This window comes from Camellia sinensis, chromosome 1 (genome assembly GCF_055761805.1).
Source record: "Camellia sinensis isolate YWXY chromosome 1, ASM5576180v1, whole genome shotgun sequence".
Classification (NCBI taxonomy): Eukaryota; Viridiplantae; Streptophyta; class Magnoliopsida; order Ericales; family Theaceae; genus Camellia; species Camellia sinensis.
This window is the reverse complement of record NC_138961.1, coordinates 28063084-28135172: the sequence shown is the minus strand read 5'-3', so window position 1 is coordinate 28135172 and position 72089 is coordinate 28063084. Positions and strand designations below refer to the sequence as shown.

Genomic DNA, 72089 nt, shown 5'->3' with positions numbered 1-72089 from the left:
TATATTGTATCATGTTTGCATGTTTGGTATATCGCATGATATTTAGCTAATTGCATTACATAGCATTGTTGCATACTTGGCGTGCCCATGTTACATTAGCTTAACTTGCATGCTTAGGTTGCATGGCATTTGGCATGCTTGCTACCTTAGTCTTGTGTGCATACTTGAGTCCTATTGCATTTGGCATGCTTAGGTTGTATAACATTACTTTTCCATATTGCATTGTATTTGGCATACATACATTGCATTTTGTTTGGTTTGGGGTGTCAAACCAAACACGAGGAGCGAGGAACGTTCGTACTTGAAGTGACAAAACGTTCCTCAATCCTTAGTCGCCAACACTCTTGATCCAACATGATAGAGTGCAAGGCATTCACGTATTTTTGTGTATTCACTCCATATTGATTTGCACACTTGGCACCTTTGGCCATCATGCATTGAAATGCGTGATTGGTGGTCCGAGGGTCGAGAGCCATACTCCAATGAGTTCATAGTATGACAGGGAGGGTGATCGTGCACACATTGTCTTGTAAATGCCTTGCCATGCACTGTCTGTCTGCTGCTGCAGCAAAAATAGTATTCTGTAGGAATGGATGGCCGGCCGGCCATCTTCAGTGCCGGCCGGTTAACTTAACCTGGCCGAGGGCTCCACTTTTGGTCGATGATCATTTTTCCATGGCCGGTGACTTCATCTCTTGGCCGGTGACCTCCCACAGTGCTCAAGGAGTGTTTTAGAAGCATCTTAAGGATTTTCACAATTTTCAGAGATGCAAAATAGTGTAAACAGAGGCAACATGTGGCGTGGCAACAGGTTTCCGAGCGAAGCGATCGAGCATGCATCATTCAATCATTCTGAGGTGGAGCTGCGGTGGCCTCCTTTTTGTAATTAATTTGTTAATTAGTTAAGGGTTTGTAATAATTAATTAGCTAGGATAGTTGATTAATCATTTGGGTTTGTATTATTTATTCGAACCCTCCGTCGAGAAGGCGAATTTGTAATAAGTGTGCATGCGTGTATGAATGTCTCCCAACCCCACGTCTTTCTCCCTTTTACTTACCTGCTTTTGATAGTTAGTTTTAGGTCATGTTTCAATTAGCATACTTATGTTAGCATGTTTGCATACATTTATTCGTATTGCACGCACCGGGCTCGGCGCATCATACTAATTGCATAGTGTTTCAATTCCAACTTGAATACGTGTATCGAGTTGTCGCATTTCACATGCCATTCTTAGATTAGCCGAGCCTGTTCTAGTTGCATTTTGCATGTGTTGCATTAGCCATCTTAACATGAACTAGGATCATGCATGATTTCTAACTAATTTTTTGTTTTGGCTCGAGTACTAGGTAAGTGTTTATGCTTTAGCATCTTGCATGAGTGTGAATGTTACCATGATAGCATGCTTGCCATGAGGCTAACTGCTTATGTGATATAACTGCATGACTGCTTGTGGGTGAAGGTTAGATTACTTAAATTGGAACAATTCATCAAAATATGTGTTTTAAGCCCACTTGAGGGTGGCAAATCCACGTCTTAGCCTACTTACGAGTAGCACCATCAAACAATTTTCAAATAAACAAACATGAAATGTTTTGTTCCAACTTAGGCGATTTAGTCTATACTTGTGTGTTGTGCACATCACATAGTAAATTCTAGCCAATAACCGGAATAAGAACACATATGTTTTCAAAACAAAATATCATGCTTAGTACAGGCCGATCTTTGATCGGGCGAGCGGGGGTGCCCATAGATGACATTCCCCAATCGTACCTAAGTTCCCGAGCCGAGGCAACTTTGGTGATGATGGACACGTGGCCTTAGGCAACAAGTCAGGATTTCCTGAATTTTCCCAAAATAAAATATTTAGGTGGCGACTCTGTATCTGGCAAAGCAGTCCATGTTTGGCACTTCTTTCTTAAAAATCAGTTTTCCAAAACGATTTGCCGGATTTGGACTCTTTGGTGATTTATCAATCTTACATCGCACATTGTGAGATCAGATTGAGAACCGTGACAAATGAGCCCAAATTGTAGCATGAGGCCCTCGGGGCGCGTCTATAGGCCGGTAGGCCAAAAGTGGTGGCCTGCCGGGCACAAATGATAGCCTGTCGTCCAGAAATGGTGGCCTGCCAGCCACAAAATCCCGGTTCCTCCTGCTGTAACAGAGAGCAAACAGAGCACAACCAAGGTATTTTCAAGAGTTGTTTGCACAACTTACCCCTCCTTATCATCAAACAGCTCAAATGAGTGGTAAATTTAATTCACAAACCATCAATTGATGCAATTTCATAGTATGATGGCCTATGAACCAAAGTGTACAAGTTTAATAAATGCAACAAATAATGACTCTCGAACCTCCTCCCTATCATGAATTGATCAAAGGAAGTGGTTGACATTGACTCTTGAACCGTTTACATCACCAACAAATATGAAATGATTCAAGACTCAAGGGTTCAATTAACGTCCGATTGAACCCTAACCAAGTTAATATCTTGTATCATTTTTAGTCCTCATTTTATTACTCCATTTTAATTACCAACCATTCCTTAGTAAATTAAGGCCAAAGGTGAACTTTAAGTCCTTCAATGGAAAAAAAGCATCAAACCAAGAGTTGTTTTAGGCATGAGAGAAGTGTCATGCTGTTGGTAATGAACCCCCAAAGGGATTAAACCATTAAGCACAAGACCTTAATCTCATGCTTTAAACAAGCAACTAGTTTGAACCAACTTTCAAAGCAAAGGAAAATCTAAGAAATGAGGGAGGTTACAGAAGTGATTAGGGGTGAAAACAAGTATGGAAAGCCATAAACAAATGCTATCAACTCAAATAGGATGGTGGCTAAGACCTAAACCACCAAGCATATGAAGACAATTACACTACAAGCATGCAATACAAAGCTTAAATGAAATGAATAGCTAAAAACAATGCTAAATCAGTCTTAAAACATGCTGGAATTAAGACAAAAATAGTTAAAATAATAAGCTAAAACATGGAGCTATGTATGCTAGTAAACAAAACATAAGGAGGTGAGGCTACCCCCTCCATTTTTGGACTTCAAAACAACATTTTAGCCACTGAAAAACCTCTGAAATTCAGTGTAAAAGCTCAAAGAAAGATAGTGTGAAGGTGGGAAACACAAGGGTAAAGACTAGAGAAGCAAGGTGGAAAGAAAGGTGAACCACCTCTCCACCCTTTAAGGTCTTAAACCACAAGTTTCAGCCCAAAATTACAGAGTTTATATAGTTCAAAAATAGTAGAAAAACAGTAGGAAAAGAAGCAAACAAAACAAGCCAAGCCTTGTATCTCTTGAAGAGGAGAACACTTCTAAACAACAATTCAACACATACATGCCCTCAAGAGTTCAAAGCAAGCTCAAAAGTACCTCAGCTCAAAGATGGCAAGGTTTGGTTTAGAGTGTATAGGCAAAGGTTCAAGAAATTTGCAAGAGAGAGAGAGAGAAAGAATTATAGAGAGAGAGAAAATAATTTTGCTCCAAAATTTTCCAACCTTAAAGATGGAAAAGGGGGTCTCCTATATATAGACAAACATCAAACTCTCTCAAAAATATCAATACATACACGTGTAAACAAGTGCTTGCATCAATGACAACAGCTGGCATAGCTAGCAAAAATATCTGCCAAAACACACTTGTGATCGGTAGGCCACACAAGTGGCTGGCAACCACGATCAGCGGCCCCGCCAACAACGGTGGCCGGCAGGTCCCAAGGTTTTTCAGGCTTGAAGAACTATGGTTGTGTTCCAAAACAAGGCAAGATGTGTATAGGGTTTGAAGGCTCAGAGCTGTGGCATTCTGCTGATGACTCCAAGCACTTGACAAGCATATAAACATTCATCATTGGGTGTGCAAGTAATGACGTCCAAGTTGTAAGGGCGGTCAAAAATGGGGTGTCTGCTGGGAGTGTCCCACACACAAGAAAAAAAAAATACAAAAATAAATCTTCTCTATCTGCTGGTTTGAAATAGTCAAATATTATTTAAGGGGAAATATAACATAAGGCAAAGCTTTGGCAGAGTAATTAAGGTACTGGGTGCTGAGTAGCAGGTTGGGTGTTCAAATCATTTTCCAAGTATTCCTTAAATTCACTTTTTTTGAATAAAGATATGTCAGCGCCACATCATCAGGACCTATCCAGTCATGCCATGTCAGTAAGACAGCCACATCAGCATTGACGGAATATTCTACATATGAACGAAATATTCCCTGACTTTAACAGAATATTCCCTCACATAACAGAATATTTCCTAAGTTTTGAAAATTACAATATGGCAAAAAAATTTAAAATATTTGTGTTGTAACCCAAATTTCTGGAGAATTTTTCAGTGAAACCCCCGGAAGTGTAACGAAGGTTGATCCAAGCTAAACGAACCATTTTGGATGCAACCGTGAGGTCAGAATATTCCCTTGGAAAGGTAATTTGTGACTGTTTAGGGTTAGAAACAGGGCTTAAATTCTAAATGTTCTTATTGAGGATTTGTAGCTTGACTTTTCGTGCTCCTTTCTGATACGACTAGCCCTACAGTTCGAACTCTGTGGTTCTGAATCTGATCTCACAAGTGCAATGTGAAATAGAAAAACACAAAAGTGTCCAAATCTAGCAAATCTTTTGAAAAATCAATTTTGAATCAAAATGCCAAAAATGTACGGCTTTGCCAGATACAGAGTCGCCACCTAAATATTTTGAGAAATTTAGGAAACCCATGACTCGTGCCAAAGGCCACGTGTTCGTCATCACCAACATTGTCTCGGCTCAGGAACTTAGGTATGAGATGGGAAGGTCATGAATTGAGCACCCCACTCGTCCGATCGAAGATCGGCCTCTACTATGTTCCGATTATTAGGCTAACATTACTATGTGTTGCACACAAGTATAAACTAATTTGTAAAAATTGGAACACTTTGATTTCATGTTTATTTGAAAATTGTTTCGAATATGTATCACTTGAAAAAGCGATCTCATATGAACATTACTCAAACTATTCCAATTCAAGGAATTAGCCTTCATCCACATGCATCCAAATACATATATCAATCAAGCAATTAGCCTCAACAATCACACTCATGCAATATGCTAAAGCACAAAAATGCTCACCTAGTACTCTGAAGCGAGCCAAAAGAAACAAAAGAGTTAGAAAACATGCATGCTCCTAACTAATACAACATGACTAATACAAGACATGCGATATGTAACTAATAGGCTCGGCTACTAATTATGTCATGTGACTCAATTTGATAGCATGCGGTTTAAGCACCTTTTCAAAGAAGTATTTAAACGACAATGCATTGTTAGAATGATGAACCGAACCTCGATGCATGCAAGACAAGTGGATGCAAACATGGAACATGCTAATTGAAACATGGTGTTCTAAACTATCCATCATAAGCAAGTAAATAAAAGGGAGAAAGACGTGGTGTTGGAAAACATACACATTATTACAAGTTTGACCCTCGCACAAGAGGGTCCGAATGAATGGGACTAGCTAATTAATTACCTAATTAACTAAACTATTACAAAGCCAAAAGAAATAAATTAACTCAACTAGCTAATTAATTAATTATTACAACAACAAATTAATTAACTATTCTAGCAAATTAAATAATTACAACACAAGACTAACTAGCTACTCTTACTAATTAGTTACAAATTCACTACTTTTACAACATCACTAATATTATAACAACACTTCACGGATCCCGAGAATCGAGGGATGGCTCATGCATGAACACGGATTTCTACCTGATAATGCTCTTCATTTTGCTACTGGAATGCCTTTGTTGCATAGTTAGAAAATTGCGCATGTTTTCCACCTCAGCCTCTGCTCTACTCTGCTAGAAAAAGGACACTGTCTGCCTGGAAAAAGTGGCCAGCAACCTAGAAGTAGTGGCCGGCCACTCACTAAAAGTGGGTTGCCATCCAATAAAAGTGGCCTGTCGGCCACTGATTTTGGTTCTCTCCTGTAGCAACAGAGGACAAACAGAGCACAAACTAGAGTATTCTCAGGTGATGTTTGTCCACCCTACCTCTCCTTATTAACAAACAGTTCAAAGGAGAGATAGGCTCGATTCACAAGCCATCAATCGGCGCAATTTCATTGCGTGATGACTTATGAATCAAAGGACACAATTTCAATAAATGGTAATGAAAGACCAACGAAACCTCCTCCCTATCATGGATTGATCAAGGAAAGTGGTTGACCTTGAAACTTGAACCATTTCATCACTAACTAGTATGAAACAATCCAAGTTTCCATGTGTTCAATTAACGTTCGATTGAACACTAAATTGCTTTATTGTCTTGCATCACTTTTAGTCCCAATTTTATTACTTTATTCCATTTACCATCCATTCATTAGTTCATTTAAGTCCAATAATGAGCTTTAAGTCCTCTAATGAAAAGGAGCATCAAATAAAAGTTGTTTTGGGCATGAAAGAGACACCATGCTGTTGGTAATGAACCCCTAAAGGGATTAAACCATTAAGCACGATACCTCTATCTCAAGCTTAAACAAACAATTGGTTTGAAACAACTTTCAAAATAAAGAAAAAGCCAAGAAATGAGAAAGGTTGCAGAGGTGATTAGAGTTGAATACAAGTATGGAAAACAAGAAATAAACACTATCAACTCAAATAGGTTGGTGGCTAAGGCTACAATACAAAGCATGATTGGAACAAACGTATAAAAAATAGTCCTAAAATAGGCTAAAATAGTGCTGGAATTGAAGTCAAAAGTGCTAAAAGAGTAAGTTACAATATAGAGCAAGTTAAGCTAGTAAGTAAGCACAAGGTGCGAAGTCTACCCCCTCCGTTTTTAGGACTTCAAAAAATGATTTTAGCCTCTGAAAAACCTCAGAGATTCAGTAGTAAAAAGCTCAAAAAAAGAAAAAAAAAATAGAAATGTGAGAAACAGAAGGGCAAAGGCTTAAGAAGTTAGGTACAAAGAAGGGTGATCCACCCTTCCACCCTTAAGGGCCTTAAACCACAAGTTTCATCCCATAAATTCAGTGTAAAAAATAGTCCAAAAATAGTAGAAAAGATGGCAAATAAAGAAAAGAAACAAGTTAAGAATTATGCCTCTTGAAGAGGGATACCCTTTTTGAGTTATAAACCAATAATTATACACTCTCAAGAGCTAAGTGCAAGCTCAAAAACACCTCAGCACAAATACCACAAGGTTTGGTTTAGAGTGTATAGGCAAAGAGTGAAGAACTTGCAAGAGAGCGAGAATTGTAAAGAGAGAGAGAGAGAGAGAGAAAATATTTTTGCTCCCAAATTTTTCTAACCTCAAAAACTTGAGAGAGAATCCTCTATATATAGAAAAACATGAGACCACCTCAAGAATATCTATACAGACACGTATGGACTGGTGTATGCATCTGTGGAAACAGCTGGCACAACTGGCAAAAAGATCTGAAAAAACACACAAGTAGCCGGCAGTCCACTAATAGTGGCCAGCAACCCACACTAATGGGTCTGCAGGTCCTGGGATGTTTAGACTTGAAAAACTGCTTTTTTTGTCCAAAAACAAGTCACAAGGTTTGTCGGATTTTGAGGCTCAAAGTTGAGCCATTCTGCTAAGGACTTCGAGCATTTGGCAAACACATACAAATTCATCATTGGGTGCGCAATTGGTGGTGCCCAAGTCGTAAGGGCGTCAAAAATGGAGTGTCTACAGGATTATGTGAGAAACACCTTCTTGTTTTGTCATCATAGGGTAATCAAAAGAAAGTGCCCAAGTCTTAGGGTCGGTCAAAATGGGGTGTCTACAACAAGTACTTATACTGGAAGGCGTTGACGAAAGCCTCCCAAGTCACTCCAATGTTCCTTCGCGCATACTTCTACCATTGACCTGCATCTCCCTTCAACTGGAAGGATGCCAAGGTCACCCTCAAACCTCCCTCATTGATGCCGAGCATCTCAAACGTCTTCACTATCTGTTCTAGCCACTCATCTGCCTTCAGTGGCTCCTTCGGATCACCTAAAAACTCATTCGGATTCGATCGGAAAAACTCTCGTTTCAAGAATGACGGCCCTGTCTCAACTACTTGGGTTTGGACTTGATTCTCAGCCCTCAGGATGTCCATAGGTTCCTGCAATGCTCCGAGCATTTTGCGGGCTAACGCGCCCATAGCTTGCTAACCACTGGTTCAACCACATTAGCCTGGCCAACCCCTTCTTCTTATGTCGGAATATCATCTCGTAAAGGCACCTCATGCCTTCTAGGCCTACCATGCCTACCACCACCATGTCCACGTCCACGTCCTGACATCCTAATAAAGGTAATAAAGAGATTAGCACATTTACAAATGTGCCGAAACTAACTCAGTCGCATCCTAATGCAGTGGACGACAGTAATTCATTCCATGTAAGCACGTAGTCACATAAACACATACGAATTTCATTCCTAGATAATGACCGTCATGCAGCGTTGCCAGAGTTCCAATTAGAAATAGAAATGACTAAGTGTTTTTCTAATAGGACTTCTAGAAACTCATAGACCCAATCAACATCTTAGGAATCAAATTCTATACCCATATAATCACATAAGCATGTTATCATATAAACATATCGTACATACTAACGTCTCTATCAAGCGAGACAACCCCATTGTGGTAATAATCACTTCCTATGTACCCAAAGTATTCAAACTCGGTACGCTCTAATACCAAGTTGTAACGCCCCGATATAAACGCAATATACCAACCAAAACAACATGTAAATAACATTATGAATTAGAGTAAAATTTCCTTCTATTACATGAGATTTGATTGTACAATAGGGTTGACACATGCAATATACATTCATAAATAGAACACCCTGAATCTACAGCATGTGTTACCAAATAGTAATAATGTAATAAAAGCTAAACATGTAATTATATGCCCTAAAGGCTTACATATTTCCAAGTCAAGGCTTGGGTACATTAAAAGTGAGTCATAAGCTCAATACAAATAAAGCCCTAGGCTTGTACAAAAGTTAAATACAAAATAACAAAAAAACTGAGCCTTCAGCTCCACAATCCTCCCAAGCTAAGTCCATTGTGGAAGCATATCACCAGAACCTGAAAATGTTTTTCCTAAATAGGGTGAGCCAAAGCCCAGTAGAAATAATCTAACACAACATATGAATCATAACAAAGATATAAGTGTGCTGTGCACATACAATGTCCGTGACAAAATCATTTATAACACTTTAGCAAAATCATACTATGCCGAACTTGTATTTTAATCCATTTTATCTCAATTCATGAGTTATTTCCATTTTTGTTCAGACAACCAAACAGAAGATACAATTCAGTGAATCTTTAACCAATACAGCCATCATACAAACACTTCTATTTGCCATTTTACGGATATTTTGTCCGCAGGAGTCAACACCTATATATACTCATGGTTTTCGGGACTTTCACCCTGAACACTCTGGCCAACTTAATTCAATGGAGTGCATCTCCTTTCTTCTCCTAAACATAGAGTACATCATTTTTCTTCTCCCAAACATTATACATTTACAATGTATTAAAGACGTGACAACACTCAATGCAAATGGATGAGAAATTAGTTTCAATTCACCTAATCCTCATGCAATTTCTACAACAATCATGGCCATCCTCCACCGATAACCCAAAATAGATATTTCTAAACAGATATACAATCTCCAAGACAAATAAATTATCCAAATTTCAAAGTGTGAATAATAATACATAACCAACTCCACCACCCATATCAACATCCATCCAATCTTACATTTTCAATATCAATTCCATTTTATTTATACAAAATAAATATTTGAGACATTTTAGGGCAAACTCTCTTTCCTTCCAAAATTCAACCAAAATATCAAAATCAACAATCTTATTATAACACAACCTCATATTCACTCTCATAACCATTTCCAATACATTCATTTATAAACCCCTCTTTTGATTTTAAACCAAAACCCTGGGTTTGTTCAAAATCTCCCAAAATCACAATATTGTTTATACAAAACAAATAGCTAAGTTAAAAACTATATAAGAGTGTAGAAAATCCCTATCTCAAAACTGGAAGGCGAGCAAAGCAAGGAAAAAACCCAGACGAAGTCAAAACCCAACTCTATTTGGAAGAAAACGTAGCCCTTAAGGTGTTCTACCTTTTTAACAAAGCCATACGAGTAGAGAAACCACTAAATTTAGGTGAAAAAGTAGAGAGATAGGAGTTCTAGATCGAAGGTTTTTAAAAAGTTTAGAGAGAGAGAGATACGAAAAAGTGATGTAAAATGACCTGATTCTGATCTGATATACGCACAGTTCGCTCGAGTGCAAGAAGTGGCGCTTAAGCGTCAGACACAATAAGTTGTTTCGCTCAAGCGCAAGAAACCTCGCTCGAGCGCAGAATACACACTCTCAGTAGTTTTACAGATAGAAAACCATTGCTCGAGCGCAAGAAGGGCCATTAGAGTCGAGACCGCTCGAGCGCAGAAGGAACCGCTCGAGTGTAAAATACACTCTCCTAGTACTTTTGCAGACCTGCAAAAATACTGAGAGTTCACAAAGCCCGTTCGAACACAAGAAGTGACGCTCGAGCAGAGGAGTAAAATTCTAGGCAACAAAAGTTTGAAAACCAAGCAACCATCCTATTCCAAACGCAACCAATACAACCCAATAACCAAACTCAAGGAAATATAAAGAAATAAAACATGACTCACAACACAAAATCATGAAACCCGAGTCCAGAATATCGAATGGGTTGGGTCTAAAACCAGAATCACTATACATCTCCTCTCCATTGATCACCCGTGGCCAAGAGATTGCATAAGCGAACAAAATTTTCCAAGCGTTCGACATTAATTGACCTAGAGCCACCTTCAAATGATTTAGCACGTCGATGATAAGTTATGGTAGTGGCAGTCTCAAACCCCTATGGAGCGCCTCTTCATATAGCGTAAACTCCATCGGCCTTACGTCTAACGTTTTCTCCACTATCGTTGGAAGTCTCAACTCCACATTCGTTGGGATCTACTACTTAGTGCGCAACTCCTTCAAATCCTCCAACATCAACGTACATTTGTCCGCCTTAGTGTGCCAGTGGTCTAGCGCCACTTAGGTAATTGGCTAAGCTACCGAAATCATGGTTACTGGAATCGGGCAAGATGGCTTATTAGTCCTCATCTCCACAAGCCTCTCTACCTTATACTGCTCCGCGAGCACCAACCTGTCATCATCTCTAAAAGGGTCCGTCGTCATGGCAGGAACTTCCTCTTAGACCATTGCTCTTACGTTTCTATATATCGCCTCAGTAGCCGACGTTAGGAAATCAGAAATGCGGAAGAGAGGCACGTCTGGAGCGAAGAAGGATGAGAAGTCTGGAATGTGTTGGTTTTTTGCAATGATGTATGAAAATTGTACAAGCTCAAAAGCTCATGGTTTGCCTGTATTCCAAAGATCATGGTTGAAATTTGCTAATTTGAAAAACAATATTGCTAAGTCTGGAGGGAATGACGACACTAACCGCATAAGTGTCGCATCCCTATTGAATTCTCCCATTTCAAAACGCCTTTCGCCTTCCACAAACGGTTCAACATCCCTATCAAAGGCCCAAACTATCTCACGTAGATGGCGAGGATTACTCCACTCACCACTAACTCTTTTTCTTCCTTCACGTATATTTCCCATCACGTCATTATGTGCATCTGTGCACCGTGAGCCCTGTGCACCTTCAAAGTCATCACATTAATCAGCCACCCTTCACCTCACCCAAACTCGTTCGATCGGATCTCTTGATTGCCTACCTCCACGATCGATCACCTTGCCGGTCTGTCACCTTGTCTGTCGACCACCTTTACGGTCGGTCACCTTGTCAGTCGACCACTTTCACAGTCTGTCACCTCTTTGGCTGGCCACCTAGACGATCTTCCACCCTCGGTCATCCTCACCCACCTGCCTAATTACTTGATTCATCCTCTCTTTCGTGACTTGGAGGACTACCTTTACTTTTCTTATTCTCTTTGCTGGACTAAATTTGCACTTGGGAGTGGGGGACTACTAATGGGCATAGCTCAGGAGGGCCTAGCCCATGGCCCAAGAAGGCCCAACCCACCTTTGTCCTAAGCTAGTCGCATGTTTAAAGCCCAACAGTAATGACAAACCAGTGCTGGTCCAGGTCCAGTAGCATGAGACATATATCAGATAGGGAGTCAGCCACATGGCATAAAAAGATCCTGTAGAGTTATTGAACCCACACATCAGGCATTAAATGAGGTTGTTATGACATTAAATGCAACAAGACCTCTTACGCCGGAGCATGCAAAACCACCATGACCGATGGCAACTAGACTATAGACTTTCAATCAACGAGACTGCTCGAATGGACTAGGAAATGATCAGTGAGGGATATAAGAAAGCTTCTGAAGTACGTTTGGTAACAACTAATTCTCTAATTCTCTCCATTTTCTTCTCTAAGTTACTATTCAGACTATGTTCCCATCTAACTTGATCATCGAAGGGTCTACAAGAAGGAAACCCCACATTTCGGAACCTTCCCAGTGGGTTTGTTGAAGGTTCAACTTGAAGGAAAAAGGTCAACAGATCTACGGACCGTTTAGACCAGTCCGACCGACTCCTTGCCAACCGAACTGCATTATCAAAACCTAAAAAATATAATTCCTTGTAAAAATTAGAAAGAACAAAAAAAACTTTCCAAAAAATTAAAAAAAGATTAAAATTTATAATTTTAACAAATTAAACTAAACAAAAAAATATATCTCACAAATTAAAATTTTACTTGATCAACCCTCGTTTTCAACGTGACCGATTGCTACTTTTCTTTGGCTATGATTTTTCCTTTTCTTTGGTGATGATTATTCCACTTTTAATGGACTGGAATGAGTTGAGGGGTTTTATCTTTGGTTATTCATTGGGTCATTTGTTTGAGGCATGTGGCATTACTGTGTTTTAAATTGCTGCAAGAGTCTACCTTGTTGACATCTGTTTGCACTATACGACCTATACGTGAACGAGAGCAATGGTTGGATCATCATCATTTATAACAATAATTTCACTCATGTCATCAGAGCAACGATGCTAGGTCCAGGTTGATGCTAGGTCCAGGTTGATGCTCCACTTGTTTAAGCAGTAAATATTTATTTTTTTGTATAATAAAAAATATTTTTTGAAATGGGTTCAGGGGTTTTGTCTTCGGTTATTCATTGGGTTATTTCGTTGAGGCATGTGGCATTACTCTACTTTATGGCTATATTTGATTGAACGGACTGAACAAGGAGAGATTAAAATCTATTGGATTTGAGTCTTGGGATTATAAATCTCTCGGACTATTTTGTTGGATTGAATATGTATTTATTTTTTCATAGGATTAGATGTTTGGAAAGGACTATTTTTAGTCAATTCAACGTTTGGTTGGACGGACTGGATAGGATAAATGAACAAATGACTATTTTATCCTTTTTTTAATTGTTTACTAAGTAATAATAATATTAAATATATCTTTAATATTTTAATTTTTTAGCTAGATTAAATAAATTTTTATTTTATTTTATTTTATTTTTTACATAACTAAATAAATTTATTTTTTTTAAATTAAATAAATAAAATATCAATAAAAATATATATGTTATTTTTTTAATTAAAATTTTAAATAAATTTATTTTTAAAATAATAATAATTAAATAATGAAATTAAATAAAACATCTATTAAAATTTAAATAATGAAATTAAATAAATTATAAACAAAATTTTAAAATTAAACATCAATAAAATATCTATAAAAAATATTTTAAAAAATTAAATAAATAAAACATCAATAAAAAGTTTAACAAAATTATTTTATTTTTAAATTGAGACATTTAAATTTTATTAAATTTTACTAAATATAATACATAATTAAATAGTAGAGGATCAAAATTGTCATTTCATCACCTAATCCTAATAGTGGATAGTCTCTCCGAAAATTGTCTCATACTCCCACAGGATACAATAGTCTCCCTTATGGGGGATAAAAAATCTGGCCGGATTCCATATCCGACGGACTAAAAAAATAACACCGGATAAAAAGCCTTTCCCAAATTACAATCTTAATAGTGAATAATTCCCCATTATTCCCCAATCAAACGCAACCTAAATTGCTGCAAGAGTCTACCTTGTTGACATCTGTTTGCATTATACGACCTATACGTGAACGAGAGCAATGGTTGAATCATCATCATTTATAACAATAATTTCACTCACGTCATCATGGTATTGATGCTAGATCCAGGTTGATGTCCAGGTTGATGCTCCACTTGTTTAAGCAGTAGATATTTTTACTTTTTTTGTATAATAAAAAATATTTTTTTAACTAAAATTTTACAGCAATGATTCATTCCCCCTTTTCCTTCCATCCCCTTTGACCCCCTCTCTCTCTCATTGGTTACATTTTCTTCTTCTTTTTCTTTTTTTTCCTACTCCTCCAATCACCACCCGCCACGTGACAAAGGGGGGTGAGGGAGTGACCTCCAAAAAGGGATCCCAAGCATTATTCAAAATTTTAAACCTCACGTCCCATCTTCACCATACTAGACTAGCCCCTTCCCGCAAACACCCCGCTCCACCTTCACTAATATACAACTATTAGCATATTAGTCCCGAAGTTACAGCCAAATAAAATTATTTTTGAATAAAAATTTTATAGATCAAATTTAAATTTTTAAAAATGAATAATTTATTGTAAAAAATATTTAGAGACAAATTTCTATCGTCGTGAGGATCGTCGCTAAAAGATCGTCTCGAAAAGTCAAAAATAAGGCTTTCAGCGATAAAATTTTAAAAATGTCACTGATAAATAGACTTTTAGGGACAAAATAATTTAGTCTCAAAATAGTTTATTTTTTGAAACAAAAAGTTTAGTCCCAAAAGGATCATAATTAATCACTAATGTTCAATTTTTGTTGCTAAAAATATAATAACACTTTTCGTAACAAAAATATTTGGTCTCTAAAAATAATTTTATCTTAAATTTTAGTCACTAAAATCTTAATTTTTTGTAGTGGAGGTAGGTTTTTGTTTTTTGAGATGTTGGACGTTGTGAGTTTTGCCACGAGTTTTATATTAATAATTTGAACTATTCATTTACGAAAAAAGTTTGATTATTTTGATAATCACTTCATGATTTTATTAGATTTTGTTGTTAAAAAAACTGATGTCTATTTTTAAAATTATCTTTTATGTCCATTTTTTACACCCAAAAAAAAAAATATGTATATATATATATATATCAACAAAATATATAATTATGATTATGATTATCAAACCAACCTAATTTTTTTAATGAACAATCTACCTGCATAGTCTAAAGGATATTTTCAGATCAAACAAAAAGCGAAAAGAGCCTATACAAATGGTTAAACCTTTTTCACCATCATAACACCCCTGAATGCACCCCTGAACTCGGTGCCAAGCCATAATCTTGTTGAGAGGTCGATCCATCCAAACGAGGCTCCAAACAAACCTCTAACTCAAACGGAGACGGCGTTGTATCAGTGCGGCAAACCGGACAAGTGGAACAGGAATAGAGCCACATATCAATACAAGCCACGTGGAAACAATGCATGCACTCGGGCAACATACCTAGCTCTTCACCCTCCTCGTACTCGTTCAAGCAAATCGTACAAGTCCCATCTTCTCCCACCAATTTCATTCCGTTTTCATACTTGTAGACTGGTATGAATCCCGTCACCGACGTGTCGATGCAGCCCGGAATCTCTCCTTGTCGAAGAACCGGTGTTCGCACTACAAGAAAATACATTTTTGCTGACCATTTTTGGCTACCAAAAACAATTTAGTCGCCAAAAGTTACGGAATTGGCACCAAAAATAATATTAATCAGCAAAAGTCAACTTTTTAGCTGCTAATTTTTTTTAGTAGGGGAATGTTGATTATTGGCGACTAAAAAAAATTTAGTAGCTAAAAATATTACAATCGGCGACTAAAAATATTTTTAGTAGCTAAACATATCACAATTGGCGACTAAAAGAAATTTTAGTAGCCGTAGAGGTACCTTTAGCTACTAAATTGTTTGGTAGCCGAATGAAAATAAAAAATTTAATTTTTAATCTTTGGCGACCAAAATTTTGGTCGCCAAAAATATATTTCAGCAACAAAATTCCTTTTAGTCGTTGTAGACCCACTTTTGGCTACTAAATTGTTTGGTAACCGAATGAAAATAAAAAATTCAATTTTTAATCTTTGGCGACCAAAATTTTGGTCGCCAAAAATATATTTTCAGTGACAAAATTCCTTTTGGTCGCTGTAGACCCACTTTTGGCTACTAAATCGTTTAGTAGCCGAATGAAAATAAAAAATTTAATTTTTAATCTTTGGCGACCAAATCATATTTTAGTCGCCAAAGATGACCTATATATATATATATATATATTTTGTACCAAACCAAACCCTAAAATAATCAGCACCTCTCCCCCCCTCTCTCTCTCTCTATTTTCAGCATTGCTCCTCTCCCCTCCCTCTCTCACTGCTGCTTTTCCTCGCCTTCGCCGGAAACCGGAGCACCTCCTCCTCCTCCGACATCGCCATCGTCATCGTGAGTACCGCCGCTCTTTTCACGCCGCCTCCTCCTCCGCCGATCTTCATAGATCTACCGCCACCGCCACGAGATCCAAAGGCTTCATCGCTGAGATGAACTCTGCTCCATTGATGCTCCGTCTCGCGTATGCTTCTCTCTCTCTCTCTCTCTCTCTCTCTCTCTCTCTCTCTATATATATATATATATATATATGTATCTATATATATAGGAATTGGGTTAAAATTTTATATTAAACTTGTTTGGCTATAAAATTGAAACAACTTGAAATCTATAATTTTTATTTTCTTGATGAAATTGGTCTTTCATATAAGCAACTGCAGATGAATTTATTTATTTATTATTTATTTTTATTTTTTTTCTTTTTTCTGTGCTATTCATTTAAGGATGCCATGAACTATTTAGAAGCCCTTTTGGATCATTGGTGTTTCACTATTTATAAGCCCTTTTGGATCTGTTTTTTTTTTCCTCCCTTCTTGATATTAATTTCAGAAATTAGACAATATCTACTTTGCTGGTTTTGCCACTACTAATTTTTCTTCCATGATCAACCACATCCTTTTATTAAGGGCTTCCCCCTTTCTTCCCTTGAAAATTTTCCCTCTTTATAATTTGAAAAGTGTGTGGTACTCACTTTTTGTTTATTCAGCGGACATCTGACACATCCATGTCCTTCGAGAAAGTAGTATTCTATAAGTTGATTTTTATTTTTTGTTTTTTGATTTCTTCTTCTGATGAATCTGTAAAATTTCCTGGAAGTGACAACTGATAAATCTGATGAATCTGTTGATTTTTATCTTTTGCTGTCTCAGATATACAATGAACAGATCGGAGATCTTGTATTAATTAAGGTAGCAAATAACAAGGCATTCAAGTTTTGTTCTTTTTTGCATGAGCATGTTTCTTGCTGTTTATTGAATTAGTGCTACAGATTGCTACTTGTTGATACTTCATGGATTTTCTTTTATGCTTGTTAACTTTTATTTCTGGCTCAGGGGCTTTCAAGTAGGAAGGTCGGAGCAACAAGCATACATTCAGAAAGTTCACAATCCCATATTGTGTTTACATGCGTCATCGAGTCCTGGTGCAAGGTATAATTGAAAATTGGAGTTTGCAATTGCTATCAATTACTATTTGAAATTATCTAACATTTAATATTTTTAGGTTGTGTTTGACTCTATGTATAATAATATATACTGCTAGGATATGTAACCTTCAATTTTTTTGTTAAACAAAATCTTCTTAGTTGCATCATTTTACCCATCATCCATCATCATTTTACCCATCATCCACATAATGGCTAGATTTAATTTAGTTAGTACTGAACATGCGTATTTGTTTTCAGTTAACTATGCCAGGAAATTGAAACTAATTTCATCAGCAGGGAGATTTGTTATCATCAAATTAATTATCTTTCTATTTAAGTTGTTTAATTATGTATACTTATTTGCTATTTCATAAGTATACCTTTCATTATAATTCTGGGGGACTAGATATCATGGAAACTCCTATTGAATGGCCTAAACTCCTATACTTCACTGAATTTAGGGCGAAGGCCAAGAAACAACTTAAAGCCATCATGAATGGCCTAAAAAATATTCAAAAAGCAGACCAAACTGATTATAATCTAAAGGTACTGCGTTCTTTCAGAAAGCAAATGTTGGACTTGTGTTAACTACAGTTGGATTTGTGCTATTAATTTCAGGACGAAGGTTGTCTGGAGAACACAGATGAAGAGCTTTTGATCAAGGTTCCTGGGAGTGCATACTCTGGAGCAATAAATCGTGTAACCAGAACTGACAAGCATGATGAGTTGGCTAATGCTTGAGAATCTAGATAATCGATAGTGATGAAGCATCTTAAAGCAGAATCTGCATTGTCTGGGTAATCTTCCCAGTTCTTGTTTTGTATTAGGCAATTCTTAAAATACTAAAGGAGTATTTGCATTTTAATCCAGAAGTTGGTGCTTAGAGATTCTACAATTAGAAAAATGAGGTTAGGAAAATCAGCACCCAAAAAAAAATATATTATTTTATGTTGTATGAATAGCTGCATCTTTTTTTTCTTTTTTCTTTCAATAGTGTATTTTTTAAAAGAAGCATTTGCCTAAGGAATTCAAGATTATACTGTAATGTATCCACTTGCCTAAGGAGCTTGCAACATGGCCGCTTGGATAGTTCATCCACTTGCCCTGTTATGATGTTTTGAAAATGTTAAACTTAGGCACTTTTGGATTATAAAAGCGTGTTTTCTGGGATACAGTGGGGTGTCTTTTGGATTCATATTTTATTCTTTACCTCTGGTCTTTTCATTTTTTTTCTCCCTAATGGAAAATGGTATGCAAACAAAATTGAAAATTTTAAAATGTAGGCACTTTTGGATTTTGAAAGCATGTTACTGGGATGCATGTTATTGACATATCCAGTTCACTTTGGAAGATAGAATATGGATTTTGGTGACCTGAATAAGGAAACTATTTGTAGGGTAGAAACATAATTAGTGATGTTCCAAAAGTGTTGGAGGACATGGGCATTTTGGTCTTTCCAAAGCAAAACCTGGATACCATGATAATGATTTTAATCCACACCTGAGTGTCGTATTTTTTTATTTATTTATTTTTTTTTTGTGTAGACCACCATGTATGTGTCCTCTTTATGTCAAGTAGTACACATAAGGTGTTGAAACATGTCCTTGAAATTTCATCGTGTAATAAAACTGTGCAATATATATGTTCTTTGTGGTACAAGAATTGATAGCCTTCTTAAGTTGATAAATTTCACTTTCCTAAGTCCATTTTGTTGTTGCAACAAGGTAACTGTCAGTCTTAGATATGCAGATCTCATCTCTGTGTTTCCAACTCGAACTAGTGTCGTAGTATGGCCCATGCACCAATCTCATCTCTGTGCGTCAGGAAGCCACTCCATTCCAGCACGTCTATCTTATGTAGAGGATGCATTACGAACTATGAGTTTACCTGAAGGTTTTGCTTCCACTAAATGAAGTTTACCTGATGGTTTTGGACATACAAACTAATGATGTTTTTTGTTAATTAATTTGGTTAGTCCTGTATTATGTATGAAATGAAATTATTGATGTTGGATTGGACTTGGTTCGTATGGAATTTATATTATATATAGAATTGGACGTTCAATATTAATGTTTTGGATGGTTGGAGCTAAAATGTGTGCACATTGTTGAATGCTTGATAACATATTTAGTGTTGATGGATTATATTGTTTATACAGGGTACAGGTTGTATTCATAATGGATACAGGTTGTTTAGAATTTTTTTTTTTTTTAAAAAAAAAACAAGTTAAAGCATTCAGCTACCAAATATTTTGGTAGCCAAATACGTAATCAAATGTTTTGGTGACTAATAATTTAGTAGCAAAACATAATCCAAAAAGTTTTGGCAACCAAATAATTAGTAGCTAAAACAATTGAGAATGAGAGAAAGAAACTATTGGCCACTAAATTTTTAGTCACACAATGCACCTTTTGCCGACTAAATAATGTCTCGTAGCCAAATGTGTACTTTCAGTGACTAATTATTTAATAGCTAAAGGTGACATCTTTCCCGACCACAACAACTTAGTAGCCAAAAAGCCTCATTCGGCGACTAAAGGTTTAGTGGCGGAAACAAAACATTTGCCGACTAAACATAATTTAGTAGCGAAATGTAGTCACTTTCGGCGACCAAACAAAGTTTAGTCGCCAATACTATCGCCGATAGGGTATAGGCGACGAGTTTGGCGACAAAATATTTTAGTCACTAAATCGTTTCAGCGACTAAATATTGGACTTTTGGTGACTAATTTTTTAGTAGCCAAAAGTGACATTTCTTGTAGTGTCGGTGGTGGCGTTGGGGGTTTCTCCGGTTGTGGCAACAAGCATTGATGCAGTGGTAGAGGATGATGACGATTGCGATTGTTGAGGCGACGATTAGGAGGATGGTTAAGTGGTGGGTGAAGGAGTTGTTTTTGTCATTGCTAGCCATGGTGGTGGTGGTGGGATTGGAAAGAGGTGAATTTGGAGGAAGAGGTCATGGAAAACTACATAGGATATTAGGAATGAGGGTGAACAAGGGACGGTCTTCACAATATATAGGCTTTGTTTGATAAGTGGATTTTTGATTTTTGATTTTATTTTTTTTCATACGAAACATAAAATAGTTAATAAGATAAAAGATTATATTAAACTTATAATCATTTTATTTTTTCTCTCACGAATATCACATTCAACTATCTTTTCAAATATAAAAAGTTTAATTTATTAAAATAGTTTAAAATTAAAATAACTTATTAAAATTACCAACTTTCCGAACAATGGCACCAAAATATTTTTGTCTCTTGTAGAGTCCTTGTTTTTTTTTTTTTTTATGGTGCGGCGGGTTTAACTAATCATTTACATAATTGTTCACATATGACAACTTGGATTGGATAATTGTTCACACATGACAACTCGGATTAGATTTACAAGAGATGTGGTTGTGCGAGCGGCAACTGTACTTAACAGAATCTATTAAGGGTTGGTTTGGCAAGTTTCAAAAATGTCAAAAAGTCAAAAATTCACTATCTTATTTAAGTCACATCACTTCTCTAACACATCACTTCAAACCCAACCAAAATCCAACCCATATTTCATAAAAAGTCAAAAAGTGCACTTATTTAGATCATTCCAAACAACCCCTTAGTTTGATAAATTTATTGTATTAATAAATTAAATTTTACAGTTCTTTTCTGGTATGCGTCTTTCTGGGAATCAATAATGTTTTGTAGCTCGAAACTTTATTGGCCTGACTGGCTCGACTACCCAAAACAATGTTGTTTTAGGTAATTTTTTTTTTTCACTTTCCGCTGTGTTTTCTCTCTATGAAACAAACAGCAGAGGGAGACAGAGGAAGGAGAGGAGGAGGAAGAGAGAAGAAGAGAAGGAGAAGACAGAAGAGGGTCGCGACGCCGGTGGGTGGAGGAGTAGAACAGAAGAAAGAGGAAGAGGGAACAGAGACAGAGACAGAGAGAGCTGGAATCTCCATTGCAAATCACCGACGCCGCCATCACTGTCGGTCACAAACCCCTCGAGCCACTGGCGCTGCCTGTGTATATACACAGATCTGTATATGCACACATAGATCTGTGTGTATATACACATATCTGTGTATCTCTCTCTCTTCTCTCTCTTTCTCTCTCTCTGTGTTCCCCATCTCTTCTTTTCAATCAATAATGCCATGAATCTTATCTTTTGGCGTTGTTTCAAACTCAGTAATGAACTGTATGTTTCTTTTGGAACCACCATCTGGCAATGGCACTATGTTATCTAAGGGTTTAATGGCTATATATATTCATATATAAATGTATTCAGTTCTTCGTTGGCTGACAAGAAGGTACTGTTTCATGACTCATTTACTGAAGTTTCTTCTTTTAAGTTTGACATCTCTTCTCACTCCATTTCATTATTTTCTTTTTATTTTATTTTTTTAAAAAAAATTTGAATCTCAAAACAGTGAGGAAAAAAAAAACCTTTTTTGTTGGGCTTAAACTTTGACCTTGTGAAGATTAAAATTTCATATACTAGTCTGTATCGTAGGCACCCATAATTATGTTATTTTCTACTTTAGTTATGACTAATTTTCTTCTTTAATTATGACATTATTTTGATTATGAGTCATGAGATATTTGATTATGTCTTTTTATTTTAGTTATAACTCAAAAAGTATGAAATTATACTATTTTCTTATTTAGTATTTCCCCAGCTAGAATAGATAATTATTATATGTTTTTGAAGTATTATGTGACATTATTAATGTAGTTGTTCAAACTAATAGTGTAGCATGAAAGTATACCAATGGGAGATATAGTAATTCATTTTTTATTGTTTTAAAATTCAGTTAAACATCAACATTGATGATACTTTTGGTCTATTTCGGAAAGTAATTTAAATTTTTTTTTAAAATTTTTAAAAATAAGTAAAAAAAAAAAGAGATAATATGATTTTAAAAAGCTAAAAAACTAAAAAAATTGACTTTTAACCGTGTTGCTATGGCAAAGCAAAGCTTAACTTTTAGAAATTTCATTTTTTTTTTTGACAATAAATATATTCTTCTTTTTTAATTTAAAAATTAAGGAATTTAGTCTATTAATTGTTGATGTGGGTTTAATTATAGAGTAAATTACACTAAGAGCCCTTAAATTGTTTACTTTTTTCAATTAAACCCCTAAACAATATTTTCACTCAAATAAACCCCCTAACTTCTCAAATTAATTCAATTTAGGCCTTCTATTACATTCTTAGAGAGAGAGAGAGAGAGAGAGAGAGAGAGAGAGAGAGTAATGAAATACAAATAGAAAATTCATATAGGATTTTCATAATTAATGATGTGATTCAATAGTGACCTTTCACTTTAAAACAAAACATCCATAAAAATAATTTATATTTACAACATCAACACTATCACATCATTTTTGTAGTATTTTTTTAGGGAGAGGCTCTTCTCCAGTTGGGAGGGTGTTGGGTTTCTGTGCATCCACCACGTAATTCACATCAATGATTTGAACCATTGAATATGTAAGGCTCGTCGTGTATTTCATCACTGTAAAAAATCACTTTAATCGAATATCGATAGTCACTTAATCAGATCACAAGTAAGTATGATTTTTAAAAATAAATTATTTATAAAAATGTGATCTAATCAAGTAGCTATCGATATCCGATCAAAGTGATTTTTTGCAAGAATGAAATATTCAACAAGCTTTACACATTGCACGGTTTGGATTATCGATACGGATTCTGTGATGAGTCTACGGAAATCCAACAGCACCCTCTAATCCGATTTGAACCGGAGAGAAACATGAAAGATATATCTCACTATAAATTTATAATATTTCACATGTATTTATGCATTTGTATGTGTATACATATATTTGTATTATTGGCTTCTCTAAGTGTTTGCCTTATACGTTAACAAGACCCATTCTATATTACATACATTTTTGTTAACATGTGGCCATCACCAATTAATTCCATGGACAAAGTTGAGCTTATCAATTACAATTAATGGTCATTATCAGATATGAAAAATATTTACATTATTAATCAATCAAACAAACTACTAGTTTTTTCATAATTAGAAAATCAACAAAACCTAATCCAACCAAGCCCCACAACCACTTATAGGAAAGAAATACATTGAAAAATAATGGTTTTTCGATGACTTGAATGCGATATTAAAGTGGGTGCCAATTCTCTTTTGAGATAGATTACAGTGGGTTTAGATTCTTTGTAATGAGATCTTTACACCACAAAAAGAATGACCAAAAACTATTGAGATTTGAATGAGAAATTAACTCATTAAGTTGGCCACATAAAAGAGGTGCTGAGAAAGGTATATAACCTTCTATCCCACATTGATTATAGAGAAGAGCATTGATGGATATTTAAATCCCATTTTTGGCCTAAGGGTGTGAGCCCTTTGGGACATCCAAATTTTTTGAAGGAAGGAAGTTATGGATGCTTCAATGATGGGCTTGAGATAAAACTATGGTCCAAGTTGGTTATGCAAAAATTGCCACAAGCGAGCGAATTGCTGGGCTGGGGCCGGGTCCGGGTCCGGGTCTGGGTTCGAGTTTGTGATCCATGGGTCGTAGACCGTGAGGTTTGAGACTTGCTAGAATAGGTTAGATTTGGACTGGGCCGAGTTGGTGGTCCACCAACCTAATCGTTTTGAGTCAAGCCAGGCTGGTAGCTGCAGATATATACACATGTATATATATGAAGTGTATAACTCTCACACTTAAGACCCATCAGTTTTGTTAGATTTGTTGGGCAGTTTTGTGGTGATTAATTCCTACATTTGTTGCAAGAAGGCTCCTCATCTCTCCCCTCCCATGTGTATAAAAGGAGACCCCTCTCCTTCAATCTTCTACCCAGAAAATTCTTCTTTGTGTTACAAAGTTTCTCTAGTTTTATATTCTCCTTAGTATGAAAGGGTGCTTGTCATGACCTGAACCCACCCCTAAAAGTTTAGGTCATAACCAGCCAGTAGCCCGTATTAGATTACATGAAGGCCTCAAACAATCATACAGAATATTTATGCTAATGTGGCCATAAACAGAAGTATATAATAATGAGAAGTTCATTTAGCTGTACTAATCATGAGCAAAATCATAGAGTTAACCACGTAACACAATAATACATATACATGCCCATCAAAAATATAAGAGCCATAGAAAAATTGTACATAGTATTTACAACCCAAGACCATGAAAGCAAAAACATAATAAGGTCAAAGTATGGTGTGAGTCAAGACAAAACTCCATCTCAGGGGCATGACTCGATTGGTTACAAAATAGCTCATGAAGTTGACTCTTGGGATGTGCTCCATGCTGCTGATCATTTACATGTGCTTACATAATATTAGGTGAGCAAAACTCAGTGAGTTAATATGGTAAAGTACTGTAAATAGATAATCATAAGATTCTCACAATGCCCATAGTCATATATTCATATATTCAAAATGGCTTTTGGCCCAACATATAACAAACGGCCTCGGGCCCAATCATATATCCAAACGGCCTCAGGCCCAATCATATAACAAGTGACATCGGGCCCAATCATATAACAAGCGGTTTCGAGCCTAATCATATAACAAGCGGCATTAGGCCCAATCATATAACAAATGGCCTCGGGCCCGGGCCCAATCATATACCAAACGGCCTCGGGCCTAATCATATAACAAGCGACCTCAGGCCTAATCATATAATAAGCGACCTCAGGCCCAATCATATAACAAGCGGCGTCGGGCCCAATCATATAAAAAGCGGCGTCGGGCCCAATCATATAACAAGCGGCGTTGGGCCCAATCATATAGCAAGCAGCATCGGGCCCAAACATATAGCAAATGGCCTCAGGCCCAAACATATAACAAGCGGCCTCGAGCCCAATCATATAACAAGTGGCCTTAGGCCCAAACATATAACAAGCAATCTCGGGCCCAATCATTTAACAAGCGGAATCAAGCCTAAACATATAACAAGAGGCCTTAGGCCCATATTGCACATATCATATAATATTAATAAAGTTCCTTCATTTCAATCAAATGATACATTTAAGTCTGATTCCAAATCACATTAAAGCTTGTTTCAAATCACATAGTATCAAATATTGCTTATCAAACCTTTCATAACTCCAAGTCGTAGTAAAGTACCCGAAAGCCTTAATTAACTTGCTAAATTACTATATAGGACAATCGTCATAGGTTGACATAATGCAGAGCATTTATCGCGAATCATTAGCTTATGCAAAACGTCTAAAATGGATCATAGACAAATAACAGTTACTAAGGGTCAAAGTACATTTTCTCAATTTATCATAATCATTACTTAAAAGGAAACTCATCCATTCTTATCAAAACATTCTTTTAAAAACTTGCCATAACATAATTGCTCCGAAGATTTCAAGAATATTTTATCATTTCGAAAACAATCGTGAAGGCACATAATTTACACAAAGCATAAGTTTCACAATTTCAAAGTATTTCATATGAAAATAGCGTTACAAAGAAATTACTCACATTGCTTGGTCGGATGATACTCCTTAACGACTCAGCCTGCAGAAACATAACCAAGCATAACATTTCAAAACACATTGCCTTCAATTCACTCAATCGATTTATTCATTACATATCCATTCAATCATTCCCCATTCTTTAATCCCACTCAAGTGTTTAATGCTAAACTTCTCTACATGTGATTCACATACAAAGCTTGTGTCAAAGATGTACTTTAAACAACCCTAAATGTTCATGACTTAAATTAATGTTTCATACAAAAATTTCATATGTTTTCCATTGAAAATATCATGTTTACATATTTAAGGTTTAAGGAAATAGCAAGAAGCGAAAGGGAACGAAGTTAGGGTAGAAAATGACATGAAACGACCAAAAGAAAATGAACAGCCTTCATTAATTTGAGCATATCTATTTGTGTACTTAACATTTGCATGTGAGGCCACCACCATTAGAAACTAGACTTCTAGGGCTTGAATTTAGGCTCTATAATCACTTAAAACGAAGTCCGAATGAGGGATATATTTATTTGAAGTTACCAGGTATAAGCTGAAACAAGACTGGCCGTACGTGCACCCACTTTGACTGCTCGTGCGGTGATTGGCCCGCTCAAGTGGTGGACTTGGCCACTCGAGTGGTGGTTTAAGCATAATGAAATTTCTTGTTTTTCTTCATATTCTGCTCATACGGTCTGGGCAAAATCAGATAGCCCGAAAATTCATCAAAGATTGAGTTTTCAAACCCAATTTTAAGCCAATATCTCATGTAATCTTCCTTTAAAACATGAAATACTACCTTATACAAGTGTAATCACAACTCAAACACATCAATCTTGCTTAGAGTTCAAAATCAAAGTCTCATCTTTTCATAAATTCAAGATTTCATAACATACAAGTTCAAAACACATATATCCATGAATAATCTTCCAACAAATATTGTTTTCAAGAACCATCTAGGGTTTGTTTCATGGATCAATCACAAGAATGAACTTAAATCAAACAAAGATAAAGAGATTAGGGTTCAATTTCATGCCTTTAGCTCAAGCCACCATATAACTCAAAACCCTAGCTCAAATTTCTAATTTCTTCTTGATTTCATGACAAGGATGAGTTAGAGACAAAGATTGTAAGTAAATTAACATACCTTAATTCAAACCTAAGGCTTGCCCCTTGATTCTCTTGCAATCTCTAAGTCTTCCTCTTTTTCTCTCTCTAACTCACTCTCTAGAGTTCTCAACAAAAATGAAGAACACAAGTGGACCAACACATATATGACTTAACCCTTAAATTTCCAATTTCATCATTACGAATCGTAATTTTTCAAAATTTCACCGTAAGCTCTATAAATCATGCTAATCACAGATATTAAGTTAGTTTTTGTTTATCGCGTCTCTAAGGCCTTCAATTTCGTTTCAAAGTTCCAATTGCAAAAGATATTCCTACATTCAATAGATATTATTCCAAATTCACATAATTTATATACTTAAACTTGCAAATTCATATCAAACACATAATTATATGCATAATTAAACATAGTATGGGTTGGGTTATCAGAGTGCTGCTTCAGTTCTGTTCGCCGAAATTACATCATAGGTGCTTGGTTGTAGCTAGTCCAACCGTCATATCTTGTGAGACAAACGTCGAACAACCTTCAACACCCCAATCGGTGAAGTGACGAATCTGTTTTAAAGACATTGCCTAGTGTAGGTTCCGGTTTACTTTTTTTTTTTATTGTGTATTTCTATTCAATCTACTTGTAATTTCCAACATATTTTCTGATTCTAAAATTTTAATTTCTAAATATAAATCTATTTGTGTATTTAATCACACAATTTTTACAACAAACTTAAAATAGATTATGTGTTTTCTATAAAGTTGAACAAATAGATTCATCTAGCATTTTAGAATAACACAAATTTTTTTAGAGTGGGTACTTTCTGTGTTTTATATAAAAACATGTTTGCCTAGAATTGGTTTTTGTTTCGTTTCGATTTCCATGTAAGTCTTGATTAGAATAGGAAAATAATATATATATATATATATGCATATTGTTGCTTTATGTAATTCTGTGAATTTAGTATCATATTTATGACAGTGTACTTGCATAAATAGGGTGTGTTTGGTAACGTTTACGTTTTCAGTTTATATTTACAAAAATTTGATAAATTGGTTTTTGTTTATTTTTTGTTTATTTTTAGAAAAACATAAACTACAAACGCGTTTGGTAATTGACAAAATGTTTAAAAAATTTTAAAAACATAAAAAAGAGTGAGAAATGGCAAGTGGTGGCAAGTGGCAGCGAAAGACGGTGGTGGAAAGTGGTAACGGTGGGTGGTGGGTAACTGGTGGTGGGTGGGTGGGTAACAGTGACGGGTGGTGGGTGGTGGTATGTGGGTGATGGTAGTGGTGGTGTTGGTGGTGGTGGCAAGTGGTGGGTGGTGGTGGGTGGTGGTGGCAGGTGGGTGGTGGTGGCGAGTAGGTGGCGGGTGGTGGTGGTGGGTGGTAGCGAGTGGGTGGTGGTGGTGGCGGTGGCAGTGGCGGTGGCGAGTGGTGGGTGGTGGTGGCAGGTGGGTGTAGGAATGGCAATTTAAACCCGGCCCGATGGGGACCTGATCCCCCGACCCCGATTGAAACGATTTTTCCCCGAAAATTATCCCTATAGGGCCAGGGATGGTATTGAAAATTAAATCCCCGATGATTTTCGGGCCGGGGACGAGGATAGATTCCCCCACCCCGACCGCGGCCCCGCCCCGCCCCGTCCCGTTTGATCCCCGACTGATCCCCGTATGTTATTATAATAATATATATATATATTATATTATATGTTTAGGTACCGTATGTTATTATAATATATATATATATATATATTATATGTTTAGGTAGGGTTATTATAATGCATATGTTTGGCAGGCCCTCACTCACATCACACAGTCACATACTTACTGTCTCTCATCTCTCTCTGTCAAACCTTCGCAAACGCCGACCGAGCTCTCTCCCTCCTCCGCCGATCGCCCTCCTGTCCCTCCTCCACCGATCTCCCTTCTCTTCCTCGTCCGTCGATCGCCCTCCTCTCCCTCCTCTACTGATCTCCTTTCTTTGCCGATTGAGCCACCACAACTCACCACTATTTGCGGCAGTCTTCCTCCCTCTCTCTCTCGATCGATTTGTTATATATATATATATATTAGATTTGTTATATATATATATATGTTAGATCTGAATTTTTTTTTTTTGAGCTCATCAGATCTGTTATGGTGATGAACAGATCTATTAGATCTGAATTTTTTTATTATTATTTATATTTGAGCATCAGATTTCTCTCTCTACGTTGTTGTTGTTGATGATGAACAAATTTGTTGTATCTATTTTTTTTTTTTTGGCGGGGGATTATTCGGGGTCGAGGAAACCCGATCCCCATTAGGGGGCGGGGGTGGGGGCGGATATAGGTTCCCCGTCGGGGATCGGGGCCGGGGACGGGGGGATTTCCACCATCGGGAATCGGGGACGGGGAGAGTGATCCCCGGCCCCGCCCCGCCCCGTTGCCATTCCTAGGTGGGTGGCGGGTGGGTGACGGTGGCAGATGGTGGGTGATAGCGAATAGGTGGTGGTGGTGGTGGGAGTGGTGTGTAGGTGGCGGATGGCGGGTGGTGGTGGGTGGTGGATGGCGGGTGGTGGTGGGTGGGTAGGTGATGGTGGCCGGTGGTGGGTAGTGGTGGTGGTGGTGGTGGTGGCGGTGGCGACGGGTGGTGGTAGTGGTGGTAGCCGGTAGGTGGCGGATGGCGGGTGGTGGGTGGGTGGGTGACGGTGGCGGGTGTTAGGTGGTAGAGAGTGGGTGGTGGTGGTGGTGGTGGGTGCGTGGGTGACGGTGGCGGGTGGTAGGTGGTAGCGAGTGGGTGGTGGTGGTGGGTGGTGGTGGTGGATGGCTGGTGGTGGCAGGTGGCTGGTGAGTGGTGATGGCAAGTAGGTGGCGGGTGGTGGTGGCGGCCGGTGGATGGTGGTGGCGGGTGGTAGGTGGTGGCAGGTGAATGGCAGGTGGGTGATTGGTGGTGGTGGCGGCGAGGGGTGGATAGTGGTGGCGAGTGGATGGCAGGTGGGTGGTGGTGGTGGGTAGTGGTGGCAGGTGGTGATGGGGGGCAGGTGGTGGTGGCGGAAGACGATGATGGAAAATGGTGGTGGGTGGTGGATAGTGTTGGGTGGTAAAAAAAAAAAAAAAATTTGAAAACTCAAAACGGAAACACATTTTTTGTGTTTTCATTTTTTGGCCAAATTTATAAACTGAGACCACAGATTTATAGATCAAAAATTTTACCAAACAAGTTTTTATTTGAGTTTTTTAAATTTTTGTAAATATAAATAGAAAATTGAAAATGTAAATATTACCAAACGGCACCATAGTGTGCAAATTTAATTCATATGCATGTTGTTGTTTCCTTTTCCAACCACTGAAACCGAATACATGTTATTTTTTATTAGACTTTCAATTTAATTTACCACTGTTTCATATGTAAATTAATATATGCAATGCTATATTTAATATAGTTTAATTATAATACTTTTATTTCTAGATCTCTAGTAGAATCTTTTAGTATCAATTTATTTTATGAGCATGGTTCATGATTTCCTATCATGCTTTGCATGTCTTTTTATGTTATAATTTATGTGATTTGCATGCTAATTGTTTTCTAAATTCTAGAATTATTCACATGAGTTATTTACAATATAATTACCCTAAAATTAAGTTTATGTTAATTGTCTATATTTATTTACATGTTTATTATGTAATAGTTTCATACTTAATTTAATTCTTAGAGTTATAGATTTATTTTTTTTTTTTTTTTTTTGGTAACTCATCTAGCATTTTAATTCATTAGTTAATTTTGTTATTAAATAGTTTGCTAGAAGGTAGTTTATAGTTTTTTTCCAATTCTTTGCTTTGTATTTTGTTGTGTGTTTGTGCTAACTTTCTTTATAGGAATACCAATGCGAAAGGAGGGAGGGGGGGAATACAAATCCAAATTAATGGAATTTTGGGCTTGCAATAAAAAATTTAAAAAATATATATTTGGACTGCTAACCTCTTTGTTTAACAGGAATACTTAAGCATAGAAAGGGATTTTTGGACTAAATTTTGAAGGAATTGTTGCTTGAGTTTTAATTGGGATTTTTACCAATGTGTTGAAGCATTTTGTATGTGATGGGTCATTTCACACACCAAAAATAAACACTAAACTATACCAAATTTCTTAAAATAAGGGTAAGTCCAGGTATCAATCCACAAGGACAAACGGGAAATTAAACTAATTTAATTGTTAAATTCCTAAATTAATTTTGATAAAAAGATTGAAGGATATTATGACTAAACGAGAATTAAATGAAATTGAGAAATTAAACAGACAATTAAAATTAGGGTTTGAGATACTGATTTTTGAAAAAATCTTAGGGCAAAAAATTCACCACTAACCACATAAATCAGACTCAACATCAGCCATCAATAATACTCCTGTTTGAACTATCCAATATTTCACAACTACAAGTTTGAAACATTAATCAAGGGGATTGTTGTGTTCAACGTACAGGCATGAGTCATCTCATATAGCACGAGACATTTGCTCTAAACTATGGTAGCAACATGACCCGTCTCTTGTAGCATGATTCGTCTCATACTTTGAACACAAACATAAAGAAAACTAATATATGGAAAGCATTAAACAATCACAGTGAGTAAAACACTTGAAGGGATGAAAATAAAAATTAATATAAACTTCTAAATCATCCATACATTTATTCAAACCGTTTCACAATCAAAACTTAAGAAAAATCCCTTTACATGGCTAGGGTTTCATCAAAACCCAAAAACTGAAAGACCAGCCACTCATGGAGGAATGGCAAGAGGTGGAAGAAGAAGAAGCCACCATGCGAGACATTCTTCAAGCTTCAAGCTCTTTTGTTTCAAACCCTAGCCTCTCTTTCCCTTTTCTCTGAAATATTTTCAAATCCTAAAAACAGCCACTTTTTTTCTTTTTATTCCCAGTAGAATAGACTGAAATTTTCGTTCTTGCAACCTTAGGTGAGCTGCTCGAGCGGTGGTAGGCCGCACGTGTGGTGAGGTGGCAGGCCGGGTATTTTCACTATTCACACGGATAATCTGCTTTTGCGCCACTTTTTGCTTGAATTTGCGTATTGCCTGCCAAATCCGTACAAGTGCACAAAACACATCATCTCCACCAAATAAACAAAATTCAAAGACTATAAATATAACTTAAGCGACCTCAATGTGGTACCTTTCGGCTTACATCAGTATGCTTGTATTTTGGTGCAATTTTTAATTGCTTGTAAAGTTTTGGAATTTGGTTTGTTTTAACCTAGTTCATCCCCTGGAAACTTAATTCTAAAAATTGTTTCCCATAGATTAGGAGTCAACATGCTCTTAAAAGTCTTGTCTAAGGTTAACTGAGTTTTAAGTGGGACCGATGCGACCACTCTAATCTTCTTGAAAACTTTCCTGACTATGTTTGATTTTAGGTTAAGTTGTGAGACTAGTTTTGAATTAAATTTCCAACTTTAAGATTTTCTAGTGTTAAGTTTAATTTCTAAAAACACAGAATAGTGAAATTTTGTTTTATTTTTCAAAAATGGCAACTGTCACTGATGTTGCTGGTACTACTAATATTGATGGGATTAGAACCCAGGGCAACCCGCTTGCCAACCCCTGCTGTGACCTTTGTGGTCAACCCTGTTGCTACTCTTGCTCTTTTGGGAGAACCGCTCAACCATCATGAGTGCCTGGAGAAGTTCACAGGAATGAATTTCAAAAGGTGGCAACAGAAGATGTTGTTCTACCTGACTGCTCTAAGCCTTGCGAGGTTTTTGACTGCGGATCTGTAGACACTCCATTTTTGACCGCCCTTAAAACTTTGGCACTTTATTCCAAACACCCGATAATGAAAGTTACACTGTGCAATCTTTTGAATTCTCAGTGAAGAAATTTGGATTTAACCTCCAATCCCAAACCTTACACCCGGTTTTGCCCAAACTATTTTAAACCTTAAAACCCTCTTTTTAAAAATATTTTTCCAAATGCTTCTACGATGTTCCGAGACTTGCATTTCGTTTAAAATATTACACTTTTCGGTAAACCGAGTAAGGACAAAATGGAAATAAATGGAATGAAGATGAACTATTTGAAAAATCTTTAAAAATATCTTATTTATAGGTTTGGAGTTGAAGGAAGTAGGAGGGGATGAAAGAAAACTAGTTTAAGAAAAGGTCGGGCATCAAACCGTTAAGAAAGAAATGAGCAACCTTCACTAAATTAGGAATATCTCTCTAACCACTTGGAATTTAGATGTTAGACTACCACCATTGGATAGTAGACTTCTGGGGCTTTAATTTAGACTCAAGAATCACCTAAAACCGAGTTCGGATGAGGGAGATATGCCTGTTTAAAGTCGGACCTAAAATGCAAATTTTTGGACCCGGCCGACTCCATTTAGATCCTGCCATGGCTCATCTAGAGCTGGCCGACTTTCAATGAAAAATAGTGAATTTGTGCCTTTTAGAGCCGACCTTTCATTTTTGGGCCTGGCAGGGTAATTTGGGGTTCGACCGGCTTTCAATTGCGCCAAACAAACAGCTGGCTTCGTTTGAAGATATTTTCAACCAAATTAGCACAAATTCTATAAATAGGACCTTCCACTTCAGATTTTAAGTTTAGAAAAACCTTCCAAGAGACTTAGGCATTGATAGAACATCCATCTTCCTTCCAAAAGCTTCCTTAACTTCATATCACCTTTTAGCTATACATACACAATACGTACACCATTAGAGCTTGTTTTTGAAAACTTTTTGCTAGAGTTTCAAACCATATTTCATAATCTTGAGGGTGTTGGAATCAAGTTTGTTAACTAAGAGCTTACCTATCTTTCAAAGGTATAATTTTGCACCTTCTTTTTTAATCTTCTTCTACTCTTTTCCTCTATTTTTCTTGTCTTTATATACTGATTTTCAGAGTTTGAAAATGCTAAAAAATGTGATTTAAAAGTTCCAAAAGTTGAGAGGTTAGTCACCCCTAGTCTTATTTACTAGTTTTGTATCTCTTTATTTTTCCTTATCTTTTGTGTTCTTTTAACATGATTTTAGCTACTGTTTTTGGACAATTTTCAGAAGCTAAAATATGTGAAAGTGAAGGGGTTAGCCACCCTTCCTTAAGCTTGCTTACGGGCTTTATTCTCTTTAATCTTTTCTTACGTTTTTTAGTTTTTCAAACTATTTTCAGCTTGTTTTTGGGGGTTGTTTTGTCACTGTTTTTTTTTTTTTTTTGGTTTTCGGGGCTAATTAATTCATTTAATTAGTTTATGCTTTGATTTCTTTGCTTGTTGTGTTGTAAGTCCTCATGATTTCGGTTGTTTAGGCCTTAGACACTGAGTTGTTCGAGTTGACAGCTTTTCTTTACTTAATCTCTATCTCAAGAATCTCATTTTAATAACCAATCTCTCATAATCATTTCAGCAACCTTCCTATTTTCTTTTTCCCTTTTGTTTGAGAGTCGTTTCAACCGATTGATTGTTGTTCAAGGCATGAGAAGAAGACCTATGTTCAATGGCTTAATCTCTACGGAGGTTCATCGTCAAAGCATAGTCTCCCTTTCATACTATGAATCGCTTCTCGTTTGATATCTCTTCTCATTTAGTGGACTTCAACATCACTTTAGAACAATTGATTAAAGAATGACAAAGGCTAATAAAATTGGCTTCAAATCAATGAAACTGACATAAAGTAAATGCTTAGAGTTGGTCCAGCTTCCCAAACAGTAGCATGGTTAAAGCCCAACAGTAATGAGAAACCTGTCCTGGTCCAAGTCCAGTAGCATGAGACATCCATCAGATAGAGAGTCAGCCACGTGGCAGAAAAAGATCTTGCAAAGTTATTGAACCCACACATCAGGCATTAAATGAGACTGTCATGGCATTAAATGCAACAAGACCTCTCACGCCGGAGCATGCAAAACCACCATGATCGATGACAACTAGACTATAGACTTTCGGCCAACGAGACAGCTCGAAGGACTTGGAAATGATGAGTGAGGGATATAAGGAAGCTTCTGAAGTACATTTGGTAACAACTAATTCTCTAATTCTCTCTCTCTCTCTCTTTTCCTTTCTATGTTACTATTCAGACTACGTTCTCATCTAATTTGATCATCGAAGGGTCTACGAGAAGGAAACCCCCCATTTTGGGACCTTCCTAGTGGGTTTGTTGAAGGTTCAGCTTGAAGGATAAAGGTCAACTGATCTGTGGGGCGCTTGGACTAGTCCAACCCATCCCTTGCTAATCGAACTGCATTATCAAAACCTAAAAATATATAATTCCTTGTAAAAATTAGAACAAAAAAAAAAAAGAAACTTTCCAAAAAATTAAAAATAAATTAAAATTTATAATTTTAACAAATTAAACTATACAAAAAGTAGATCTCATAAATTAAAAACTTATTTGATTAATCCTCATGTTTGACGCCGCCAGTTGCTACTTTTCTTCGATGATGATTTTTTCTTTTCGTTGGTAATGATTATTCCACTTTTAACGGACTAAAATGAGTCGAGGGGTTTTGTCTTTGGTTACTCATTCGGTCATTTTAAGATGTTGTTTGGGATGTTCTAAATAAGTGTATTTTTTGACTTTTTATAAAATATGAATTGGATTTGAAGTGATGTGGTAGAGAAGTGATGTGACTTAAATAAGATAATGTAACTTATATAGAATAGTGATTTTTTAACTGTTTAACTCTCTTCTTCTTCTTCTTCTTTTTTTTTTTTTTTTTTTTTTTTTTTTTTTTTTTTTTTTTTTTTTGAAGATACTAAACTTAACCTAAAGTCTACCTTGTTGACATCTGTTTGCATTATACGCCCTGTACGTGAACCAGAGGAATGGTCGAATCACATCATTTATAACAATAATTGCACTCATGTCATCATAGCAATGATGCTAGCTCCAGGTTAATGCTCCACATGTTTAAGCAGTAAATATTTTTATTTTTTGTATAATAAAAAATAATTTTTACTAAAAAATATTTTTTTAACTAAAATTTTAAACTTCACCTCCCATCTTCACCACACTAGACAAGCCATTTCCCTCAAACACCCCGCTCCACCTTCACTAATATACTACTATTAGCATATTAGTCCTGAAGTCACAACCCAATAAAATTATTTTTGAATAAGAGTTTTAATGATTAAATTTTTTAGTCTTTAAAAGAAAAAATTTATTGTAAAAAATATTTAGTAGTCAATTTCTATCGTCGTGAGGATAATCATTAAAAGTCATCTCAAAAAGTCAAAAATAAAGTTTTTAACAATAAAATTTTGAAATTGTCACTACTAAATAGACTTTTAGGGACAAAATAATTTGGTCTCAAAATGATTTATTTTTTGAGACAAAAAATTTAGTCCTAAAAGGATAATAATTCATCATTAATGTTTAATTTTCGTTGTTAAAAATATAATAACAATACTCTTTGCAACAAAAATATTTGGTCCTTAAAAATAATTTTATCTCTAAATTTTAGTCTCTAAAACCTTAATTTTTTTGTAGTGAGGGTAGGTTTTTGTTTTTTGAGATGTTGGACCTAGTGAGTCTTGCCATGAATCTTATTTCAATAATTTGAACTATTCATTTTATTTGACTAAGAGTATAAATTATTTATAAAAAAAGTTTGATTATTTTGATAATCACCTCATGATTTTATTAGATTTTTTTGTTAAAAAAATGATGTCTATTTTAAAAATTATCTTATATGTCCATTTTTTATACCCAAAAAGAATATATATATATATCAACAAAATATATGATTATGATTATGATTATCAAACCAATTTGATTTTTTTTAATGAACAATCTACCAGCAATTGTTCTAAATTATTATCTCAGAGTCCCACAAGCACTAATAACACCTCCATCATAATATATACATATATATAAGTGAAAAATATATATATATATATATATATATATATCCCTAAAAGATATTTTCAGATCAAACAAAAAGCAAATAGAGCCTACACAAATGGTTAAACCTTTGTCACCATCATAACACCCCTGAATGCACCCCAAAACTCGGTGCCAGGCCAAGTTCTTGTTGAGAGGTCGATCCATCCAAACGAGAGCAATGGTTGAATCATCATCATTTATAACAATAGTTTCACTCATGTCATCATAGCAATGATGCTAGGTCCAGGTTGGTGTCCAGGTTGATGCTCCACTTGTTTAAGCAGTAAATATTTTTATTTTTTGTATAATAAAAAATATTTTTTTAACTAAAATTTTAACAAAAATGTTTGAGGGCTCGAAATCCCGTTGGCTCGAATTGGCTTGAAATTCAAAATGACGTCGTTTTAGATTTCATTTTTTTTTTCTTCCTCCTTTTCTTGACCCACGCCTCTCACCTCTCTCGCCTCATCCCTCTCGCCTCTCCGGACTCATCCCTCTCATGTCGACTACACATCTTCTCTATCTCTTCAGTCTCGCCTCTTGCTACCTCTTCAGTCTCGCCTCTCTCACCTGACTATTGAAGTAGTACGAAGGACGACTGAGGTAAACCCGAAATCGAGCCATGTTAGGGTTTATGTTTGGCTTCAATTTTTTGTACAAATTAGTCGATTGGGAGTGTTTGGGTTTGGAGTTAGCTTGAAATTTGTGTTAAGGTTTGGGATTTGGCTTTAATTTCTGATGTGTTAGGGTTTGAGTTTTGCATTTGAATCTGTTATCCTCTGTATACACTTGATTGATTTTGCTTGAAATACACATCTGTGATGACCTATGTTCGAAATATATTGATTGGTTATTTTCTGTATACATTTGAGATTAGCATTGCTTGAAATACACATATGTGATGACTTATATTCAAAATATATTTGATTGGTTATCCTCTGTGTCCATTCTAATGAATCTGTTAGCCTCTGCTTTCAGATTTGCTTTAATTGGTTTTGGCTTTAATTTGGTTGTGCTTGAATAGTTATCCAAGTCTATCATCTGTTTGATAGATCATTCAATCCATCTCTTTATCCAACTTTATCATCTGGTACATACATCATTCTAAGTAACAGATTCATGAGAATGGTTACAGAGGATACATAGGATATCATTCTAAGTATCCATCTCTAAATATGTCTGGAGGACACTAAATGGTAGCGGAAAAAAAAAAAAAACAAACAAACAACCTAATCACCAAGTTGAGCTGCAAGAGCAAGGGTTGGCCCCCACAATTGACCTTCTTGTGCACATTGTAAAGCCTCTCTTATTCTACCAGAAACCAGAAGCTTCTGGACCTCAAAGGCAGTAGTAGTAACCTAGAGAACCAATAAATATTTATTAAAACGAAGAAATACTTGAACTCTGTCACAAATATTTGGAGATGCCAAGCAGAAGAGACTTGTCTATCTGAATCTGTCCTTCAGGTGGCAAGTTTTGCAAGCAGCAACTAGAAGCACCATATTCACTAACATTCCTCTTCTCTTGGCAGATGTAAAGAGCTTAGCTACAGCAGATTGTAGACAATCACTTTCCTAGTAAAAACCAATGGGTTCCTAGTAAAAACCAATGGGTTCTTGACTTTTTGTGGTACACATCATTTAGATAATAAAGCATCAAATTCATAAGTAAGTAACAGATTCATAAAACTTAACAAAACCCCAAACAGATTCATAAGTAAGTAACAGATTCAAAGAGACTTATCATTTGTTTGAGATGGATACCTTTGAAAGATCATTCTAAGTGTCAACATTGAATTTATGCATTCACTTTGTTATCAACATTGAATTTATGCATTCAACATTCATAAGTATTCAACATTCCTGAGAATTTAAAGTGGCTTTGTTATCAAGATTGATCTCTGTTTATGGATTAGATCACTATGAATGCATAATTATGCATCAGTAGGACGCTTATCCATCAATATGAGATAGTTGAATCTATTGGTATTTTTTATGCAGATAAAAAAATGGCTTCATCTTCTACTAATAATAGGAAAATAAGATTAAAGCCAAGATTCTGTTATTGTGGAAGAACAGCTTCCATGCATATTGTACGAACCAATGAGAATAGAAATGAAGGACGTGTGTTTTTTCTTTGCCTAGACAAATATGTAAGTATCTATTATATAAATTAATGTTTCACTTTTTACAAATTTCATTTGTTTGATTTGATTAACCGATTCTTGTGCATTGTAGAGTGTAAACGAAAACTGCAATTACTTCAACTTTGCAGATGATGATGACAACGATGTTACCTCCACAGATATAAGAACTAAAGAAATTAATGATCTAAGGAGAAGGCTTGGTGAGCATGATAAAAGGCTCGAAATGATGGAGAAAAGTTTCAAGGCAATGGCTTATGTCATTGTATTTTGTGTATTTTTTTACTTTATCATGTAAATGAATGTAATGGACATGTTGAATGTAGTGTTTGAATGGATGTAATGGACATATTTTGTGTATTCTATTATGTAATTTTATTATGTAATTTGAATGTAGTGTTTGAATGGATCTGTTTGATAAATCTTTAACAGATTGAACAACCATAACCTGGAGCATTTTATTATGGATCTATTTTAACAGATTGACATGTTGAATGTAGTGTTTGAATGGATCTATTTTATTATGAACAGATCTGTTTAAACATAACCTGGAGCAGATTCACAGAATGGATCTGTTTGAATGGATCTGTTCAAATTCTAGCCCATTCAGGCAAATTCATGGACATAACCTGAAGCATTCAGGCAGATTCATAGACATACAGATTGAGCATTCAAAATCTGGCCCATTCAACATACAATTTGCTATCATTTAACATAAAATATTACCATTAACTTGGAAAATATTACCATAACCTGCTGAACTGTTTAACAGATTGAAAATGTTTAACAGATTGATAAATCTTTAACAGATTTCAAGAACCATAACCTAGAGCATTCAAAGACATACATTTGAGCATTGAAAATCTGGCCCATTCAGTCACATTCATAGACATAATCTGAACCATAACCTGGAGCATTCATGCAGATTCATAGACATACAAATTTAGCATAATCTGAACCAAAATCTGGAGCATTCACGTAAATTCATAGACATACAAATTGAGCATAATCTAAACCAAAATTTGGCCCATTCAATCACATTCATAGACATAATTAACATTCAAAATCTAGCCCATTTAACATACAATTTGCCATCATCTCCAAATAGATGATTTACAACAAGATCAATCTGAACATTTGAACAAATGCATGATGAACTGACAGCAAAGTCTGGCTTCCCATCTTCAGCTATTGCACCAGCAACTAGATCACTGCGGTCTAAGATCCTTTCCAAATCTTCATCACTGACATCTGTCTGTATTATCTTCTCTTCTGCATCTTCTTCATCACGGAGCAAATACAGCAGCTCCTCTTCCTGAAAAAAATGACATCTTTATTTAAATACTTTAACATATCCATTAGATCCCAACCTTCACCAATCAAAACATCTCATATCTAGAATTGGCCCCCTATATAGAACTTGGCCAAGTCAATGAATATAGCTCCCAATTAAAACTCTACAAAGACCATAACAAATGTTTGTGTATGAAAACTTTGAATCTTCAATCTCACTACAAATGAAATTAAAAGCAGTGATAAAATATTACCATTAAAGTACAATGCGAAACTAAAAAAAAATGGGACATTTGGATCCGCATTTACATTGAAGTGAACATTTAAAGCGATTGTCAAACTTTGACTGCCGATGTTGTTCACCATTCCTAATTGAGTATGAGATGTGCCTCCAATATTGTCCACCGTTTGCGTTTAACTAAACTGTGCCTATTCAATAAACAAGTACACTTTACAAATATTGTCCATTCAACATATATATCAATTAAAATAAGAACAAATATTTTAGTTTAAACATTGACCACATACCGGTACATACATACTCTGTTACATGCCATCCATGCAAGGAAAATAGTAAGATGCAGTTTGCGTTGCCTTATGATCATAGTAACATAATTTCATTATACATAAAAAGACATTTAAATAAAAAACAACCAACAACATAAAAATTCAAATACATACCAGGTCATGATAAGTATTGTATTGCATATCATCTGTACCAGAAAAATTTAACTTCCGATGCTTACATTGAGGAACCGTGTTGTCCTTATAGTAAGACACAGACACATAGGTGGATAATTTATCTTAAAAACACTCTCAAATTTCCATGTCACACACAACAAAAAAACTTACTCTTTTCTTCAACCGATTCACTATTGCATCCACTTTGCTAACCTTCCGTTTGGTACACGGACGTCCTCTTCGGTGAGCAACCATTGGACTAAGCATCTTGCGAGACATGCTTGCTTTTGTAGTACTACGAGCAGACGGACTTCTCAACGAACTATTAGGAGGTGGTACATTACTAGTAGAAGGTAATGCATGACTCGCACTACCCGATTGATCTTTTCTCACTCTATCCTTGATTTCTATCAACCCAAGATCAAGCACTTCGTGTTTACCATCTTCGTTGGCAGCAATTTCTATGATTTCATCCAACATCTTGTGGTATTTGTCATGCAACTTTGCATTAAGAACAGCCCGGCTTTAGTGTATGTGGTTGGAATGCATATGTACTCTCTTTCGATATCTTTTCTCCATCTTGATACAATGTATTCATCTGGCACCTGATATATACACCTCTCAAGTAGCACAGTAATTGCATGGGCACACATAATGCCCCTAAACTCAAACCACCGACACATACAATGCAATTCACATTCAGCTGGATTAAAGTACACAACAAATTCCATAGTCTTCATTTTCTCACCCACAAGAATAGCCTCATTCACATGATAAGTACAAATTGCTCCCTCCTCTTTGACAAGATTCGCACGACAATACAATAGTCGTTTCAATTCTACTTGCACTTCTTTAAATTTTGCATTCGTGTAGGCTGCACGAAATTTCTTCTCAAACTCATATACCGTTAAGCAATCATACAATTTGTTTCGAGATTTAAAGTCTACTTTCATCTCTTTCTTAACCTTACTTCTCAAGGCATTATCATACTGTTCAACAAATTGCTTTAAAGTTGTCTTGGAGTTCACATATCCATCAAAAAATGCGTTCATGCTCTCATTTCATTGTGTAGTCAACATGGCAGCCCAAAAAACATCCTTCACATATGCAGGAATCCACCTATGTCGCTCACTGTATAATACCCCCAACCACTCATTATCATCTAGCTTGAACTTTGCAATCATTGCTTGCCATTTTTCATCAAATTCATGTTTTGTAAAACAATCATAAACTGCATTTTGCAAAGCAAGCTTGATGGATTCATATTGGGCATATCCTCTTAATTTCTCAGGAATTTTCTTCATGATATGCCATAAGCACCAACGATGTCGAACTTGTGAAAAGACAACTTCAATGGCATTTTGCATAGCTCTGCACTGGTATGTTATTATAGCTTTTGAAGGAACGTCAAACATGCAACTTAACCATTCTCTGAATAGCCACACAAATGTTTCAGTGTTCTCATTAGATAATATCCCACAACCAAGCAAAATTGACTGCCCATGGTGATTAACTCCTACAAACGAAGCAAATGGCATATCATATTTGTTTGTCAGATAAGTTGTGTCAAATGAAACCACATCCCCAAATGCTTTATAAGTTGCCCTACTCCTTGCATCCACCCAAAACAAGTTCCGTATGTGACCATCTTCATCGAGGTCAATTGCATAATAGAAGTTTGAATTTTGTTGTTGCATCATATGAAAATAAAGTGCAACTGATTTAGCATCTCCTACCCCAAGCCTCAATCTTCTCATACTCTGAATATGATTCATTGCATCTTGTTCATCAAATGTTAATGCCTCATACCCCCTTACTTCAACAACTATAGAATGAAAATTCCTAGCCACCCTTATCCCTACTTCATCGTTTATTTCTAGTCTTCTCATCACAGGGGTAAGAATTCTCTTATTCATTACAAAATGTCGTGAGTCACTAGGAATCAAGTCATGCGTATGTTTAAGCACAACTGTGGTCAACTTAAATCTTCCATCCTTTTGTAGAGTTGTTCTAACCTTTGCTTTACATTCGATGAATGATGACAAAGATGGTTCGAGAGGATGTACTTCTGATCCTTTTGTTCTCTTGCGTGCCTGAGTACATTCAATTCCAAAGTATTTTACTTCTCCATCTTGTTCAATATTCTGTGTTCTATAAGCTACAGCAAATCCGAGGTACTTCGCATATTTTGCATAAAACGAATATACTTCTTGCTTTGAGCTAAAACACATGCCCTTTTTAGGTTCTTCAACTTCACCAATCTCATTTAATGACGGATTGTTCTCCGCCTCTTCAACTTCCTCACTCCCATTCAATGAAGGATTGGTTGAATCAATGTCTATTGAAGCATGTAGTTTGTGTAGCTTCAAACCAAATAGAAAATAAATTCAACAACATTAAATGGTGCATGTATGTGCATTTCAATTTTTCCAACTGAAATGAATTCAACAACACTGAGATTAATTCAACACATTGATCTCAGTAATGAGTAATGAGTTGATTAATTCAACACACTGAGATTAATTCAACACATTAAATCTTACACTGAGATGATTTCAGTAATGAGTTGATGACGTAAATTAAAAACACTGAGATTAGGTAAATTACCCTAAATGACAAAATTAGTTTCAAACATAATTTCTCAACCAACACATAAAAAATCAGGACTTTCAGGATTTTAATTACACAGATTAGCATCAGGACTTTCATCAACCAACAAATAAAAAATCAGGGCAACTTCTCTATGCGGACTTTCATCAAATAATTGGCATGCATCACTACCATGGAAATGTTTAACAGAGGGCCTGCTTCCAGAACAACCAATTTTTTTTTTTTAAACATACACAGATCAAATCAAATAAATATGCCTCTTACAAATGCATCTCAGAAAAAAAAAAAAAATGTTGACTAATAACTAGTAAGAAAAAGAATGCATTCAAAATGGAGAAAGAATGCATTCAAAATGGATGTAATGTCAACTACAGTTCATCTGTTCATTTTGTTTTTGAGCAAGAGACAAATGCATCTCAAATAAACCAATTACTTACTTGCATGCACAGATACAAAATGGAGATTCGGAACAGCGGTGGACGGTGGTTAGCGACGCCCGTCAGTGAACACCAGGTCGGTCATCTTCGTGGTCGCCTCTCTCACCGTCGTCGTCGTTGTCTCTCTAGCCGTCGTTGCCGTCGTCGCAACCTCCATCTCCCTCTCTTGTTTCTGTTTTTTGTTTCATTTCATTACTTTGTGCAAAACACGTGAGCTCTATGTGCATCAAAATTTCGGAAGGAAACCATTTCGAGCCATTCGAGCTATTGGGTATTTCAGGCCCTGTAACGGAATTGAAATTTTAAACCTCACCTCCCATCTTCACCACACTAGACTAGCCCCTTCCCTCAAACACCCCGCTCTACCTTCACTAATATACAACTATTAGCATATTAGTCCTGAAGTCACAACCAAATAAAATTATTTTTGAATAAGAGTTTTAATGATCAAATTTTTTAGTCTTTAAAATGAAAAATTTATTGTAAAACATATTTAGTGGCAAATTTCTATCGTCGTGAGGATAGTCGCTAAAAGGTCATCCCAAAAAGTGAAAAATAAAGTTTTTAGCGACAAAATTTTGAAATTGTCACTACTAAATAGACTTTTAGGGACAAAATAATTTGGTTTCAAAATGGTTTATTTTTTGAGACAAAAAATTTGGTCATAAAAGGATAATAATTAATCATTAATGTTTAATTTTCGTTACTAAAAATATAATAACAATACTCTTCGCAACAAAAATATTTGGTCCTTAAAAATAATTTTATCCCTAAATTTTAGTTTCTAAAACCTTAATTTTTTGTAGTGAGGGTAGGTTTTTGTCTTTTGAGATGTTGGACCTTGTGAGTTTTGCCATGAATCTTATTTCAATAATTTGAACTATTCATTTTATTCGACTAAGAGTATAAATTATTTATGAAAAAAGTTTGATTATTTTGATAATCACTTCATGATTTTATTAGATTTTTTTGTTAAAAAAATGATGTCAATTTTTAAAATTATCTTATATGTCCATTTTTTATACCCAAAAAGAATATATATATATATATATATCAACAAAATATATGATTATGATTATGATTATCAAACCAATTTGATTTTTTTTAATGAACAATCTACCAGCTATTGTTCTAAATTATTATCTCAGAGTCCCACAAGCCCTAATAACACCCCATCATAATATATACATATATATAAGTGGAAAAAAATATATATATATATATATATATATCCCTAAAAGATATTTTCAGATCAAACAAAAAGCGAATAGAGCCTATACAAATGGTTAAACCTTTGTCACCGTCATAACACCCCTGAATGCACCCCAAAACTCGGTGCCAGGCCAAGTTCTTGTTGAGAGGTCGATCCATCCAATCGAGAGCAATGGTTGAATCATCATCATTTATAACAATAGTTTCACTCATGTCATCATAGCAATGATGCTAGGTCCAGGTTGGTGTCCAGGTTGATGCTCCACTTGTTTAAGCAGTAAATATTTTTATTTTTGGTATAATAAAAAATATTTTTTTAACTAAAATTTTAAACCTCACCTCCCATCTTCACCACACTATACTAGCCCCTTCCCGCAAACACCCCGCTCCAACTTCACTAATATACAACTATTAGCATATTAGTCCTGAAGTCAAAGTCAAAGTCAAAAAAATTATTTTTGAATAACAGTTTTAGAGATTAAATTTTTTAATTTTTAAAAGTGAAAAGTTTATTGTAAAAGATATTTAGAGACTAATTTCTATTGTCGTGAGGATAGTCGCTAAAAGATCGTCTCAAAAAGTCAAAAATAAGATTTTTAGCGATAAAATTTTAAAAATATCACTGATAAATAAACTTTTAAGGACAAAATAATTTAGTCTCAAAATAGTTTATTTTTTGAAATAAAAAGTTTAGTCCCAAAGGATAATAATTAATCACCGATGTTCAATTTTTGTTGCTAAAAATATAATAGCACTTTTTGCAACAAAAATATTTGATCCCCAAAAATAATTTTGTTCTTAAATTTTAGTCACTAAAACCTTAATTTTTTGTGGTGGGGGTAGGCTTTTGTTTTTTGAGATGTTGGACCTTGTGGGTTTTGTCAGGAGTCTTATTTCAATAATTTGAACTACTCATTTTATTCGACTATAAACAGAAATTATTTATGAAAAAAGTTTGATTATTTTGATAATTACTTCATGATTTTATTAGATTTTTTGGTTAAAAAAATGAGTCTATTTTTAAAAGGGTAAATTACACTGACACTCCCTGATGTTTATATTTATTACAGTTTTTCCCTTCACATTTAAAAAATTACACTGACCCCCTTGTTAATTAAATTTTATGTAGGATAAATTACATTGACACCCCCTGAGGTTTATGTTTATTACAGTTCCCCCTTACCTTTTGAAAATTACATCCCCCTCCCTGAGGTTTAAAGTTTCATTACAGATTACCCCATAAGATTTAAAGTTTCATAACAGTTTTCCCCTCACCGTAATGGTTATCATACATAAAATTAAATTAACAGGTGGGTCAGTGTAATTTCCCAAATGTGAGAAAAAAATTGTAATAAACATAAATCTCAAGAGGTGTCAGTGTAATTTATCCTTTTATATATGATGATCATTACGGTGAGAGGGAACTGTTATGAAACTTTAAATCTTGGGGAGCAATCCGTAATGAAACTTTAAACATTAGGGAGGGGATGTAATTTTCAAAAAGTGAAGAGAAAAACTATAATAAATATAAACTTCAAGGGTATCAATGTAATTTACCCTTTTTTAAATTATCTATCAATGTAATTTACCCTTTTTAAAATTATTTTTTATGTCCATTTTTTACACCCAAAAAGAATATATATATACATCAACAATATATATAATTATGCTTATAATTATTAAACCAATCTAATTTTTTTAATAAACAATCTACCTGCATAGTCTAAAAGATATTTTCAGATCAAGCAAAAAGCGCAAAGAGCCTCTACAAATGGTTAAACCTTTTTCACCATCATAACACCCCTGAATGCACCCCAGAACTCGGTGCCAAGCCAAGATCATGCTGAGAGGTCGATCCATCCAAACGAGGCTCCAAACAAACCTTTAACTCAAACGGAGACGGCGCTGTATCAGTGCGGCAAACCGGACAAGTGGAACAGGAATAGAGCCACATATCAATACAAGCCACGTGGAAACAGTGCATGCACTCGGGCAACGTACGTAGCTCTTCACCCTCCTCGTACTCGTTCAAGCAAATCGTACAAGCCCCATCTTCTCTGACCAATTTCGTTCCCTTTTCATACTTGTAGACCGGTATGAATCCCGTCACCGACGTGTCGATGCAGCCCGGTATCTCTCCTTGTCGGAGAACCGGTGTTCGGTGGTGGCGTTGGGGGTTTCTCCGGTTGTGGCAACAAGCGTTGATGCAGTGGTAGAGGATGATGACGATAGCGACTGTTGAGGCGGCGATTAGGAGGATGGTTAAGTGGTGGGTGAAGGAGTTGTTGTTGTCATTGCTAGCCATGGTGGTGATGGTGATGGTGGTGGTGGTGGGATTGGAAAGAGGTGAATTTGGAGGAAGAGGTCATGGAAAACTACATAGGATATTAGGAATGAGGGTGAACAAGGGACTGTCTTTACAATTATAGGCTCTACTTGGTAAGTGGATTTTGATTTTTTTTTTTTTTTAAAATTCACGAAAAGGTAAAATAAATTAAAATAATTAATAAAACAAAATATTACATTAAATTTATAATCATTTTATTTTTTTTCTTACGAACATCATATTCAATTATAAAAAAATTCAACCATCTTTTTAAATATAAAATTTTTTATTTATTAAAATAATCAAAAATTAAAATAATTTACCAAAATAGCTAATCATTTGTGGAGTCGGTAGTTTTATTTTTTTATGGTGCGTGGGTTTGACTAATCATTTGCATAATTGTTCACATACCTCGGATTGGATAAGAAAAATGGTTAGAAGCATTAAAATGAGAGTATTAGGAATAGTAATGATGTGATAATAGGTTCTACCTATTGTTTGTGCTTTTTTTTTTTATTTTTATTTTTTATATTTTTAATACATTAATATTATTAATAATATTTTTTTTAATGATATAAATCATTGTTGGATTGGATAATTGTCACATATGACAACTCGGATTTGTTTTGCAAGAGACGTATGTGGTTGTGCGAGCGGCAACTATATTTAATAGAATTCATTTACGGACCGTTTGGTAATGTTTTTTTTTTTTGGTTAATTTTTTAATTTTTTTCACTTTTTTAGTATAAGAATTTTTTATTTGTTTGGTTTTCTTGTTTTGTTTTTTTAGCTTTTTAGCTTTGGAATGGAAATTTTTTTTTGGTCATTTTGTGATTTTTGGCTTTTTTTATTTTTTTTTTGGGTAAATTACATTGACACTCCTGAGGTTTATGTTTATTACAGTTATCTCCCTCACCTTTTGGAAATTACATTTCCCTGCCTGAGGTTTAAAGTTTCATTACAGATTGTCCCCTGAGATTTAAAGTTTCATAACAGTTCCTCCCTCACCGTAATGATCATCATACATAAAATTAAATTAACAAGGGGGTCAGTATAATTTTTCAAATGTAAGGGGGTGAACTGTAATAAATATAAACCTCAGGGGGTGTCAATGTAATTTACCTTTTTTTTTTTTATTCTTTTGTGATTTTTTAGCCTATGATGAAAACCAAACGGAGGCTTAGTTTGATAAATTTATTATATAAATAAATTAAATTTTACAGTTCTTTTATGGTGTGCGTCTCTTTAGGAATACATGTTATATGTATTTTTGTCACAAAATATATAATTTTAGTACAAAATTTAGTACTATAAATTACAAAATACATAATCTCGTCACAAATTGACATAATAAAAAATATTGTGATCAAGTCACAAAATTTTGCAAGATTAATCACAAATTGTACATATTTTCTTATGCCAATTTGTTGTGAGGTTACGCATTTTATGATTGATATTAAAAATTTTTGTAATAAAGTTTTATATTTTGCGATAGGGTACATATGATATCATTTTCTTAGACTTTAACATATTTTAAATTTTATTAAATTGTTAAGTTGATTTTAAAAAATTTACTACTCAGTTCATTTACGGTTCTAATTTTTATGGATAAATTGCAAATACACCTTTTGAGATTTATTTAAAATACAAATTGCCTCTTGTGATTTAGAAAATTACAAGTATCCCATTGTTAGAATTTCTTATTTAACATAATTAACTAAAAAAATAAAATCCATAATTACTCTCTTATACAATAATAAAATTACTTAAATTATTAATTGAAACATATTTCTAACATCATTAAAAACTGTTAGTTGACTTCATGATTTATTAATAAAAGGGGCGATTATTTATGAAATTTGAAATCTCAGGGAGTGAAATGTAATTTTCAGAACTTCAAGAGGTGAAATGTAATTTTCAAAATTACAGGGAGTGATTCATATTTTAATCAAACTTTAGGGAATGTATTTATAATTTATCCAATTTTTTATATCTAAAATGTTGTCTATCTTCTTAGTCACACATAAATTTTTTTATTTTGTATTTTATTCTTTTTTTATTTTTTTATCGACGAAAGTCAATTGTTACTTTAACACCTATGGGAGTTAGTTTTCCCATTCTTTGAAAAGTACCAAGTGTTGATGGGAGTTACTTTAACACCTATGGGAGTCAGTTTTCCCATTACTTTAACTCCTTAATTCAAATCCTTTTAAAAAGTGTTGAACCGATAAGTTTTTTCTAAGAACTAAACCTTTAAGAAAGTTATGATAGCTAATTAGACTAACCCTAGTTAGTTTCTTAGTTACCAATGCCTAACTATAATTGGGAAATTCTACTATACAACCTCTTAAAAGGGATGTACCATGTGCGCTCCTAATTATGTTATTTTCTCCTTTAGTTATGACGAATTTTTTTCTTTAATTATGACATTATTTTAGTTATGAGTCATGAAATATTTGATATATCTTTTTATTTTAATTATGACTCAAAAAATATGAAATTATATTATTTTCTTATTTAGTAATAAGGTACATATAGTATACATCTAATTAGTCTTTCTCCAACCAAAATAGATAATTATTATGTATTCTTGAAGTATTATGTAACATTATTAATGTAGTTGTTCAAACTAATAGTGTAGCATGATAGTGTGGGAACATATTTTTGAAAGACAACACATAGCTAAGGTGGCACCGAAGTGCCAGCCGAGGTGCCATATGTCCTGGTTATGATGTTGAGATTATCTCAGCTAGGCCGAGGTTATCTGTGGAGATACCGGAATCCAGAATAAACGGATAAGCTATAAGAGTCCTAGGATAGGGAAGGACATCAACCTGAATAAGAATAAAACTCTTAGGGAATTTATCTTTATCTATTAGAGAGTTCAGGATGAGCATTGAGCCAGAGTCCAAGAGAAGCTAGGCTTCTAGAGGAACCAGGTTAGTGCTGACTATAAGAGTAAGGCACCCTTATGGGTTTAAGGTACACTTTTTGTATTCTGGCTAGTGAATTAAGTACTATTTGCTATCTTTGAGAGATAATTGAGTACTGACTTGATCATCGGAATGCCCCCGGGTGGACGAACCACCACCGGAGTCTCATCTTTCTGTGACAGGTTGTTCGGGCGCAATCGATTTTGCTAGTATTCTCCAGCTGAGTACCTGTTTAGCAGTGTGGTCAGAAAATAGTACACACAATTTGGCACCGTCTGTGGGAAAGAAAGGAGAATAGATGGCCAACGACGGACAAAAAGAGAAGATTGGGGATGACATCCCTACTGGAAGTGGTAAACACTTTGATCTTAACGTAGAAGAGGATAACTGCAACGGAGAAACTCGGGATCAGAATCTCGGAGAGAAAGACGTCGGCCAGAAGGGAGACGTACCAAAGAAGGCAGATCGAGGCGGGTATTATGACGAGGACGACCTCCAGGTATGGAAAGATAGATGCCTACAGAGGGACGGCGAGATGAAGGGAATGGCAAACAAATTGGCGGACCTACAATCGGTCGTCAATTTCATGATGCAGAACAACGTCATGCAGCCATCGTTTCTGTTACAAGATATGTCGATTCCAATGGCCAAAAAAGATGCTCAGAAATGGGGGCAGAAAATAGTCCCTCCAGTCCCTCAGCACGACAGGACCAAGGAACACTCTCACCGACCTTCACGAGATGTCGGGCGAGGAGACTCAATGAAGGGAGAGTCTCAGAAAACACATCGTACCAAAGAACATTGTCATGTTCAAGGGAAGGAGCTTTGTTTTGACACGACTAATGGAGGAAGGTCCAAGAGGAACTATAACGACACTGGGAGTAGCGCACCAAAGAGGCTAAAATTCGTGGATAGCGGAGCTCTTGGACGGACCAAGGAGGATCTGAGGGATTACCTCCAGAGGGAGCGACAAGATGCCAAGGTAATCTCTTCGGTCAAGCCGAGAATGCCGTTCTCAGTAGAATTGAACAAATTTGAGGCCCTGAAGAGGTTCCACATGCCGAGATTCCAGATATACGACGGTAAGTCTGACCTTAACTTTCATGTCGGCTTGTACCTGAACTCAATGGCACTATACACCGGGAACGAGCTGTTGCTGTACAAGGTGTTCCCCTTATCCTTTGGGGAAATCGCATCAGACTGGTTTCACAAGTTACCGAAAAGAATTGTGAAAAGCTGGGAAGGCGTGACTGAGATGTTCGTGGCCAGGTTTGTGAAAAACAAACTACAGCTATTGAGGGTAGACTCCTTGATGGCTCTGAGAATTGGCGAGGATGAAAGCCTCAAGGCTTTTGCCAAGAGGTATTATGAGGTGTTCAACTGAACACTAGAATACAACTAAGAGATGGCGGTCGTGTCTTTTAAGAATGGCCTGAATGATGATTGTCTGCTTTGAAAATCATTAGCAAAAACACTGCCAAAAAGTATGGAGGAACTTATGGCCAGAATAGAGAAGTACGCGAGAGCCGAGGAAGACACACCGGGGATAAAGGCATCAAAACAAGAGAAAAGAAACGGCTCGCCAAAGCGAGGCCGAGGTAACACTAGATACAACAAACAAGAGATAGGACTGAGGGCTGCACAGGCAGTCACAATCGTATTCTGAATTCTGGTTTACAAAGCCTTAGAAAGAATCCGGAACCAGCCCTATTGTAGAGCACCAGAGAAAATTCTTGGCAAATTTATGGGAAGAAGTCTGGGGAAGCACTGCGCCTACCATAATGAGGATAGGCATCTAACTCAGGGGTACAGAGCCCTAAAAACACATCTGGAAGACCTGGTAAGACAAGGTCATTTAAGGGACCTAGTAGATGAGGCCAGGACGAGGGAGGAACAAGTGAGACTGCTTTAGGCTCCAGCGGCACCACCCTCGCTAGCACCACAACCGCAGGCAGGCGGACCTCGAGTGATTAATGTGATTCACTCGAAGGTGAATGAGAATGAAATACATAGGGAAACTCAGAAGGTAAAACACTTGCAACATGTGTGTCAGGTCCGACAAAAAAGACGTAGGGCAGACAAGCAACAGAGACCAACAGTGTCCTTTACTGATGACGATCTAGACATGGTGCAGCATCCACACAACGACGCGCTGGTAATATCCCTCAAAATTGGAGAGTGCCAGGTAAAGCGTATCTTAATTGATCAGGGCAGCTCTTGTGACATCATATATGTCAGGTGTTACAAGGAGCTTGGCTTTCACTAAAATGATCTGGAGCAGTCCAATAGTCCAATGGTTGGGTTCAATGGAACGCCAACATGGCCCTTAGGAGCAATAAGTTTAGAGGTGCAGGCTGGCACCAAGAAAGTAAACACGAAGTTCACAATAATTGACATCCCCTCCTTTTACAATGTTATCCTGGAAAGGCCATGGCTGCATTCAATGGGGGCTATTCCGTCAACACTGCACCAGCTATTATGGTTCCTAACAGAGCATGGAATTGAAGAAGTCATGGGGGATCAGGTGCAGGCAAAGAATTGCTCCATGGCAGCGATGAAGTCCACCTGCAGCATGCAAGGAGCAGAATCAGCAAAAATTGAGGACGATGACATGGAGGTCCTGGAGGACGTCGGCAAAGAACCAACCGAGAAAAGTGGGGAAGCCCTGAAGAAGATCCTTGTCCAGCAAGGGGATGAAAAACGCTTCTTCCTTCTCGGTTCAGGCTTGGCCAAGGAAGAGGAAAAAGAGTTAGAGGCGTTCTTGAGAGCAAACATTGAGGTTTTTTCCTGGACACCATACGAGATGTCTAGCATTGACCCCAACGTCACTCGCCATAGACTAAATATGGACAAGCCGGCCAAACCTGTTATCCAGCGAGCAAGGAGGCCTACTTTGATGCATGTTAAGGCAGTAGAAAAGGAAGTGGATAAACTTCTTGAGGCCAAAGCCATTCGAGAGGTAAACTACCCAACATAGTTATCAAACACGGTTGTTGTGAAAAAAAAGAATAGGAAGTGAAGGGTCTATGTGGACTTCACCAGCCTGAACAAGGCCTATTCCAAAGACAGTTTCCCACTCCCCAAAATTGACCAATTGGTGGATGCCACCTCAGGACATGGAAGGATGAGCTTGCTGGACGCTTACAAGTGTTCCATCAGATAGTCATGTACCCTCTAGATAAGGAGAAGACTGCATTTATCACCCCAAAAGGGCTGTATTGCTACAGAGTGATGCCTTTCGAGTTGAAAAATGCGGGAGCAACTTGCCAGAGATTGGTGACTAAGATGTTCAGACATCTAATAGGCAAAACAGTGGAGGTGTACATTGATGACATGGTCATGAAGACCAAGGAACCTAAGGATCATTTGGCCAACCGGAAAGTAGTCTTCGATATCCTGAGGACATTTTGGCTCTGACTCAATGCGTCGAAGTACGTATTTGGAGTTGGGTCATGAAAGTTCATAGGATACTTGGTCACCAAAAAGGGCATTAAGACAAGCTCGGATTAGATCAAGGCCATCTTGGAGTTGAAGAGCCCAACATCGGGAAAACAAGTGTAGATGCTGACTGGAAGGTCTACAGCCCTAAATAGATTCATAAGCAGAAGTTCTGATAAATGCAAACCTTTCTTTAGTTTAGTAAAGAAAGCCATAGACTTCTTATGGATAGAGGAGTGCGAAGTCGCCTTGGCCGACTTGAAGAAATACTTGACCACCGCTCCAGTTCTCTCGAATCCAGTACCAGGAAAGGAGCTGTTTTTATACTTGGCGGTTTCAGAGCATGCAGTGAGTGCAGTGGTAATCGGAGAAGAAAAGAGAGAATAGAGGGCAATTTACTACGTGAGCAAAACCCTAGCAGATGCAAAGACCAGATACTTACCCTTGGAGAAACTGACAATAGCTTTAGTAATGGCCTCCAAAAAGCTGAGTCATTACTTTCAAACCCACAAGATTGTGGTATTAACTGAGCACCATTTGAAGTCCCTGTTGGCAACAAGGAGATCTGACAGGCAGGATAGCTAGATGGGCAGTGGTGTTGGGCTAATATAACCTGGAATTCAGACCCAAAACAGCAATCAAAGGCCAGGTTTTGGCCAACTTCGTGGCTGAGTTCACACCAGGCGCCAAGGTACATCGGGCTCCGTTAAGTCACGGTTTAGGGTGTCCAGATGAACAAGAAGAAACCCAGCGAGGGATAGCAGAACAGAAGAAAAAAGAGAAACTCAGGCCCGGCGAAATTTTTGTCAGCGACTCCTTCTGCCTATTTGTTGATGGGAGTTCAAACCGACAAGGAGCGGGGGCAAGAGTAATACTAGTATCGCCAGATGGGTAGATACTGGAACAATCCATTCAGTTGGGGTTTAAGGCCTCAAACAATGAAGCAGAATATGAAGCACTGATCGTAGGGTTGAAGTTGGTAGTAGCAATGGAAGCCGACGAGGTGATGGTCTTCTGTGACTCCCAGCTTATTGTCAACCAGGCAACAGGCGAATACGCAGCCCGAGATAAAAGGATAATGGCCTATGTAAAGGAGGTAGGCAGACTTGTAGCTTTATTCTAGAATTGCTGACTACAGCAAGTTAGCCGAGATTACAACAGCCATGCTGATGCCTTGGCCAACCTAGCTATTGCAATGAAACCTGGAGAGGCAAGGACAATAATAGTTGACTATCTGTCAGGTCCAAGTGGAGAACCACTAAATACAAAGTATGAAGTAATGTGTGTAGAGATTGGACCATGTTGGATGGATGAGGTAATAATATTCCTTAGAGATGGGAAACTGCTAGATGATCACAAAGAAGCATACAAGATCAGACTGAAGTTTGCAAGGTTCAGTCTAACAGCAGAAGGACATCTCTACAGAAGATCTTTTACTGAACCCCTTTTGAGGTGTGTGCATCCTTCAAGTGTTGAAGACTTCCTGTATGAAATACATGAAGGAGTATATGGAAGCCACACTGGGGGCAGGTCACTTGCTCATAGGGCCATTACTCAGGGGTGCTAGTGGCCTTACATGTAGAAAGATGTTGAAACTTATGTTAGAAAGTGTGAGAAGTGTCAGAGGTTTGCACTTTTGATACACTAACCAGTAGCAGATTTGAACCTAGTGTCCAACCCTTGGCCATTTTCCTAATGGGGCATGGATCTTGTTAGACAATTGCCTCAAGCAACTGGACAAAGGAAGTTTTTGCTAGTGACAACAGATTACTTCACCAAGTGGGTGGAAGCTAAACCCCTTGCAAAGATTCGAGATATTGATGTGAAGAGCTTCATATGGAAGAACATCATCACCAAGTTTGGGATCCCAAGGGCAATAGCAGACAATGGAACACAATTTAACAGCAAGCTGATCAAAAACTTCTCTACAAAGTACAAAATAAAGAATTATTACTCTACTCCAAGCTTTCCTCAGAGTAATGGTCAAGCAGAAGCATCCAATAATGTTATCTTGGATAGGATCAAGAAGAGGCTGGAAGTAGCAAAGGGAAAGTGGGTGGATGAGTTGCTTAATGTACTCTGGGCATATCGGACTACGCCGAAAAGATCAATTAGGGAGTCCTCATTCGTCATGGTTTATGGCACAGAAGCAATTATTCCACTGGAGGTCGGTATCCCAGGGATCAAAACCTAGGGGGTGGAGAATGAAACTAATGATGCATTTTTAGCCCGAGATCTAGACCTACTGGAAGAAAGAAAGGAGAAAGCAACAATTCAGCTAGGGGCATACCAGTAGCAGCTTACTAGGGCTTACAATAAGAATGTCAACCTACAAGAGTTTCAAGTCGGGGACATCGTCCTGAGAAAGGTCGTCGGCAACAAGAAGGATCCCAGAGAGGGCAAGCTTGGCCCAAATTAGGAGGGACCTTATAGAATCATCTTGGTCCTGGGCAATGGGGCATATCGGCTTAAAGAAAGTGAAGGCAAAGAGTTGTCAAGACCTTGGAACACTTGTGACCTGAAGTTTTTCTATCGTTAGATTTTTTGTTTTTTAAAGTCATTTGTTATTAGCCGAAGTAAATAATAAAGTTTTTGCTCAATTTTTTTAATTTTAAACTTGTGTAAAATGATTAACCAGTCCATTGGCGATGTTTCTAATTGAACCATGACGAATAACTTAGACTTATTATATGGCAGGGTTGAATTATACTTGCATAAAATAGAGTGAAACTAAGTTGGCAATGTTTCTGATTGAAACATGACAAATAACTTAGACTTATTATATGGCAGAGTTGAATTATACTTGCATATAATAAAGTTGAACAAAGTTGGCGATGTTTCTGATTGAAACGTGACGAATAACTTAGACTTATTATATGGCAGAGTTGAATTAAGTTGGCGATGTTTCTGATTGAAACATGACGAATAACTTCGACTCATTATATTGCAGAGGTGAAATTATACTTGTATATAATAGAGTTGAACTAAGTTAGATTAACCTAGATTTTCCATATCGGCAGAGTCAAACACAGACTAAAACTAAGTACATTTGAGTAAGATTAACAGAGGAACCAAGGTTGAAAACCTCAGCTAGTCTCTGTTTGAATATAACTTCAGCAACAAGGTCATAGCCACATGCTTAATGAGAACCTAAGTGAAACTTAAGTTCACAATAGGGGGCAGAGAGCTAGAGAATGAAGTTTGGGAGTTAGAATTTACAAGCTAAAAGTTGGCTTAACACTTGTTGAAATTTTCAGAAAAATTTACAAGTTGAAGTCAAGTAGAGGTTATATTGCAAGAAGTATCTGCGTACTTGCCGAGATTACTAGGTTGCCAAAACTTGAAGTATGGAAGACTGAAGTCTTGATAAAAGACAATGAGAAGGTGGCAAGTTTTAAATAAACACTTGTAAAAATATTTTTTCAAATGTTTTCAAGTGTTAAGCCAAGGCCGAGATAAACAGTCAGCAGGTATATCCGAGGTATTTTACCCCGAGGAGATTGCACAGTTAAGGTGTACTCTGAAGACATGCAAATTATTCTAAGTATGGAATCATACGAGACAGTAAAGAAGAGACAAGCATTCAAACACTTGGAAGAAAATGTAAAGACTTGCATTCAGATAAGGAAGTTGTTCAGATACAAAAAGGCACTTCGGCCTGACAAAGGGATTACTTATTCAAATTACAAAAGTGGCACGTCGACCAAATATGAAAACTAAAAAATATTGTTCAGAAAAGTACCAAGTACAAAGAAAAAGCTTGTAATCAGACTACTCAGCGTCGGTGGCAGGCTGTGTCTCAGTCCCAGAAGACAACTGGGGAATCTTTTCGGAAGCCTTCTTAGCCTTGAGCTCGGCGTTGATCTCTTGTAGAGTCTGATCGATGCTCTTCTCGGCGATTGGCACCTCGGATGTTGTCTTCTAGGGGGAGGCACCTTTTGAAACCTCGTCCTCCTCATTCTGAGTCAAGTCCAGGACTTGCTTATTCAGAGTTAGGGACTTGGCCCCAGCAGGAACTTCAGCATCAGCCACCTCGGCCTCTTCGTCTTCGGCTTTCTCTCATTCTTCTTTTTCTTTTTCTTCTTTTTTTTCTTCTTCCTCCCCATCCTTAGCCTTGGATTGGCTTGAAGCGGCAGCACAAGTCGGCCTACATCTCTGAGAGGAGAGTCCTTGGGGATAGCCAACTCCTTCAGAGCAGCCATCCAACCAATAGTGTAACCCTTGTTGCATGTCTCTCTGACTTGTTTTTTGTAGTCCTCGCGGACGTCGGCTGCCCCTTCAACATAGGCCTTTTCGTCTACTACTTTGATCACGACGGCTTTTGTGGCCAGGGTATCTCGGAGCTCGGCTTGGGCTTCAATCGTTTTTGCCTCAGCCTCTTTCTTCTCGGCCTTGAGGACCTCAGCGACAGCCTCTGCAGCCCTCGCCCTTTCCTCCACCTCGTCTTTGGCTTGTTTGGCTACCTTGGCCTGATCTATCAATAATTTCATCTTGGCCTCAGCCCTATTTAGGAACTTGAGAAAACCAGTAGCCTCTTTGTCCTTATGGACCAGCTCCTTCTTTATTTCCTCTGCTTGCATCGCAAAGGAGTGGGCATGCTGGATCGCCTAGAAGAAATGCAGAGAACAAAGTTAGTAAATTCTTTAAGTATGAAAACAGAGAAAACAGAATACCAAGTGTTAAGGATTTACCAATACAGAGTGCTGCAGCATTAGAGCGAAATTCTCGTATTCACTGACCTCGGCGTTGCGGTTGAGGTCGTTGGGAAGGAGCAAGGCAGTAGAAAGGGCAATGCCGACCTCGATGTTAGTAGCATTGTCACCAGCTCTAACTGGCTTGTCCTCGATTGTGATGGAGGGGGCCCAAGAGTCATCAAATTTGAGGGAACCCGAGGTGGCTACAGAGTCCGACCTCGGCTTCTTTGTCTTAGTTGATTCAGAGGGATCAGCCTCAGCGGGCCTCTTCTCGGTGGCGGAGGAGCTTTTTTCTACCTCAGCCATTTTTAAAATCGGCAAGGTGTCCTCAGAATCGGATTCGAGTCACCGTTGCCTTTATATGGGCTTTCTTCAGCCTCTTTGGCCTCGGTTTGGGCTAGGACTGGGAAGGTGAAGATTGGACTGTGACAATGTTGGGGATGTCGGCTAGAAGGTCATCTGCAACAACCTTTTTGCAACCCATCTCATCGGCGGCAACGACGAAAGTGACCTTAGTGCCAAAGTGGATCGCTGGAAGTGCAATCGGTGGGTTGGCTGGATCGTAAGCCGACACTTCAATACTTTGGCGTCTTCGGCTACGAGTTTTGCCTGCGAGGGCGAGCAGTGGGGCTCGACGTCGGCGTTGGCGCTGAGAGGGTGGAATCAGTTGTGGAGCAGAAGTTGATGGCTGTTCTGCTGGGTCGAATGTTGAGGCTTGATCAGGCCTTGGTGATGAGGTAGTTGGGGGGGGGTTGTTGCTGAGGGTGGAGACTTGCTCTTTTTTTGGGACGTCGAGCAATGTTGATTTGTAGGTCGGGATGTAGTTTAGGAGCAGAGGAGCCCTGCGTTGAATAACAGGCAAGTCCAACAGCCTCTTGAAGTCTTTGCTGGGAAAGAATGTCATGCGAAAGTCTTTGGGAGGCTGAGGAAGGACTGCAAGTAAGAAACAGACATTAGAACATACAAAAATATCAAGATATAAAGACTTGGAAGCAAGTAAAGTGACACTTGGCTCTTACCATTTTCCTCTCTGAACACTATTCGGCTTAAGGGGTAGAGGCAGAGGTAGAAACTCCCAGTTTCCCGAGACAATGAAAAAATTATCTCCAGCACCCTTACTGGAGTCTCGGAGGTCGGCAATAAGTGTGTATTCGGTTGACCTTGGCTTAAGGTAATAAATGTAGCCTTTTTCTGACTTAAGGCCATACATGGTATAGTACTATTAGATGTCGGCTAGAGTAATCCTAGCGTTCTCTCGGCTAGCTAGGGCAATGATACCGTTAATGACTCAGTAAGAGTTAATGGCTAGCTGCATTGGGTTCAGTTTGTAATAGTGAAGGATTTGGCGGAAAAGGATGTCAAGAGGGAACCTAAGCCCACACTCAATAAAGGCCACTACAGGGAAAGGCATGGAGTCCCCATCAGGCATAATGGAGTCCTTTTCCTTGCCAACCTAAGGTGGACATCGGCAGGGATGGCAAACACCTGCCTAAAGTACTCTAGCTTAGTAGGAGTATCTACTCTCCACCTAAACATTCCCATGATGTCGACTTGGGAGGTATTGGTACACAGCTCAGGTGAGGAAATTAAGAAGAAGGTGGATTGTGTGGGTATAAGGGACCTTGACTAAACCCAAAACAGAAACTAGGGCAAGGGTTTTTCAAAATCTAGGAAAACTTGCTTCAGTTTTCCTAAAAAATTGAGATTTCTCTACCAAAACCCAAACTTAATCTATGTGGAAGTGGAGGATTAAAGGCAAGAATCTAAAAAAGACAACAAGAAAACAGGGCAAAAAGTATTATTCAAAATCAATAACAGTGATAATCTATCAAGAACATCGAGACACGTAAAAACAGTGCATATAAGGACCGTGAATCAAAAGCAGAATAAAAATCCCTAAACAAAACATGCTTTTGTACTCAAAATAATGGAATTCAAAAAGCAAACAAGTATATTCAGGAATGCGAATGCATTCACGAAAGCAGTGTACAAAAGCAACAAAGTTTGAAACTGAAAAGAGGGGAACAGTGACTTACTAAAGAAAAATGAGGCAGGTACAAAGTACGCCGGAGTCAGACAGTGGCAGTGAGTAGAGAAGAGCAGAAAATGCTTCGCCGGAGGAGGTGAACGGAGTGGTTGCAGGAAGCTCGAAGAAGGCAACAATGGAGGATTTGGGAGATAGGTGTTAGAGAGAAAGCTTAGGAGAAGATGAAGATGCAAAAGTGAAAAGGCGCAGCGAGAGAAGTGTTTTTTTATCAAAACACAAAAAGGCGGCAAAATCGCAATTAGTGTGCCTAGGACGACGTGTCTGTTAGGCGGCGCGCGCAAAAGCGACGCGACCTGATGGCGCGTGTCAGGTACGGTTCAATAGGGAAGAGACGCGTGGCGAAAACGATTGAGTTATTGTGCGTGACAGCTCATACGCGTGTAGAAACTCTTGGAGTTCTTGATTTAATGAAGCAAAGACCTCGGAGTAGGGAACGATCTTGGTTAAAGAAACTTAGAAATTTTGGTTCTAAATGCGTTGATAAAAATAGACTACAAGTCTTGATCATATGGAGTCGATGAATGATGACCTCAGTAATAGGGATAGAGCAAGCTTTGCCAACGTGCTATATGGACAAATGATATAGGTTTCATCACATCAGGATGCCGAGGTAATAGAACCTAGGGGGCAGTTATGGGGACATATTTTTTGAAAGACAACACATGGCCAAGGATGCACCGAAGTGCCAGCCGATGTGCCACGTATCCTGGTTATGATGCCAAGATTATCTTGGCTAGGCCAAGGTTATCTACGGAGATACCGGAATTCGGGATAAACAAATAAGCTATAAGAGTCCTAGAATGGGGAATGACTTCAGCCTGGATAAGAATAAAACTCTTAGGGAGTTTATTTTTATTTATTAGAGAGTCCAGGATGAGCATTGAGCCAGAGTGCAAGAGAAGTTAGGTTTCTAGAGGAACCAGATTAGTACTGACTATAAGAGTAAGGCACCCTCATGGGTTTAAGGTACACTTTTTGTATTCTGGCTAGTGAATTAAGCACTATTTGTTATCTTTGAGAGATAATTGATTACTGACTTGATCGTCGGAGTGTCCCCGGGTAAACGAACCACCGCCGGAGTCTCATCTTTCTGTGACAGGTCATTCGGGCGCAATCTATTCTGTCGATGTTCTCCAATTGAGTACCTGTTTGGCAGTGTGGTCAGAAAACAACATACACAAATAGTATACTGATGGGATACAGTAATTCATTTTTTATTATTCCAAAATATTAGCTCTTTTTCAAAAATTAAGGATTAAAATTATATGAATTTCATATTTTATCCTTCATTTAAATTCATTAACATTATTTGAAGTGTAATAATTGTACTATTAAAGAATAATTTTAAAAAGTTAATATTTTTAAAGTGTTAATTGTATTACTAAAAAAAAGTTAAATTTTTTGAAACAAAGAGAGAAATAATTTTCAATTAGAACCCGTGCTGCACCTAAAAAATAAAATAAAATAATAATAATAATACTTTACATTCATATATCCACCTTTACTTTGTTGTATTTCAGTTTAGCATCAACATTGATGATACTTTTGGTCTATGTTGAAAAATAAGTTTAAAAAAATAGAGAGATAATATGATTTTAAAAAAAATTAAAAAACTAAAAAATTGATTTTTAACTGTGTTGCTATTGCAATGCAAAGTTCAACTTTTAAAAATATCATTTTTTTTTTTTGACAATAAATATATTCTTCTTTTTAATTTCAAAATTAAGGTATTTAGTCTATCAATTGTTGACGTGGGGTTAATTATAGAATAAATTACACTAGGAGCCCTTAAATTGTTTACTTTTTTTTCAATTAAACCCCTGAACAATATTTTCACTCAAATAAACCCCCTAATTTCTCAAATGAATTCAATTTAGGCCTTCTATTACATTCTTAGAGAGAGAAAGAGCGAGTAATGAAATACAAATAGAAAATTCATATAGAATTTTCATAATTAATGATGTGGCTCAATAGTTATTGTTCACTTTAAAACAAAATATCCATTAAAATAATTTATATTTACAACATCAACACTATCACATCATTTTTGTAGTATTTTTTAGGGAGAGGCTCATCTCCAGTTGGGAGGGTGTTGTCGGGTTTCTGTGGGTTCACCACGTAACCCACATCGATGATTTGAACCATTCAATATGTAAGACTCGTCGTGTATTTCATCCCTGTAAAAAATCACGTTGGTCGGATATTGATAGTTACTTAATCAGATCATAAGTAAGTATGATTTTTACAATAAATTATTTATACAAATGAGATCTAATCAAGTAGCTATCGATATCCAATCAAAGTGATTTTTTGCAAGAATAAAATATTCGACGAACTCTACACATTGCACGGTTCAGATTATTGATGCAGATTCCGTGATGAGCTCACAAAAATCCAACAACACCCTCTAATCCGATTTGAACTGAAGAGAAACACAAACGATCTATCTCACTATAAATTTATAATATTTCACATGTATTTATGAATTTGTATATGTATACATATATATTTGTTTTATTGGCTTCTCTAAGTGTGCCTTTTACATTAACAAGACCCATTCTATATTACATACGTTTTTGTTAACATGTGGCCATCACCAGTTAATTCCATGAAAAAAGTTGAGCTTATCAATTACAATTAATGGTCAGTATCAAATATGAAAAATATTTACATTATTAATCAATCAAACAAACTACTAGTTTATCATAATTAGAAAATCAACCAAACCTAAACCAACCAAGCCCAACAACCACTTATAGGAGAGGAATACGTTAGAAAATAATGGTTTTTCGGTGACTTTAATACGATATTAAAGTGGGTGCCAATCCTCTTTCGAGGTAAATTAAAGTGAGTTTAGATTCTTTGTAATGAGATCTTTACACCATACAAAAAAAGACTAAAAACCATTAAGATTTGAATGAGAAATTGACTCATTAAGTTGGCCTCATGAAAGAGGTATTGAGAAAAGTATGTAACCTTCTATCCCACATTAATTACAGAGGAGAGCATTGATGGGTATTTAAATCCTATTTTTGCCCTAAGGGTGTGAGTCCTTCAGGGCATCCAAATTTTTCGAAGGAAGGTAGTTATGGATGCATCAAAGATGGGCTTGAGCCAAAACTATGATTCAAGTTGATTATGCAAAAATTGGCACAAGCGAGTGAACTGCCGGGCCAAGTCCAGGTCCGTGATCCATGGGTCGTGGATCGTGAGGCTTGAGACTTACTGGAATGGGTTAGGTTTGGACTGGGCCGAGTTGGTGGTCCATCAACTTAATTTTTTGGGCCAAGCCAAGTTGATGGCTGCAGATATACACACATGTGTATATATGAAGTAGGTAACTCTCACACTTAAGACCCATCAGTTTTGCTGCATTTGTTGGACAGTTTTGTGGAGATTAATTCCTACATTTGTTGCAGGAATCCTCCTCCTCTCTCTCCCTCCATGTGTATAAAAGGAAACCCCTCTCCTTCAATCTTCTACCTAGAAAATTCTTCTCTTTGTGTTACAAAGAGTCTCCAGTTTTATATTCTTCCTAGTATGTTTAGTTATGTTCACTGAAACTACGCTGTAGGTTCTTGGTTATCGCTAGTCCAATCGTCGTATCTTATGAGACAGATGTCGAACAAACTTCTGCACCCCAATCGGTGAGGTGACAAATCCGTTTTAAAGACAATGTCTAGGACACGCTTCGGTTTGCTTTTTTTTTTTTTTTTTGGTATTTTATTTTATTGTGTATTTCTGTTCAATCTATTTGTAATTCCAGCATATTTTTTGGTTCTGAAATTTTAATTTCTAAATATAAATCTATTTATTTATTTAATCACATAATTTTTACAACAAAATTAAAACAAATTCTGTGTTTTCCATAAAGTTGAATAAATAGATTCATCTAGCATTTTAGAATAAACAGATTTTTTTAGAGTGGGCACTTTCTGTGTTTTATATAAAAATATGCCTGCCCAGAATTGGTTTTTGTTTCGTTTTGGTTTCCGTGTAAGTCTTGATTAGAATATGAAAATAACATATATATATATATATATATATGCATGCTGTTGCTATATGTTATTCTGTGAATATGTCTACGAACTTGAATATCACATTTATGCCAGTGAATAAGGAATTCAAATATATGTTTCATGATATATCACTACAGGAAAAAAGGGTTATGGTGGCGTTTTTTTAACGACATTTTTTTAAACGTCATTGTTATTAACATTTAACAGCGTTTTATAAACGCCGCATATTCTATTACACAAAACGGCACCGTTTTATTATAGGAAACGCCTCCAAATGCGGTAGCCGCACGCGCCTCGTTTTGTGAAATTTTATTTTGAATCGAAACCCTCTCTAAGCATATTACAGCATATTACACAAAACAAAGATTCAGATCTATCTCTCTCAACATTCAGATCGAAGCGTATTCTTACAAACCAAACATGTCCCTCTCACTCCATACTTCTGTTTTCCATTTTCTCTTCAAAATGGTTAGTTCTATAAATTCAGATCGAAGATTGAAGCCACACATCTCTCAACATTTTGAAGATTGAAGCCACACATCTCTCTCTCTCAGTGATTTCCAAGACTCAGATCGAAGACTCAGATCGAAGACTCAGATCGAAGCGATTTCGAGCTCCATCGAAGATTCAGATCGAAGCGATTTTGAGCTCCGTCAAAGATTCAGATCAAAGCGATTTCGAATCTCCATCGAAGATTCAGATCGAAACTACACCGAAGCGATTTTGAAGCTGCATCGGCGAGGTAGCGAGCTCCACCATCTCATTTACAGAGATTCAGTGATTTCCAGAAGCTCAGATCTGAACTTTGACCCCTCGATTACTCGTGTTTCAAGCTCCGATGGCGGCGAATAGTCTACTTTGTTTCTGAACTTTAATCGGTACTCTCTCTCTCTCTTTTCTCGGTTTGTTCATGTCGACAAATTGTCCTTTCGTTTGACTGCATTTTTACATGCTATTAGTTTGGCTGTAGTTTCTCTCTAGCTCGAAACTGGTGTTTGATTTGGATGTCTCGTGGAGTTGAATATGTACATTTTGAGTTTTTGATCACATTAGTTCTATAAATTCCATCCCCATTACATTCAATCATTGGGGAATTTATCTCTTCTTTCCATGCTTTATGATTTTCCACATATTCAGGTCGAGTCATATATAAGAGTACAATAGCACTGTCTTGGTTTGTCAGGCTTACCATTGTAGTGCTGTATCAGTAAGATTTAGATATAGATACTGCTAAACAACCATCCCAATAAATTCAACAAATATTGTATTAGCCACTCTAATTCATCAGTGTTAAATGTCTTTTCTCATTTAGACACTCTAATTCATGGTCCAAATTCTCATAACAACAACAGACAAACCTGTGTGAGTGCAAAGAAGATCCTAGAGTAGCAGGTGGTTGCACATATTTGGGGTTTTACTTTGTGGTTGGTTCATTCCAATACTGGGCATTTCCTTCATTTGTTGAATAGACCTTTCCTTTCTTTGGAACCTGTTCGTAGATGCAGTAATGAAGCATGATTAATGGATCACGCAGGCGAAGCACAGAGGACAGACCTAATGACGATTACTAGACATGTTCTTAATGAGCAGTCGAAGCACCTTGAAGCTCACGGCGACTTCACAATCTTGCTCAGTCACATTGTTCTTGGCTGCAAATTTGTCTGCAATGCTGTTACCAAGGTCCCTCTCCCTCTCCCTCTTCTCTTTTTCATTTAATTCCTTTCTTTTGCCAACTATATCATAAATTTTTCGTGTATATATATACTAGAAGCCTTGCGCACACTAACGTGTGCAATTGGAAGGTCATGGGTGAAAGTGGAGAGAGTAGTGCGCAACTGAATACAACAGTGTTAGGAATGCTAAATATTTGGAGAACATTTAGTATTATTGTGGTTATTTTTAGAAATCAAAATTATCTTATGGAATTACAGACCAAGTTGTGTGCTTCATACAATAGAATATACATATATTGAGGCAAAATAAACTTTACTCCATTGTGATTTGTCTTGTGGCAACTCCATGACACGAGCGATTGTAGGAGCAACATTATGTACCCAACAATTGTTCCCTCACAATGATGCTCTGCAACTTAAACCCATGACAATATTGCTTTGATAACACCTGTTGGATTGAGTTCCACCACCTCACCTAAAACCAATTAATGTTAAAGGTGGGTTTTTTCTTGGCCTTCCAATAATCACCAATTTTGCAGGCAGGTCTTGCAAAACTCATTGGACTTGCAGGACAGACAAATACTCAGGTGGGTTTTTTGTTTTTCTTTTTTCAAAAGTTGTTCAGTAATATGCTAATTTTACATTTTCTTGCATTTCTGTGTTTTCATTGCAATTTTATCTATCTATGACTACGATAGATCACATCTGTTTCATTTTTCAGGGTGAAGAACAGAAGAAATTGGATGTACTGTCAAATGATGTTTTTGTCAAGGCTTTGATAAGCAGTGGATGCACTGTGAGTTTTTAATTTCATTTGCTTTCTTCTTTCTATATCATCTTTAAGATTGGATTATTGCCTTGTTGGTGCTCAAAGAAAAGCCCCAATTGGTTGGGGCTGATGAGAATCTATATTATTCACAAACACCAATAGAATCCCATACAAACCAATTGAGAAAAAAAAAAGTTCAACCAGTTGACTGCATTGGAACCTGCCTTGGATGAAATTACCCATGCATTAGTGGGGCGTTATAATCTGAATTTTACAAGACAAGATATATCTTCTCTCTGGTTTTTGTGCAAACAGGTGATTGTTTCTTTCCTTTCGTTTCTTCTCTTTCATTTTCTTTCTCTGAGAATTCTAAACAGTTTATCTGATTGCAATTCCTTTGTAATTGTTCATTCAAATTTTCAATTTGGCAGGAAGCATCCTTATTGAATATAACTGATCAAGCATGTGCTCTGTTCACTCCATCTGAGGTATGTAGCTTTGGTACTTACATATCATGGGATCCATTGTGTTCCTATAGATGTTATTCACTGATAAGTGCAAATTATGTATGTTATCAGTTCATGCTTTGTTTCTTGCTCATTATACACTTGCTAACTTGCCAAATATAAACATTTTTAGGTTGTCTTGCTGGAGTGGACAGATGATTTGGAGCTGTTCATATTAAAGGGTTATGGTAATGCATTAAACTACCAGATGGGAGTGCCATTGCTTGAGGATGCTGTTCAGTCCATGTATGGCTAAAGAAGGTTACATAAACTATAACAATTCATATTAAATGTCTCATAAGTTTATTAATTCTTTGAATCTTATTATTGTCATATTATTTTCCACTGTGTTTATGGTTATTTGCTATTAATGCTATGGCATGTATTTCAAAACTAGGAGTTAATTCCCACGTTGTGACATTTATTTCAAAACTTATCTAAAATTAATTGTGTTATAAACTTTAATGGAAGTCTTCATGGCTAATGCTGAGGGAAAAAAATAAAGGTATCTTCTGTTTGGCTCATAATTTATACCTTCTGTTACTGTAGAAGAACATGCTGCTGGCTGTTATGAAAAGGCAAGACTGCGGTTTGCTCATGCAGAAACTCTGCTTCCATTCTCATGTCTGATTGGGCTCTTTCTTGAAGAATCCGGTGAGTGCTTTCATTCTCATATTTCTAAGAAGCGTAGACATGACACGGACATGATAACACGTAAATTTTCAAAAAATGTAGGACACGATACGTGGGTGACACGTACAAAATATATAATTTTATATATTTATTATGTCATATATAAGGATAATTATATATCATATATATGAATATTTCAACCAAAGATAATAATTTTAACAGTCTAAAGAAGGAGAATATGTATATTTTGAACCGTAGTTTATTATATATAAATATATTGTGCTGTTTAGCCAGATCTGGAATGAGACTTGGTTGGCAAGCCTTTTCTACAAACCTTGCAACTATGAGTTATTTGTCAAGCAATCCCCAACAAACCATTCTCCCCTGTTGGCAACCAATTCCCCAACAATTTCTCAGGAAACAAACACCCCTTGGAAAAATTAAACCTGAAAGGCATTGGTCTTTCATAGTACTTGTGACAAATATCTAACTGCCAATCTAGTGCATTTTTCACTATTTAAATTATAATCACTTGTACCCCTCGCGAATAATTCCAGAATAACATCCATGTTTTGACTCTATTTTGCTTCGTAGGCTGTATGCGTCAGGGTATTAGTTGAACCAAAGAAGGCAATTCGAAAGCTCCCTAGAGTCCAACATCTCTATGCCCCGATTGACGGGGAGGTTGAGAAGTGAAGATGATGAGGTAAAGTTCAACATGTCAAGTAAGTAAGTTTAGCTTTTATTTTAATAAATAAGATTTCCAGTTCAGAATTTATCTGTACTGTCTTCTGTATTGGAAACCTGTTACGTAACCATCTAAAATTGTCTTCCTGAACCAATATATTGTGAACATTCATGTTGTTTTATATGTGGGTGTATATATATATAATTATTTGACTTTAGATTTTGAATGTTTCATATAAGATAATAAACAAATATATGATACTATACTAATAAAATAATGGTCAATTTTGCAAATTTTAACAATTCTGCATAAAAGAAAAGAGTAACAATAAATAGCAGATGTGGTGCAATTATATTGTGAAGAAAACATGATCTTCTTATTCCTTTTTCTTTCTCAGATCTGTATTTGACCGTGCTTTCGCTTGTCATATGCTGTCTGGTGGGCCAAAAACAGGGGTTCATTCATTTCTTCCCATAATCAGTTCAATGCTTTGAAATGTATTACTTACATTGGTTGGTCCCACACTCAAGAAAATATCACTAGGCAATACTGATTTAAAAAAACCTAATCCATCCATCTTAACATAGTCTAGTGTCATTTTTCAAAATTTTTATTTCATTATTTGTGTTTTTATAAACAAAAGCAATGAAAAGTTTATAAACACCATAGTTTTCTACTAGAATTTTTATAGGTACATGGCATGCTATATATGCACCATTGCTGCTTAGAATATTAGGTTGATAAAGTTGGTTATGGGTGTTTCACATTTCACAATGTTAAGTATATAGTTTATATCAAAGTCAAACTGTTTTTGGATAAAGTTGGTTATGGGTGTTTCACAATTTTTATTTCACATTTCGTTTTTTTGTCATTTATTTTTGCAACCAATCTAAATGTGACTGAATGATCACATATGTTCTTTGGCAGGATGTCAGTGCTTCCCTTTCCAAAAAGTACCCCCAGTTGTACAAGGAGGGAATAAGAAATACCTTCTTCAAATGGAGAGTTGTGGTGACCTTGGCTTTGTTTTCATTTACCAATCATTAGTCATATACAATTTTGTGATCACTTCCAGTTCTAACAGTGTTGATTCAAATGGCAAGATGTTTGGCCTTTGGGATGTCAGCACAATGATCTTCAATTGTCTTGTAATAACTGTTAATTTGCGGCTTCTTCTGATGTGCAACACGATTACAAGGTGGCATCAAATAACTGTTGGAGGAAGCATTGTAACATGGTTTATATTATGTGGATAAAATGGAATTAAACAATTTGGGTTAATGAGCTGGGTGTTATTTATATTTGGAATGATTTATATTTTTTTAGTTCAATCAAATAAAATTAGCCTAATTTCAAAAAAAAAAAAGGATATGACGGCGTTTTTACAAACGCCTCTTAAACCCTACATACGAACGGTCAAATCTATGCAAGAAGATACGACGGCGTTTTTCCAAAAAGGTCGCTAAATGTCGCCAGTGACGTCAGCATGAGTTTAGTAGGACATTTCACGGTGTTTTTAAAAACGCCGCCTATATTAATATCACGACGTTTTTAAAACGTCATAAAGTTATAGCGACGGCCGCGTCCTCGGCGTTCGGGGCTAAGCGTCACAAAAAGAATTGGCGGCGTTTTTGACACTTATAGCGGTGTTTTTTAAACGCCACTAAAAGTTAAAATTCCTGCAGTGTATGGATCCGGTGTACTTGTATAACTAGTGTGCAAATTTAATTCATATGCATGCTACTGTTTGCTTTCCCAACCACTGAAACCGAACCACCTATAGCCCACTGCTTCAATAACTATACATGTTATTTTTTATTAGACTTTTAATTTAATTTACCACTGTTTCATATGTAAATTAATGTATGCAATGTTATGTTTTAATTTTTCAGTTTAATTAGAATACTTTTATTTCTAGATCTCTAATAGAATGTTTTAGTATCAATTTATTTTATGAGTATGGTTCATGATTTCCTATCATGCTTTGCATGCCTTTTTATTTTATAATTTGTGTGATTTGCATGCTAATTGCTTTCTAAATTCTAGAATTATTCACATGAGTTATTTACAATATAATTGCTCTAAAATTAGGTGTATGTTAATTGTCTATATTTATTTACATGTTTATTGTGTAATAATTTCATACATAATTTAATTCTTAGATTGTAGGCTTTTTTTTTTGGTAACTCATCTAGCATTTTATTTCATTAGTTAATTTTGCTATTAAATAGTTTGCTAGAAGGTAGTTTATAGTTTTTTTCAATTCTTTGTTTTATATTTTGTTGTGTTTTTGTGCTAACTTTCTTTACAGGAATACCAAAGTGAAAGGAAGGGGAAAAAATACAAATCCAAATAAAAATGGAATTTTGGACTTGCAATAAAAAAAAATTAAAAAATATATATTTGGACTACTAATCTCTTTGTTTAACAGGAATACCTAAGCATAGAAAGGGATTTTTGGACTAAAATTGAAGGAATTGTTGCTTGAGTTTTAATTGGGATTTTTACCAATGTGTTGAAGCATTTTGCATGTGATGGGTTGTTTCACACACCAAAAATAAACACTAAATTATACCAAATTCATTAGAATATTAGTAAGTTCATGTATCTATCCACAGGGACAAATGAGAAATTAAACTAATTTAATTATTAAATTCCTAAATTAGTTTTGATAAAAAGATTGAGGGATATTATGACTAAACGAGAATTAAATGGAATTGAGAAATTAAATTAACAATTAAAATTAGTGTTTGAGATATTGATTTTTGAGAAAATCTTAGGATTAAGAATTCACCACAAACCACATAAATAAGAATCAACATCGGCCATCAATTGTACTCCGATTTGAACTACCTAATATTT

At 36.4% G+C, this 72089-nt stretch overlaps 2 protein-coding genes and 1 long non-coding RNA gene across 3 annotated transcripts; 2 read left to right on the top strand and 1 right to left on the bottom strand.

Moving 5' to 3' along the window:
• The first annotated feature begins 37455 nt into the window (after positions 1–37455).
• Positions 37456–39654, top strand: LOC145789613 (uncharacterized). Its single transcript, XR_014327719.1, has 3 exons — positions 37456–37728; positions 39126–39277; positions 39363–39654. It is a non-coding gene; the product is annotated as an uncharacterized LOC145789613 (long non-coding RNA).
• Positions 39655–42303: 2649 nt separating this feature from the next.
• Positions 42304–47806, bottom strand: LOC145824584 (protein FAR1-RELATED SEQUENCE 8-like). The gene is made up of 2 exons (XM_082924680.1): positions 47384–47806; positions 42304–43605 (listed from the first exon to the last, which is right to left on the bottom strand). Exons 1-2 carry the CDS (start codon positions 47804–47806, stop codon positions 42304–42306), a joined length of 1725 nt encoding a protein of 574 aa, XP_082780806.1.
• Positions 47807–66484: 18678 nt separating this feature from the next.
• LOC114261015 (fructose-1,6-bisphosphatase, cytosolic) lies at positions 66485–67535 on the top strand. The gene is made up of 3 exons (XM_082866622.1): positions 66485–66638; positions 67171–67218; positions 67353–67535. The coding sequence occupies exons 1-3, from the start codon at positions 66516–66518 to the stop codon at positions 67437–67439; spliced, it is 258 nt and encodes an 85-aa protein (XP_082722748.1). The 5' UTR covers positions 66485–66515; the 3' UTR covers positions 67440–67535.
• The last annotated feature ends 4554 nt before the right edge of the window (positions 67536–72089 follow it).

Excerpts from the sequence above, each read along its gene's own strand:
- LOC145824584 (XM_082924680.1), bottom strand. The coding sequence starts at position 47,806 with ATGGCTAGCAATGACAACAACAACTCCTTCACCCACCACTTAACCATC. Across the intron at positions 43,606-47,383 it reads CGTCTCCGTTTGAGTTAAAG|CTACACAAACTACATGCTTC; the intron begins GTTTGTTTGGAG and ends TTTGGTTTGAAG.
- LOC114261015 (XM_082866622.1), top strand. The coding sequence starts at position 66,516 with ATGACGATTACTAGACATGTTCTTAATGAGCAGTCGAAGCACCTTGAA. Across the intron at positions 66,639-67,170 it reads TCTGCAATGCTGTTACCAAG|GCAGGTCTTGCAAAACTCAT; the intron begins GTCCCTCTCCCT and ends CCAATTTTGCAG. Across the intron at positions 67,219-67,352 it reads CAGGACAGACAAATACTCAG|GGTGAAGAACAGAAGAAATT; the intron begins GTGGGTTTTTTG and ends TTCATTTTTCAG.